Source organism: Macrotis lagotis, chromosome X, assembly GCF_037893015.1.
Source record: "Macrotis lagotis isolate mMagLag1 chromosome X, bilby.v1.9.chrom.fasta, whole genome shotgun sequence".
Classification (NCBI taxonomy): domain Eukaryota; kingdom Metazoa; phylum Chordata; class Mammalia; order Peramelemorphia; family Peramelidae; genus Macrotis; species Macrotis lagotis.
Genome location: NC_133666.1, coordinates 67,999,120 through 68,060,067, shown reverse-complemented (window position 1 = coordinate 68,060,067; position 60,948 = coordinate 67,999,120). Strand labels below are relative to the sequence as shown.

Sequence of the window (60,948 nt, the reverse complement as noted above, 5' to 3'; positions counted from 1 at the left end):
AGTTAATAAAGGAAATCAATTATTTTGAGATAGATATCAAATTTTTTAGCTTCTGAAAGTCCAAAGACCCCAAGTTAAAAATCCCTTCCTTTAAACTTGGAGGACACTAGTCGTTGGATTTGTCAAGAGTTAATCACTGAGGTGGGACACTGTGGCCCAGCTGTGGTCTGTGTGGGGAAAGTTATAAAAGGGAGTAGAGATGAGATAGGAATCTGAGCAAGGATCTAAGCAGTTCCTGCCCACCACTTCTCTTTTCTCTCCATTTTTCTCAACACCACACCAAAAAATCATGACCAGCCCTGAATCTGTTTTGCGGATACCAAGTAATCCTAAGTAGTCCCCTTATGAAAATTTCTTTCAGGATCATAGGCTTAAAATTGCAAGGAAGCAGGACAGCTAGGTGGTGCACTGGATAGAGCATTGGCCCTGGAGTCAGGGGGACTTGAGTTCAAATCCGACCTCAGACACAATAATTACCTAGCTGTGTGATCTTAGGCAAGTCACTTAAAGACACTGTCTTACAAAAACTAAAAAAAAAATCAGAAGGAAGCTCAGGTATCATCTGGAACCCTTTATTTTACATATGAGGAAACTGAGGCCCAGAGAGCTTACATGGTTTGCCAAAGGACACACAGGTAGATAAGTGACAGAGTAATAATGTGAACCAGATTCTGACTCCAAATTAAATGATTTTCTGCTGGGCTGCTTAAAGCCTAATATTTTCAGCTATATTGTTGCTACTGTCTATTTCCTTTCTGAATAGCACAGAAGGGAAGTCTTCAAGCATCGTGTTTTTTTTTTTTATTTGAAGAGGACATTCATTGTTCCATAAATTAAATGCTTTTTATCCATATCATCCTCCTCTTCCAAATGACATGGTCTTCAGATTCTTCTGATACCAGTTTTATTTTGATTCATCTTGGTTGAGGTTATAGAGCTAAGCAGTGTGGTCTCCCCACTTTCTGCAGTTTCTGAAAAGCCCTTCTTTTTTACCTGTGTTCCTGAGAGGTGGGGCAGGGTTCGTATAGATCAATAGACTAAAAACCAACGTACTGGACTGGAAACAAAATTGAGCAAGACTGTAGATCTTGGTTGTACTCCAACCATTCGCCCCAACCTTCCATAGTATTGTTCATTTATGACCTTTTCTTTACTTTAGATGGGGAAGGAAAGGCAAAGAATGTAATTGCATTACTTATATACAGCAAGGACAAAACCAATATGGTGAAAGGAAACGGTTCATAGTGGCAGCTCTCTTCACTCACTGTTCAGTCATGTTTTGCCTGCCTCCCCTCCATATACACACACCATATACAGACACACCAAAAGCACATATATCACATACACACCCTGAATTTCTCATGTCCTTTGTGATTTGTTTGGGATCACTTAATATTCAGGAAAACAACTGGTTTCATACACAGGTGAAGCTATTACAGTAGTAGTAGGAACTAGTTCTTTTTTTTTTAATGACTCCATAATTAGCAAATGGTAGTGACTTTTGAGATGGGGTATGTGGCCACCAAGTGGACTGAAGAATTTTCCAATGTACACAAGTATTTTATTGGGAATAGCTAGCATTTCTCTAGCACTCCATGCCAGGCACTTTACAAATATGATATGATTTGCTCCTCATAATATCCCTGGGAGGGAAATGGTATTTTTATCCCTATTTTGCAATTCGGGAAACTCAGGCAGTAGATGTTAAGTGACTTCACTAGGGCCACACAGCTAGTAGGAGTTTGAGACAGAATTTGGATTTAAGTTTTCCTGACTCCAGGTGGTTCCACTCTCCATTATGGTATCAGCTAGCTTCAGAGAGTTGAATTTGGCATTTGTAAGAGTTGAGGTTGAACGTATTCTTTTGTCTTTGGACAAAGCATTCTACTTTTCTGAGACTGTTTGCTCTCTATCCAAGCTGGGATCTGTGCTTCTCCCTTTACTAGGGGTAATGGATACCACCTGTCTTTCAGAATGAACAGTTCTGCTTAGTCATTGAGAATCAGCAGCAAACCTTTTAATTGTTTAAACATTTAGACAGGAGAGGTTAAAGGGGTAAACAGTTTACAAGTATCATGTCAGTCGATGCTTACAACAAACCCTTGTGGTAGTTTCTGTTTTTATCCCCTGTTCACAGTTGAGGAAACTGAGGTAAACAGTGATTTGCCCAGGATCACACACACAGTAAATGCGGTGGGCTGGATTTGAAGTCTGGGACTTCCCTGGCATTACTGAAAAACAACTTAGTGACGGTATTTTCTGACTTTGGGCTGGCACTCTATTTACTGTGCCACCTAGGTGACCCCTGACTGGAAAGTCCCATTCTCCAGCTGGGAGCTCTGAGGCTGGTGAGTAGCTGCCAGTCTGTAATACTTTGCATTCAGCTCCTTAGGAAAGTCCTGGGTCTCCGGAATCACAGGACTTGGAGCTTCTCAGCCGGCCCTGAATCCAACCCTGCCCTTTGACAGATGAGGACATTGAGGCTCAGAGAAGGGAAGTGAGATTGGGCTGCAGCCACTCACCTGGAAAGTGGCCGAGGCAGGACGGGAGCTGCCAAGCCGGGCTTTCCGCACTAGGTCCTCCTCTTGGCCACTCTGGTCCCTGGGCCTAGGAGACCTTCTCCAGGCCCGGGGCCTTTCCTGGGGCCACGCCGTTGGCTGGCTGAGCTGCCAGCAGCAGCCGGGTTCGGAACGCTGGGCGAGGGGGCCCGGCCTCGGGGCAGCTCGGCTCAGCCGCCAGCTCTCGCACCTCCAGGGCCGCCCGGCCCGTGCTGGCGTGGTGCACGTGCCACGGCCCCAGAAGCCTGTGCGGCCGGGGGCGGGCCCAGCAGGCCGCCAGGTGTCTGGCGGAGGCCGCGCCCCCGGGTTACCTGAGGCGAGGGGGCGGGCCCGGCGCGGCGCTTCCCGTCTGGCCCCGCCCCGCTCCCGGCTGCGCCCCGGCGCTGGAGTCGGGAAGTGGCTGTGGAAGCGCAGAGGCGGCCCTGCTCCGCGGCCCCCCCTCCCCTCCCCGCCGCCGCCGCCGCCGCCGCCGCCCTTGAACTTAGGCCAGGCCGGCCAGCGTCGGGAGCGAGGGGCTGCATGGAGGGGCTGCCGGGCCTCCGGCTGCTGTGGGCCCTAGCGGCGCTCGGCAACGCCGCCTCCGAGATCGCGGCCGGTGAGTGCGGCTCCCGGGGGACGGCGGGCGGGCCGGGTCACCGGGAAAGCCGGGGGGCCAGCCCCCCTCCGGGCGGCCCCGCGCCCCACTTGCCCCTGTCCTTCCCGACATCTGAAGCAGGAAGTTAGCCGAGGACCTGGGGGGCAGAGGCCCGGGGTGGAAGGGGGCGCGGGGGCGCCGGGGGCCGCCCGGAGGCAGGAGTCCAGGGCGCCGAGGCTGGGAGGGGACGGTGAGAGCCTGCCCCAGCTGCGGTGGTGGTTTGGGGAGCCTTTGGGGCTGGCCTCGTTTGCCGGGCTCTGCGCCGGTGCTCCTTTAAGGATCCGGGGAAAACCCAGTGCTCAGTTGCCATCGCGTCTCCAAGAAAAGGAAACTCGCTGGTGCCCCCCCCCCCTTGGGAAGGCCACTGCACAACGCGGGCATATACATACATGGACATACTCAGCCTCCCACTATTTGCCAACCTCACCGGGAGACAAGATTCGGACAATCACAGGGTGTGAGGTCCCTGGCGACCTTTAGGGAGCATCCAGGCTGAACCCCCAAATGCAGCGAGTAAGGAAGCTACAAGACTACAGAGGAAAACACACTGGCCCCGCTGGGCACTACCAGCTCAGAGGCCAGCGCAGGTGCTCCCAAACCACACCCACCACTCTTTCCATCGGCCTTTAGGACGCCAAGGCATTTGGCCATCAGGTCACAAAGCTGACTTGGGTCAACAAAGCCAGGCTTCTTGCCTTGGTGATGCTGTTCTGCTTTGTGAGGCTCCCTCCTAAACGCAGTGACCACCTCGAGACCAAGTACAGTCTCCATCTTACAGATCTGTTGGGGTCCAAAAATGGGTTTGTAATCTGGTGATTTACAACTCACAATGATGGGAATGATGGTTAGGTTTCCAAGCTGGAAAGGGTCAAGAACAGGGAAAACTACAAGGTAGGGGAAGTCTGCGATGACCTCTGGCAGCCAGATTGAATAAAGTGCTTCAAAGTTTGAATTGGGTTGGACTTCTTTGTTGTATCATTTGTTTAGTTGTGTCCAACTCTGTATGACCCCATATGGAAATTTCTTGGCAGAAATACCAGAGTGGTTTGCCATTTCCTTCTCTAGTCCATCTACAGATAAGGAACTGAGGCAAACCAGGTGAAGTAACTTGCCCAGGGTCACCCAGCTACTAAGAATCTTAAATCAGATTTGGACTCTGGAAGAGGACCCTTCCTGACTCCAGGTCCCACACTCAATCCAGTCCACCACCTAACTGCCTTGGTATTTTGAGTTTGTGAGGAGTGTTGGTAATGTTTGTCTTTCAGCAGCTGCAATAATATAGTTTACAATAAATAATAATGGATGAAACTTAAAGTAACCAAAGAAAGCTTTATGTAGAGAAAAACTGGAAAGATAGAAGGAAGGGAGTGTTTTTTTCAAGTGAAGACAAGACTAGGAATAAAAATACCCAGACGGAGAAATAAACTTAGTCTATGTACTTTGAGGAAGCTGAGCTGCCCAGAACAAACTAAAGAGAAAAATGATACGTTAAGGAAGCAAGAAGAACAAGTTAGATTCAATGGAGCAACAAAGAATCATACAGGGCTTTGAGTACAGTATGGACGTGATGAAAGTAACATTTAAATTAATTTTTTTTAATGTGGGGTGAATTACAAGAGCAAAGACTTATTTCCAGGAATATGTGAATAATTCATATGTAAAAATTGCCCTGGGATGATAGATTATAAACCTTTTGTTAGTAAAGGGTTACCTCATATATGTTTGTATCTCTCTTAATAGTTATCTCAGTGCTTTATATATAGTAGGAATTAATATTTCTCAAGTTCACAAATAGAAAGGAAGGTATAAATACAAAAGAATAATGGACAAGACTGAGTTATGGACTGAAGTACAAAGACAAATAGAGCTTTTTACAAAATATCTTTTCCCAAAAATCCCTGAGAAATACGCAGTATACATTATAGTATTCTCATATTACAGATGAAGAAACTGAGGTTTAGAGAGATTGCTCATACAAACAACAAGTATCAGCCAATATTAACTCCAAGTCCAGCAAAAGCAATACTACACCCTGTTCTGTTAGTGATATTAAATATTCATATACGAAACACTAAAAGTTGACCTTTTATAGGAAAGCTTCATCATCTCAAGAATATTAAAAACTAAATAAAGGATTATTTTTCCTTCTCCAAACTTGAAATGCAAAGTTTCTGTTTTTCTTGCTGCTTTCACAGACAACATGACATAGTCAAGAGAACTTTGGCTCTTGATATCAGAAAGATTAGAATTTAAATCCTGTGTCTGATAGTTGCTAGTTAGTTGATCCTGGACAAATCAAACTAATCTTCTGCTTCCTCACCTTCAGAGTAAGATGGTTGTTCTCATCATAGCCTCTAACCCTTCTGATAGCCTCTAATCTAATATAGTCCTTTTTAGCTCTGAGTCTATGATCAAAGGCCCTGAGTTCAAAGCTGGTCTTAAACACTTGTTACTGTGTGATCCTGGGCAAGTCACCTAAACCCATTGCCTCCAGAAATAAATAAATAAATGAATCTGAGTCACTTAGAGTGGTGAAGTTTAAAAATAAAAGTAAAGGGGCAGCTAGGTGGTGTAGTGGATAAAGCACCGGCCCTGGAGTCAGGAGGACCTGGGTTCAAATCTCAGACACTTAATAATTTCCTAGCTGTATGGCCTTGGGCAAGCCACTTAACCCCATTTACCTTGCAAAAACCTAAAAAAAGCATAAAAATAAAAGTAATAAATATTACTATTATACTGACTGCTTACCTATCCCCCCCAATAAATGAATAAATGAACAAAGACCAATCAAATCATCTAAACTATTAAAGAAAACTATTAAAAAACTAGAAAAAAAACTATTAAAAAAGTTTTCTGGAAACAATTGCAATACTGTAGTCTTTGGTACCATTGAAAACTGAAGTAAATATCAAGAATATTCATTTTTCTATCAGAAAACAAGTAATATTCAGATTTAGACCTTTAGCTTCAGACAACATAGCTAAGACCTAGACTTTTAAGATTTAGCTTGCGATTATAAATCTGAATGGTTTTGGAGTGAGATGAGAGGGGAAGGGAAAGAAGTATATACCATAAAGATTAAAAGTTGTGGGGTTTGGTTTTTTCTTTAAAGAAACTTAGTCAATCACATCACCTTCTTGGACCTCAGTTTCTTCATCTATAAAATGAGGGAGACAGCCTCTGAGATCCTTCTGATATGAATCTAATAGGAATTTTCTCTGATCCTTCTCTTTCCATTTGACTCCTGATCCAATCACTCTGCTTGGCACTATTGTTCTTTTTTTCTATATTTCAGTCCCCACAACCCTTCTGCCACTTTTATTTCATATATATTTAATTTGTGTCTCTCTAATACAGTGAATTACATAATTGTGTTAATACAGTATTATTTTTGTATCATATTTATCTATGTATACTATAAGTTCAGTTAGGCCAGGGACTATATCTAAAGAACTTTCACGCCCCCAGTCTAGCACAGTTGGAGTGTGTGTGTGTGTGTGTGTGTAAATTATAGTAGAGACAGCATTGAACTTAGAATCAGGAAGATCTGGGTTCAAATTCTTACTTAGAAACTTAGTAGTTATATGACTCGTGTCACTTCAACTTTCTGAGCCTCAGTTACCTTATCTGTAGAATGAAGTTGTACTCAGTACACTCTCTAGACCCTGCCTATGAAATGCTTATTCTTTTCATTCCTCTATTCTTTCCTGAGACCCTTTTCTGTGCCTCTTTTGCTAGTTTCTCATTCCCTGCCACTAAGTTTTGGCCCCTATAATTCTTCCGTCTATAGAACTTTTTCTCCTTTTAGCTATTATTTGTTTTATCTGATCCAGTGCTTCGCTTATAACCTCATTGTAGATAACACGCAAATCTGTGTTCCACCTGACTCCTGCTCAGAGCTCCAGTTCTCGCTGTCTCCCTGCCTACCGGACAGTGCCATGACTAGCTAGCCCCTTTGGCATTGTCCACTCCACCCAGACAAAATTCAGTACCTCTAAAACTCTTCCCTCTATCTAACAAATCATTGTGATTGTGCTTCATCCTCCCAGTCCCCCAGACTCAAGCACTTGGAACCATCTTTGACTCTCCCCTCTCTTTGACATGGAGACTCCTGTAATAAATAGCCTCCGAACTGGCCTTCCTGTGTCTTGAGAGCTCCCTTGCACACAAGTAATCTTTGCAACGCCCCACCCTGATCCTGTCACTCTGCTCTTCAAAACTTGTCCAGGGCCACCTATGACAAAATAATGCATTACTTTCTGATCACAGCATTCAAGGCCCTACACAATCTTCCTTTCAAGCCTTTCTCTTAAATCCCTTTATACATTCCAATCCAATTGGACTACTCACTGCTCCCTGCTCTTTTCTACCACTTTACAAGTCTGTCTGTACCCTGCGTAAAATGGACTTACCCCAATGGGTCAACCTCTCTATCTGTGGAATTCCTGCTTTCCCCTCAAAACTCAGCCCAACTGCTGTCTTCTTGGTGAAGCCTCTCCAAGACCCCCCCCCCCATTAGCTCGTTTGGCATTCCCCACAGACAGTGCCTACAGTTTCTTCTTTGTGGCTCCAGTACAGGAAGTCCAGTCATATGTTGTAAGCCCTTGATGTTAAAATATTGTTGGGAATACCTAATGTAAAAAGTTAGTTGGGAAAATGAAAAAAAATGTATATAGAAATACTTGTTAGAATGGCCACAAGTCTGAAAAAGAAGGCCATGAGACTGGATGATGCTTTCCTAAAAGATTGAACTGTCAAAGACAGAACCAGCATTAGAGAGTGTAGGAGCTTTGCAGACCCCAGCATCAAGGCATCTTCATCTTGGTTCCCTCTACCAGACATTGATCCCACCACCTCTGCCTTCATGGTGAGCCACCCAGGCATCTGTGGCCAAGACCAACCTCTCAGCATGTATTTCCACACCGATGTCAACCCTGGACTGGATTACTTCCAAGCTCTTTGAGACAAGGCCCCAAAGAGCAGAAAATATCTGTGCACTGAGCACTTTGTTACAAGGGATCCTACTTCCTGAGAATCATTCCTGGGTTCTTGTGCCAGGGTAGGGACTTCACATGGCAAAATGGCACTATTGGCAAGGTCATCTATGGGGAAAAATTTGCTGCTGAGAACTTCATCCTGAAGCATGCTGGTCCATCCTGGCTTCTTGTCCATGGCAACTACTGCACCTAACACAAATAGCTCCCAGTTTTTCGTCTTTACTGCTAGACCAGTTGTATGGAAAGCATGTGGCCTTTGGCCAAGTGGAAGAAGTTATCAATATTGTGAAGCCATAGTGTGTGTTGGTTCTCAGGATGGTAAGACCAGCACAAAGATCTCCATTGCCAACTATTAACAACTCTCTCTCTCTCTCTCTCTCTCTCTCTCTCTCTCTCTCTCTCTCTCTCTCTCTCTCTCTCTCCCTCCCTCCCTCCCTCCCTCTCTCTCTCTCTCTCCTCTCTCTCCCCCTCCCTCTCTCTCTCTCTCTCTCTCTCTCTCTCTCTCTCACACACACACACACACACACACACACACACACACAAAACCTCATCTGCTCTTGTTCTGTGATTGTTGCAGTTTTCTTTGGATTTCATTCACCTTTTCCTTCTACAAGTCTGGCTAGACAGCACAGTTAAGTTTATTGAATGAAAACTAAATTACAGAGAGAGGAAGAAACAGAAGGAGGGAGAGGGAGGAAAAAGAAAGAGAGAGCCAACCAAGGCTGAAGCAACTGATTTATTTTCCTGGAACACAGGACGGGGCACAAAGTACTTTCTCCACCCCTTCAGATAATCCCAAACTGCAGGTGTACAATTCACCTGAGCAAATCAGGGCTTTCAGGAACCACCCAGTGCTTTGGAATGATCTTGGGGGAGTAATGGAAGAAAGAGAGAGATTGGAGGGGGGAGGCAGCAGAGAAAGCCAGAGCCCAAGTAAGTACTGCTCCGAAAGCTAGTAGAACATTAGGAGAGACTTACTAAACATCAATTGAAAAGGCTTCTCAGTTTCACTAAAATTGCCTTAAAACAGTAGAAAAGGAAGAAGGAAACAAAGGTTTCTTAAGTGCCTGCTTTGTGACAAGTACTATACAGATATGATCTCATTTGATCCTCACAACCAACCTGGAAGAACAGTGCTATTATTATTATTCCCATTTTACCATTGAGGAAACAGAGACTAACCTAGATTAAGTGACTTGGCTAAAGCGAATGAGGTAAAGTTTGAACTCAGGTCTTCCTGGCTCCAGGCTGCCAAGCACTGCAGTGCCACCTAGTGCCCATAATGATAAAGATGTTTGTCCTTCATGCTCAAAGAAGACCATAACTTCAGGGAGGCGATGCCATGACAAGCAAGTGAATTGGATTTGAGTGAGGGTGGGCTGTGCGAAATCACCAGCATCACTTTCTCCTCCAGAGCCATCTGGAGGAGATAGGAATCAGGATGACTGGAGATGTAAAGCAATTAGGGTGAAGTGACTTACCCAAGGTCACATAGCTAGCAAGTGATAAGTGTCTAAGGCCAGATTCAAACTCTCATCCTCCTGCCTTCAAGGTCAGTGCTCTATCCACTGAGCCACCTAGTTGCCCTTGTACCTGTAATACCCTGAACCTGAATATAGCTGATGAAAATTGAGGTCTTAGTGGACTCCAGAGATAAGAAGCTAGAGCTAAACTATGGTCTCTGTTTTCAGTGTGTGTGTGTGTGTGTGTGTGTGTTTGTGTGTTTGTATCTGTGTATGAAAAGATTCAATGAGGCATTGATAATACTAAGAGATATTTGTTTCAAAACAAAAAAAACTTTGCTTTTGCTTGCTTGAAACAGAAACCTACCCCCCACCTGTGACCAATTTCAGCATTTCTGTGAAGAACCTCTGTACAATCTCTTGGCATTGGAGTCCTCCCGAAGTTGTTAATACAACATGTACTCTCTGGTATGATAGTTATTTGGGGGAGAACCAGGTACGTTTCATTCAAAGGTAAATTTTCTTGCTATTTATATCTTTGGGCAATGTAAAATTGGCATCGAGAATTCTGCCAAAAGGTTGGGTAAATGATGGTTTCATTTTAGTTTAGGATTTCTCTTTTTGCATCTTCAAGGTACAAGGGTGATCAGGGAAAAAGGAAAAGAACCATATGTTCAAAAATATTTCTCACAGCGCTCTTTGTGCTTGTAACGACCCGGAAATTGCAGGCACACCTATCAACTAGAGAATGGCTACAAGTTGTAGTATAGGATTGAGATGGAATCCTACTGTGCTGTAAGAAATGATGAGCGGGTTGACTAGAAAAAATGGAAAGCCTTGCATGAATTAATGAGAAGTGGAATGAGCAGAACCAAGAGAATGGTATATGCCATGACAGCGATATTGTTCAAAGTGTAACTGTGAAGGACTAAGCTATTCTCAGTATTATATTCAAATTAACTACAAAGGACCTATGAAAGAATATACTATCCACCTTCAGAGAAAAAAAGTCGAGAAATAGAAATATGCATACTATGGTTTTACATATATATATATATATACACATATATATATGTATATGTCTGTGTGTGTATCTATGTCATATGCTCTTTGGGGTGGGGAGAGAAGGAAAGAAACAATTTGGAACTTAAAATGTAACCCCAAAAAATTTTTTGAAAGAAGATTCCTAAGGAGTAATATTAATTAGTGCCCTTTGTGGCTTGCAAAGCAGATGGATCAGCATTTTACATAGTTGTGAGAAGGGGATCCTGGAGGCTTTGCCCACTTTCAGCAACTTATCCTCATAAGCAACTTTCCCTCATAAGGGAGGAATTGGTTGAGAAAGGTTTGAGGTAGACCAGAATTATTTGATTTACATTTACCTAAGGAACTAAAAAACATTTCTCAAAACAGTGACACTACAATAATCATATGACAGACTTGAGGGAGGATTGATATTTTGGACCATGGGGGATGTCATACAATAAATCATTTATTCCAGAGGTTAGCCCGAATTTGGTTAGAGTTCAAAGAAGGAAGCATATTGGATATTATCACCCTATTAAGAACTTAATCACCCAGTTTCAATTGTGAAAGAGAAGTCATCTTTCAAGGAGAAAATGAGCTCTGTGGTCCCTCTTGGAAGTTGGGTATGTAGGGAGTGCTATTGATAAAATCACTGTATATTGTTACAGACTGTATATAGGGTTGATAGATGGAAAATATCTATTTGAGACCAAAATTCTTGAATTCAAGACTTCAGGTTGAAACTAACTAGAAATAATCTATCCTTGACATTTTCTAATGTTTTAAATGTACTGCATTATATGTATTTATTTAGCTATTATATATTTATAATGTATCCCCTTGAAGTACATTGAAGCAAGAATTTAACCAGATAAGACATTTAGGATTCAAGAGTTAGAATTTAAATCGTAAAGTGACTAAGTAATCTTGGGAGGTCATTTTCAGATTTGGGATTCTAGGACCATAAAAATGAAAAATGGATTTTTAACCCTTTCTTAAGTATTACAGTTAATTATAGTTTTTCACTGTAGGATGAGAAATAATGATTGAGTATTATTTCCCAGGCTTACTAGCCCAGTTTTAAGTATCTTATCACCAGAAGAGAGACCTATCCCATTTGGTCAACCCATCAAAAAACCATTAGTTCAGTCACAGTAGACTATTATTCATCAGGAACTCTTTCTGAAAAAAAGAAATACAGTATGAGGCAACCAAATGAGGCCTGGTCCTGAGGGGTCATTTCAGAGGTCACTCTGTTTTCAAGTTTCAAATGAAGTCTTCATTGGGCCAAGATAGCCAATAAGAGAAAAAGGTAGAGTTGACTGAGAATAATCTCCTCCTACTTTGAGATAGCTTCTTCAAAGTTCAAAGTTCTAGTAATCTCAAAAGCTCTTGTGAGAAGATTGGTGAAAAGTTATAGGTGGAGGATATAGATAATAGCCCCTGGTATGGGCTTCATATGGCTCCATTTGGTTTGGCTTTCCCATTAATTCTGAGCTTGACTTTTATGTTATATAGTCTAAGTTTTTCCATCATAGCTGTTCATTCTTGAAGAGAAAGTATTGAAAGTACAATTATTAATGTCTGCACATTTATAATCTATTTCTAATTGCTTGGCATCTCAGGGAGGGAGAAAATTTGGAACTCAAATTTTTTTTTTAAAATGAAAGTTTATAAATTATTTTTATTTAATTTGAAAAAAGAAAAGAAAAGAATTTTCACCAAAAAATAAGGAAATACAGTTATTCCAGTTAGAGTGTATTAGTCTTGTGTGAGATGCTGGAATATTACACATCCCCTGTATACCAAGCACCAAGTTGAACACTTACCTGTACAGCTAGCTCCAGAATTTGAAGCCAACTCTGTTGCAAAGCAAAATGCCATTTATTTGGGGATGCAATTAAGAACAAATACCATTTTCTTTATTTGAAGTACATTTTCACATATCACCTTGTGAATATTTAATTTGAGAATAAGCTTATTTCCCATGTTTCTGAAGTATACGGGATTGTATTGGGCAATTCTGATGCTCATTGTATTTCTTTTCACATTAAATTTAAGAGGGAGACAACATGATGTTGTACATAGAGGACTTACCTGGAGTTAAGAAAACCAGAGGTGAAATGCTGCCTCTAATATACATTGACTATGTGACCCTGGGCAAATTGTATCACCTCTCTGTGTGTAGAAGTCCTTCAAGATGGTGTGTTTCTCATCTGTTTTGGTGGAGGCAATTCCCTATGGGTCTGGACCCCATAAGTGAAACATAATTCTCTTCTCAGTTTGGGTACTGTTTTCTCACTTGTATTCTCTTTGCAGGACATAATCATGCTTTTTTTGCTTTAAACCTTAGGAAATCAGTTCAAACAACTATCGCGTTGAAGAGGTGGCCCTAAATGAAAGAATTTGCCTCCAAGTGAGATCACTATGCAGTGTGGCAAGCACAAATCCTAGTGATGCTGTAGAAATGTGCACTTTGCCCCCAGAAGGTAAAATTAGCTATAAAATGGGGCTAAACCAGTGAGTCCCTTCCATCTTGGAATCTTGACAATGGCCAAGGACCTGAGAGAGAAGAGATAGAGAGTCAAGGTCCACAACTTATAGTTCAGGACCTAGGAAGGGTCAGACCAGGTGAAGGGGAGATGAAGGATGTCAAGCAAATGGGGTAAAGGGCCTCCTTGGGAATTTTTGGTTAGCAGTGTCTGACTGCCGCAGAGGAAAAGTCATTGGATCTGGGGTTGTCTTTTCACAAATGACCTTAGAGAGGCAACTTTTTTTTTAAGGTTTTTGCTAGGCAATGGGGTTAAGTGGCTTGCCCAAGGCCACATAGCTAGGTAATTATTAAGTGTTTGAAGCCAGATTTGAACTCGGGGACTCCTGACTCCAGGGCCGGTGCTCTATCCACTGCGCCACCTAGCCTCCCCGAGAGGCAGCTTTCAATAGTGAAGAAAGAAACTTGAGAAATAAATGGGTGAAGAAGAAATGGAGACAATGTACAAGTGCAACCAACCACTTTTACAAGAAGTTTGGCCTTTGAAATAGAAAAAAAGCCACTAGTTAAAGGGGGCAATAGGGTCAAATGAGGGTGGTTTTTAAATTGGTGAGAATGGAGCATTTTTCAAGACAGTAGAGGAGAAAAGATATATGTGGATATATGTGCAGTGTGTGTGTGTGTGTGTGTGTGTGTGTGTGTGTGAGTGTGAACAGAATCCCTCATGAGGAAGGAAAGAATGATACCAATGAAATGATTAAGAAGAGGTTAGCTTTAGACAGAGGGGATACCTCTTCTTCTGACTGGTGAGGAGGAAGGGAAGATGGCACAGAGATGAATCTATATCCCCCCCCAGCTTGGACTCTATACCCAATCACTTTCCTGATCTCATTAGTCAGGAAAACCTTAAACCAGATGACCTTAAACCAGTCACCACCCCTTTTTTCTGCCAATCCCTAATTCTGTTTAACCTCTACCATCCACTTTTTCTACTCCTAGGTTGCCAAGTCTTACTAGAGAAAGTTCCAAAGTACATATTGGGTCTCCTCCAAATTCATATCTCCTGCTAGCTAGACCCTCGCAGCTATTTGGCCATCCTTTAGGTCAGCTCTTATCCAACCTCTAATCTTCTTCAGAGTGACAGTATTAAAGTGCTTATATTGCTCAAGCTCCCAACCCTATGCACTCAGCTCAAAGTAGAATCCAATTGCATTGCTGTATGGAGAAGATGAAGACCATCTATAGGAGTTCCTTCAACTCTCCTGCTTTGATACCTTAAGCTTATGTGTATTCCACCCATCATCTTCTCTGTGTCCTCCAATTTCAGAGGATATGAAGCCTATAGCTAGTATATATTATTCGTTTTTTAATTTCCCTATCCACTGTTTTGTTTCTAACAACTTGAATCCTCCCCTATTCTTCAGACAAAATCTTTCCTCCATCCTGCTACTTCATTTCACTCCTTCACTTGCTGCCAAACTTCTCAAAAGAAATAGTATTCTCTGGTTTCTCATCCTTCTCACCCTTCTCTCCCCATCACTTTATTTGTAAATACTCTTTATTTTAATTTTTGCAAGGCAATGGGGTTAAGTGGCTTGCCCAAGGCCACACAGCTAGGCAATTATTAAGTGTCTGAGGCTGGATTTGAACTCAGGTACTCCTGACTCCAAGGCCAGTGCTCTGTCCATTGTGCCACCTAGCTGCCCCTAAATACTCTTTCAAAAGCTACTGACAGGGCAGCTAGGTGGCATGGTGGATAGAACACTGGCCTGGAGCCAGGAGGACCTGAATTCAAATCCAGCCTCAGACACTTGATACTTACTGGCTGTGTGACCTTGGGCAAGTCACCTAATAACCCCACTGCCTGGCAAAACAAAAAAAAAGTTTCCATTGACCACTTTCCTACCTAGTCAACTGCATTTATTCTACCCGCATTCTTTTTGACACGTTTGTAGCATTTGACACTTAAGTACTCTCTCCTTAAGATACTTTTCTCCTCTAAATTTCATGATTTGGGCATTGGTTCTTTTCTCTGGCTATTTCTCTGTCTCCATTTTTGGTTCCTCATCTTCAGCTCTTTTTTTCTTCTTTCTATAATCACTTTCTTGGGAACCTTATCTGCTTCCAGGGCTTAAACTATCCCCTCTATGGAGATGAATTCTTCAATCTTTATTTCTGACCCCAACCTCTCCTGAGCTTCAGGTTCACATTTTCACTAGCCTATTGGACATCTCTACCCAGATCTGTTCTCTCTTTCCTGATTTCTCTAATTTTTAATAATGGTAATATTATTTACCCAGACTCAGAATCTGAATCAAATTTGACTCTTAACTCTGATGCTGATATTTTATCATTGGGCAAAGATGAATGGATTTCTTAGATCCATTCCCTTTTTTCACTCCCATGGCTACCCTTCTTGGTAAGCCTTCGTCACTTCTCCTCACTGGTCTGCCTTCAATTACTCCTTTCTCTATTCCAACCTCCCATAAAGGACTAAAATAATCTTCTGTGTACTCCATTCTAGTCCTGTTATTTGTCTACTCCAAAGCTTTAAGTAGATCCCCTGTGCCTACAAGATAAAGTTCAAACTCGTGATCCTGACATTCAGTGACCCAGCTTATTTGGATTGGATAGACAGCCCTTCAAAACCCTTCAACAAACCCCATATCAATCAATAGCATGACCCAGCAGCCAAAAAAGTTAAAGTAGTTTTGGACTTCATTAAGAAAAGTGGAATAATGGAGGTGATAAACCTGCTATTCTTTGCCCTAGTCAGACCCCATCTAGACTATTCTGTTTAGATCTGGCCTCCATAGCATAGAAAGGACACTGATGAGTTTGAGCATATCCAGAGGAGGACAATCAGGAAAAGACTCATCATTCCATTTGAAGGTCATAGAAGGATCTGGGGGCCATTTGAATTGCACCTGAGAGGGCTTGGGGAGACATGAGAGAGCTATCTTCAGGTATTTGCAGGACTGTCTTATTTGACTTTAGAAGACACAATTAAGGAGCAATGGGTAAACATGTCAGAGAGTAAAGAAAATCTTACTAATTTAAGCTATCCCAAAGCTGAATATTTTCTTCAGGTAAGAATGGGCTCCTCACTGCAGATCTTAAACTACAGACTGAATTAGCCACTTGAGTATACTAGAGGGAAAGTTTGCTCAGCTCTGGTTTAGACTAGCTGGCTTCTGATGTTCTTTCCAAGGCTGAGATTTTATGAAGCTATTGTCCAGGCTTCTGTGGCTCATCTGTACTCAAACAGGTCTTGGGGAAACTTTGTTATATAGGTGAAATTTATTTTCAGCACTCCCCGCTACCCTCCACTCTTCCCTACCACCGCCACACTATCTTCATCACTCTTCAGCTGCCTCTTATCTCTCTAGTCTCTCTTTCTTGCCCCATTACCCCAACTGAAGCTTCCCTTAGAGTCTAGACCATCTCCAACCATTAAATGAAACATTTTGTATAAAAACATCATGATCTATAAACCCCAGATGAGCATCACAGCTCTCCTAGTGGTCAGGTAACCTTGGGCTGGACATGTGTTCTCCCTGGGCTTTATTTCCTCACATTTCAAATGATGGAGTTGAACCAGATGGTCTTGGATGTCCTTTCTAACTAGGAATCTGGAATCCTTGGAGCTAACAAATGAAGAGACTGGACTCTATGGTCTCGAAAGTCTCTTGGAGGGAAAGAGCCTGTGCTTGTATTTATGGGGTATTTTGAAAGCTTACCAGATCTAAGTCAAGGTTTGTTCAGCACAATTCCATACATTCTAGTTGATGCTGTCATGTTAATGGGTGAAAATGGCTTCTTATAGGTTTGCATTTTAATACAATGACCTAAGGGCCATTAAGGAACTGTGGAGGACTAATGATAAAGATAGCATTCAAGTCGATGTCCATTTATTAAGCAGTTACAGTATGTGCCAAATACTGTGTTGTAAGCCCTGACAATGACGGTCTCCTTTTTAAGGAAGTTGAATTCTCTGAGGGACTAGTAGAGCATGTACACAGTAAGCATGATGCAAGAGGATAAAGAAGGGACTGATGGAGTTCTCAAGGAAAGCTTTGGAGTCAGGCAGCTGTGCCCCATGTATTGGGCTAAAGGCTGGGGATTACAAAGAAAGACCAACCCAGTCCTGCTCTCAAGGAGCTCCCATTTTATTTATTTTTTAATTTATTTTTATTAAAGATATTATTTGAGTTTTCCAATCCCCCCCCCAATCTTGCTTCCCTCCCCCCACCCCCCCACGGAAAGCACTGTCAGTCTTTACTTTGTTTCCATGTTGTACCTTGATCCAAATTGGGTGTGATGAGAGAGAAATCATATCCTTAAAGAAGAGAAGAGAAGTCTAAGAGGTAACAAGATCAGACAATAAGATATCTGCTTTTTTCTAAATTAAAGGGAATAGTCCTTGCACTTTGTTCAAATTCCACAGCTCCTTATCTGGATACAGATGACACTCTCCTTTGCAGACAGCCCAAAATTGTTCCCAATTGTTGCACTGATGGAATGAGCAAGTCCATCAAGGTTGATCATTGCCCCCATGTTGCTGTTAGGGTGTACAGTGTTTTTTCTGGTTCTGCTCATCTCACTGAGCATCAATTCATGCAAATCCCTCCAGGCTTCCCTGAAATCCCGTCCCTCCTGATTTCTAATAGAACAATAGTGTTCCATGACATACATATCCCACAGTTTGCTAAGCCATTCCCCAATTGAAGGACATTTACTTGATTTCCAATTCTTTGCCACCACAAACAGTGCTGCTATAAATATTTTTGTACAAGTAATGTTTTTACCCTTTTTCATCATCTCTTCAGGGTATAGACCCAGTAGTGGTAATGCTGGGTCAAAGGGTATGCACATTTTTGTTGCCCTTTGGGCATAGTTCCAAATAGCTCTCCAGAAGGGTTGGATGAGTTCACAGCTCCACCAGCAGTGTAATAGTGTCCCAGATTTCCCACAACCCTTCCAACAATGATCATTATCCTTCCTGGTCATATTGGCCAATCTGAGAGGTGTGAGGTGGTACCTCAGAGAAGCTTTAATTTGCATTTCTCTGATAATGATTTAGGAGCTCCCATTTTAATGAGGGAGGCAGCGTGCAGACAGCTATGAACACACAAGATATTTATAGCTAAGTTGAGGGTCATATCTGAAGGAATGAGGAATGGATAAGTCTTGTAGAAGCAGAGACTGGAAAGAAGCCAGGAGACTTGAGGGTGTTCCAGGCATGGGAGAGAGCCAGGGAAAATGCCTTGAATTGCATCATGGGCCTCCATACTGGGCCATGGAGTATATAGGAGGCATGTGGATCAGAGAACATGGAAAGGAGGCACGTAGAAAGCTGGAAAAGTCAAAAGGAACCAGGTTCTAAAGGATGTTCAATGGAATCTATTCTACTTGATCTTGAATGTCACAGGGAAACCCCTGGAATATATTGGAGAGGAGAACATGGCAAACTGGAATAGACCTTTCAGCATTCCAGAATTCATGTGTAGTCAGGCATGCCCCAAGATGATCATATTCACTAAAGTTGAAATTTGAATAAGAAGAACACCATGCCAGTGAAATTGCCATCTAGAAACAGGCTTTTAGAACTGCTTCCTGGGGCGGCTAGGTGGCGCAATGGATAAAGCACTGGCCCTGGAGTCAGGAGTACCTGGGTTCAAATCTGCACTCAGACACTTAGTAATAACCTATCTGTGTGGCCTCGGGCAAGCCACTTAACCCCATTTGCCTTGCAAAAACTAAAAAAAAAAAAAAAAAAAAAAAAAACTGCTTCCTAGGTTCCAAATCTCTAAAGTAATTCAAGGTGGAGCCATGATTTCATCAAAAAATTCACAAAATCTTGGAGTTGGAAAGGATCTCTGGCCACCTAGTCTATTCCTGCAGAAATCTCCTCTACAGCACCCCAACCACTCTGCTATCAGCCAGTCTTTGCATAACAAATTCAAATGAAACCCAGTGCCTCCTCAGGGGCCCCTTCCATTTTCCTTAGTTCTGAGTGTTTGCAAGATTTTCCCTGTACTTTAAGCTTGGGTGTTCTCCTTTCCTTCTACCCTTAGCTCTCAGATCTGCTCTCTGGGGATGTAGTAGAACAAGTTGAAGCCCGGTGGGCTCCTTGAGATCCATGCTATGTCATTCTAAAAGGACCTTTTGGAGGAAGACCTTGCCTTGGATTGGGAATCCTCCTTTTGTCTTAGATATATGTACCAAGGGCAGCTTCCCTGACTGCTGAGAGCTTCTCAGGAGGTTTTGGTACCTCTCTCCTATTACTGACACTCTCTCCCTCTCCCTCTCCCTCTCCCTCTCCCTCTCCCTCTCCCTCTCTCTCTCTCTCTCTCCCTCCCTCCCTCCCTCTCCTCTCCTCTCCTCTCCTCTCCTCTCCCCTCCTCTCCCCTCCTCTCCCCTCCTCTCCCCTCCTCTCCCCTCCCGTACTGTCTGTCTGTCTGTCTGTCTCTCTCCCCCATTTCAACACCAAGGATTCTGACAACTTGCTTCAATGCATCTGCCAAGTGCTGACATCAGTCACAGTTTTCTGTGCTTTGTATGTGGGGGAACTGCAGTAGCTCAGGAAAGCCTTTAAAATAATAAGCAGAGAATCTTGCTTTCACTCACCTTTCAGCTAGTTGGGTATCTATAACAATGGAGTCAAGGGTTGGAAAAGAAGCCTACCTATTTCCTTCTCTTGTTTTAATCAAGATAATTCAGTGTTACTTGGGGTGTTATCATATTTTATAGAAATGAGATAGAAAGGATATTAGTTAGTGCTGGCTAATGACTTCTAGGTTGCCTTTTCTCCCTCTTTTCTCTTTCCTTTTCTGCTCTTCCCTTCCTATAGAGATCCTGAACATCATTCCTAGGTACCATTAAAATGGCCACCTCCAGACAGAATTCCTTTTCTTTGTATTTGCTGAGAGATCCAAGTGCTCTAGGGCTTTCCTTTTTCTTATTTCAGAATATCTCCCAGCATGGCCCATTGCTACTGAGGTGGCAGATTATCCTTGTGTTAGTTCTATTGTTAATAGTGAGACTAGAGAGGGAAATGGACCAAGAGAGAACATAATAGACAGGGAGTCAATGTCACCTTATATAACAGCAGAAAAACAAAGCCCCACCCGTCAAAGAGAAATACGTTTGCTCAAAAGGGCAACATGGAAACCATCTTTCTTGTTGGTGCCCATACTTACTTATTGGTATTATGCCTGGAATTGGACTGCAGGATGTGATAGGGTAGGTTTGACCTTCTAGATCAGGGGTGGAGAACTTTTTTCCTGCCAAGGGCCATTTGCATATTTATAACATCATTTGGCTGCTAGATTTGATTAAACATTTAATTCACCCCTAAAAAAACTCCTAGATTTATTGAATTTCAAGACCTTCCTGTGCTTGCTATGGCAGTGCCAAACCATGAACCCTATTCTAACTGTGGGCCGCATGTTCCCTACCCCTGGTCTAGATGGTGTCCAGAAATGTAGCAGCATGGAGAAGACCCCAAACTGGCTTCAAAAGGACTTCATTCTAGTTAAAATGACTAGATGATAGGATATTTTATTAAATTGGAAATATTTGAAGCTACGTGACTTTTTCATTGCCCTGGCAGCTGCTGACTCTCTCATCTTCCCCTGCCTTTTAGCTTAGCCCCCTGGTCATCTTTGTTTAGCTGACTTTATTCCTCTCAGAACGGGAGAGAACAAGAAGGTTGGTATGGAGTCCTGGCCAGAGATTGAAGGCATAACTTGGATTAGGATGGGATCTCATCATTTTCTAGGCTTCCTTTTCAGTAAGAAGTGAGGCTGTTTGAACTGAACCATTATCTCTGGAAATGATAGCCCCTGATCTTATAATAAACACATTGGAAAGAACATTTCCTTCTTCTATTGAAAAGTCCTTAAAAGTGAAGAGTGAGGATTCAAAAACCACTTGCTATGTAGCTTCTTTGGTTATCTAGCCATCTGCAGTGACGCCATTTAGGGCCACTCATGGGGAATAAGCAGATTTCAAGATCAAGAGAAAGAAGAAAGTGTCAGATTGGGTGTGGATCCTATCTGTACTGGGCAGATTTTGTCAGTGATGGGGGTGGGGAGTAAAATGGGGTAAGAAAAACCTACAGGCTGAGCCAAGGGTTTAAAAGGGAATTAAGTGTTTGATTTGAGAGGAGTCCAAAGGATCATTTGTGCCCCCCACAAAAAAATGACATCAACCCTACCAGGACTGAAACTGCTAGCCCTATTGTTTTTTTTAGCTTAACCCATTATTTTTAGAAAGCTCCTGTCAAAATGCTGAAAAAGCTGCCAACTCGCCGGATTAACCTATCAGTAGGAGTTAGCACAATAAACAAATAGATTTAGTTATGAACAGATAGAACAACTGAGGTAATATGCCAACCAACAAGTTGACCAAGGAGGTAGAGTGAAGAGCTAGAGCAAAGGTTCAGTGAACTCAGTGTGCAGGTATTCAAATAGTCACATCTAGGGAGGATTTTCTACTCTAGCATTGAAACACAGGATGGGACTGTGAGCCCTGCTGTGGCCTAGCTGAGGACCAGAGAGCCCTTGGGCCAGCTGGAGCCTGAAGCCCTTATGAGGAGAGGAGATGCTCTTAAGGCTAGCAAATGCTGCCCTAAACTTTCAGTGCTCCCTCCAGGGGGTTGCTAGAACATTCTGAGGAGGAAGGAAAGAAAAGGCTGTGAGCCTGGTCAGCCCCCCCCCCCCCCCCCGAACTGGGAGAAGTCAGAAAGTACAGAGTGGGCAAATAAGACAAGCTACTTGTGACTAGAACTGAGGCTGATCTGCAGCTACTGGCTTCTGTCCTTGGGTCTAGAACACTCAATAATGAGAATAATGAATAAGAGCTAACAGTTATATGGTGTTTTCAGATTTTCAAAAGGCTCTTATAATCTCCTTTCATCTTCGCAACAGTTCTAATAAAGAGACTTTTAATTTTATGAGGACATCATGAGTGGGGGTGGCAGGGGGAGGTAGAGGTAAAAGGAAGTATGGGGGATTGGGAAAGCAGGCCAACATGTTCTAAGCTGCCTTGGCCTCTGGTTTTCCAGGTGATCCAGAGTCTGCTGTAACAAGACTGCAGTGTATTTGGTACAACCTGAGCCAAATGAATTGTACATGGCTCCCTGGAAAGAAGACACCTCCCAAAGCAAACTATACTCTCTACTACTGGTAGGTGACAAATGGGAACAATATACACACACTCATAGTTTCTAGCAGATATAAAATCTAAGAGAAATTAATTAGCTCAGTCTCCATGGAAGATATATCTTGAGGTGGCTTCTCCCTTTATCCAAAAAGCTCCACTGAGTCTCTGTGTGGCTCCCAATTCCATGATTTGTCCATCTGGTGCTAAATGAGAGGGAGATAGTGGATTTGATTTAATAAACATTCAGATTGTCATTGTTGATTTAGTCCCTCAGTTCCCTTTTCATTGTCTTTTCTCACCAGAGCTTGTAAGGTCCATGCCCACTCTGTCCTCTCTACTATTTATGAAAGCTGCTGTTAGTCATTGGCTAAGAGATTCAGAGGCTAGCCCTGGTTCCTGCTTCCCTACCTCTGGCCTGGGCACTCACCTTCTACCATTTGATCAGTGGCCCCTTGCTTAGCCCCTGCCAGCAGGCCAGAAAACAAAGGGACAGAAGGTACCTGCTTCCCTTCTCTACCATGGCTGGGGGAGGAGGGAAAGGAGAAGGGTCTAAGTACTGCCCCCCCCCCCACTGAAAAAGGACCTAGAGATTTCTTGAATTTCAACAAAGTTAAGCTGCTGTGACTAGAACTGAGCATATCTGCACTTACTGGTTTCTTCCCTTGGGTCTGAGTACAGAACACACAATAATGAGAATAAATAATAAGACTGGTCTACAGAACAATCAATCCAGGGAGATTCTGACAGCATTCATTATCATGGAAAGTTGGGTAATCTTCAAATGCTGTCCTCCATTTGTATGTTGAACACCTCATGTTTATCTCTTTAAAATGAAGGGGAAAAAATCCCTCTAAACAAGTATGAACATTTAACTAGAGCTCTAATTGAAAATGTATTTTATTAAACCAGTCTTGAGAACAATCTGCCCGTACTTTGCCCCCCACTGGATTTTGTTCTTAACTTTATGTATGGATTATGTAAATATATGTGTGTATGCATATAGATATATACAGAAAGAGGTGGTGGACTACAGTTATGGAATAAGGTATGCATTACCTAACATGGCTAATATGTTGATTTGGTTTGGACTGCATTACTTTGTTAAAGGAAAAAGGGAGTGGTTCTGTGGATGAGGGAGAACATCATCCTAGAGAAGTGATAATAGTTTTTAAACATCCCTCCAGCTATTTTTAAGAGACCTGGCTTACTCAGCAGCCAGTGGGAATTTGAATATAGTGGAGGGTGTGTTCAGAGGCATGTGAGATGTGCTAGTTTCTGTGGAGGCAGATTATGGAGGGCCTTGAAAGCCAGGACTGGAATTTGGGTTGAAGTTGTAAACACTGGGAAAATTAGTCTGGTGGCTCCAAGTAGCATACATTGGAAGACAGGAAGAGTCTAGCGGCAGAACAGAGGAAGCTATTGGAGCAATGCAGGTATATGGTGACATAGGAGGGATTGGTGGAAATAGACATGGGAGCTAATCCAAGAGACATTTCAAGGGAAGAAAAGAGAGAGGGGAGACTGATCAGATTTCAAGAAAGAAAGAAAAAAGGTGAGTCTAAGGTTGCCTAGGAAATTTGAAGAACAGTGTTGGTTCTATTAATGATTGGAAGGGACAAGTTGTGCTGAGGAAAGGTTTTCAGCATGTTGGGTTGGAGGTGCCTGGCTAGGTAACAGTAAATGTGAGCTGAGAATGACGCTGACTTGGGGGAAGCAGCAGTAAGGAGGTGTTGGTCAAAGGAAGGCTCCAGGCTCCCCAGGTTGAACTTCCTCCCACCTGGCTGCTCTTCTGCTGCTGCATTACTTAAGCACCAGCTGTATGCGAAACACTGTGCTAAAGGGGTGCCTTTGCCTTCAGGGAGCCTCGTGGGACACCCTGGCTAGAGACAGAGTAGCTAGAAAGGGGAGGGCATGTTCATTACTGGCAACTCTTGTCAGTGAACAGCACGCTAAGCCTTGGGCAGAGTTTGTCCTCCAGGTGCTCCACTGTAGATTGTGGTGGAGTTGTTTTCCTTTCTGGAATGTAAATGGAAGTGCCTTTTAAAAACAAGTTTAAAAAATAAACTTGGCCCTTATAGCAGCACTTCCTCCCTTCCAAAAACACATACCTAAACTTCAGTCTTTCCTAGATTTGAAATATCATTTAAATATTTTATATATTTTATATATTTGTATCCATTTCTCTATCTCATAGGTACCACAGTCTGGAAAAAAGTCTTCGGTGTACAAACTACTATATGGAAGATCAACTCACTGGATGTTCTTTTGATCTGCATAAAGTAAATGTTTCAAGTTCTGACAAAATTCAGATAATGGTTACAGATACCACTGGAACAATTAGACCCTCCTATAATGTCATTTTGTTAAATTCTGGTAAGTTAGGTCTCTTGATAACCAGAGAAAATAGTTACTGCTCAAGTGTCTTCCTTTCATTCCCAACATAAGAATTGATTTCCTCCAGTGACAAGTGGGCTGAACTTCTGTAACCCACTCCTTGGTAGATCCTTGTCATGTGGGGAAGCTGAGGGGATGCTAGTCCAGTCATGGACATGAGGTCATCTCAGCATGTGATGTTATTAAATGATGAGCATGTATATTATTGAATACAAGATGGAAAAGTTCAGGATCTGCTGCATGGGGAGAGCAGACAGCCACCATCTCCTGCTCCTCCCCAAACATCCATGAAGAAAAATCCATGAGAGAGTGAGATAATGGCCTCAGCTGAGGTCTTCGAAGTGAAAGTGCTGATGCCAGCCAAGAGGTTGCCATACTGGCTTGAAGCTCAAGTCAGCCTTTCCTTTCCACGGATATTAATGATAAAAGAAAAGAAAGGCTTTGACTACTAATGATTTCCAGATGTTTTATTTGAAGGTGCTCTCCTCTAGTGAGGCACCCAGGCTTAATTAGAGCTGACTCATGTAAAACAAGACCTGGGACCTCTTGATCTTTGGCTGGTCACTCTCCTTCCCAGCCTTCCATGCCTGCCCACCATCACAGGGGCCCCACTGCTTGGAAGCTGACCACATGTGCTATGTCTCAGACCATCCCAATACAAAGAGACATCCCCACTGAAGTGACCTTTTGATGTCCCTGCCCCAATGTGTGCACCCTGAGCATGAGGGAAATCTGGAGTGACTCTGTATTCTTGATTTCATTTCTCAATTGCAGTGAAACCTGATCCCCCTATTATCACAGTCCTCTCTCTCCAGAATGACAGCCTGTATGTGGAATGGGAAAGTTCAGAAAACTTTGAGAGCAGCTGCTTAGTTTATCAGGTGCAAGTCACTGACAGCAAGCCAAAGACATACAGAGTAAGTTGGTTTGTGGATCGTGGGGTGTTGCTTGAGCACTGGTAAGCCTGGATTGCCTTTGAGATTCTGACAAGCAGAAACATGACTAAAGGTGCATTTCACTGTTCTGCTGCTTGAGGGCTCTAAGGGAATATTACCAGAAAGGCTGGTCTGAAGCTAGGTCTGCTGCTTGTAATGGGAATAGTGGGCAGACACTTCAGAGTTCTTAATTTGGGTGACAAACAATCAAATGTGGCAATATTGGTGGACCTCAATGAATTCCAATGAAGTTCCTTCTCTTGGTAATCTGTTCAGAAGGGCACTGATATGTCCTGGGGAGTGCTGCTAAGTCCTGCCCCATTGCTTTTCAGCAAACATTTGTGAAAACTCCAGGATAGGAGAGATATCTGTCCTCCTCTCAGGAATGGAAGCTTACTAAAGATGGGAATATTCTACCCTTGGCTTTTGTCTCCCCAGTCCTTATACCTGGTAGGTTATGTTTGAATGGAGGATCCTGCTGGGAATTGAGTAAATCCTCATATTTGATCAATCAATTATATGTCATAAGGAACTGAGTGCTGGGCCTGGAGTCAGGAAGACCTGAGTTCAAATTCTTCCTCAGACACTGTATGACCTTGTTTGTCTCAACTTCCTCAATTGTAAAATGGGAATAATAACAGTACTTACCACCCAGGGTTGTTATGAGGAGCAAATGAAATAATATTTGTTAAAACCTGGCACATAGTAGGCACTTAATAAATGCTTGTTCCCTTTCCCCTTCTCAATGCATCTTGTATGAAGCCCAGCTTCTTGCTAGTGTTGGGCAGTATTTTTGTGACAACCCATTGACCTTGGGCAGATCACTTTACTTTCTAAGTGCTTCAGGCAACTTTCTCAGTCTGTTATTTACACATAAAATGCAGAGGGAATTTTCATTTGGGGAGTTCCCTTCAGGCACAAAATTGTCTAAAAGACCACTTCTACTTCCCAGCCCCCAGGGTGGGCCTTTTGCTGATTTAGGTGTATCATGTATTGTAGAGGAGTCTTGTCTCCTCCTTCTTTGTCTTGGCAACAGTACTCAGCCCAACTACTGAAATAGTAGGTGTTGGAAAAATATAGCTGTTTTTTTCATTCATTTGGCACATATTTTTGAATGCTTAGTATCTATAAAGCACCATGCTAGTAAGGAATCCCTTTTTCTGGGCACCTTGCAACGTACAAGATACATATCATAATGGAAAGAGTGTGGGATTGGGAGATGAGTTGAAATCTCCGAGACTTAACAGCTCTGCAGACCTTGGTTCCCTCCCATTCAAAGTCATATGGTTTGGTTACATGATCTCTAAGGCCCCTTTCAGTTTTGAAATTCTCTGCTCTCCTGACATCAGCCTGGCTTAGCAGGATGGCACCTTAGATTGGGGTCTTAACTTCCTTGAGCCCAATTTTTTCAACTGCAAAATGAGAGAAATAATTAATGTTGCTCTATGCTCTTTACTTTAGAGGATGATTGCAAGCAAACTGCTCTACATAAATCAGAGCCTAGAATAAAGGGAAATGGTTTTGATTTCTCCTCTTCCCTCCATCCCATGCAAAAACATTCAAGAAAACCCAGGCTGAGTTGGTGACTTGCCCACAGTCGTTGAGTTTGTCTAGGACCTTCCTCCACCTTGCTGCCACTCTATGGGGTTCCACTCTACTAAAGCTTGGTGCCAAGAAAAATGAGTCCCCTCTCTTCCCTCTTGGAGGTAGTTAGAGGACACCACAGTACCCTACAGTGAGCCTGGAGTCAGGAAGACCTATATTCAAATTCATCCTCAGACTAGTTTGTGTGACCCTGGGCAAGTCATTTAACCCATCTGTCTCAGTTTCTCCAACTGGAAAATGAAGTTAATGAGAGCACCTACTTCCCAGGGTTGTTGTGAAGATTAAATTAGGTTATTTGTAAAGTGTCTGATAGATAGTAGGTCCTTAAGAAATGCTTGTGTTTGTCCCTCCCCCCAAGCCAGGCTCTAGTCTTGCTGAATAGAGTTGTTTCCTACATGCATCTGAGCTGAAGAGATCATCCATATGCATACTACTGAGCTTAACAGGTTAGCTAAGAATAGTCATTTATCTGGGTTCCTTTAAATGTTATGTTTATACTTTTGAGTAACTGATGTCAGTGTCTGATGTTCTGTCTTTAACAGATGTTCACCAGCTGCTTCCTCTCCCAAACTACCCTCACAGTGGCTGGGTTCTGATTTCTAGATTTGTTTGTTAGAATTTTCCTCTTTCAGTTCCTTTATTGGTAGGGGGCAGGGAGGATGGGGGGGGGTTTAGGGACAGAGGGGGAAGGGGGAAGGTGTCAGTTCCTAAGCATCAGTCAGTGTTTAGTGACCACTGGAATAGGAGTCCAAACTGGTATCTGTGTGGTGACATTGCCAGGACTACGGTCAACCCTGGGCAGTTGGGGAAGTAAAGTGGGAGGAATTTGTCCCAAGTCTCCCTTCCCAGATGCTGGTTCCTTCATGTTCTTTCCATCCAGCCCACCTAGAAGAATGGTTCTCAAGAATTAGAGAATATGATGAATTAAGATGTAAGGAACGAACAAGCCTTAACGTCTTCTTCTTCTGGTTGGGGCATTTACATCTTCCAGCCAGCAAACCCTTAAGCCAAAGAAAAGACACTCAAGTTGAAGAAGTAGTGTGGGCTATCTTGAAAGAAAGGTAAACAGGCCTAGATGGGCAGAGTGAGATGCACGCTTTTCCCATATGGGCAGTGTACCATTTGGTTGGGCTTGACTCAGTTTATTTGTCACAAGGGAAATTTTTTTTCAGGGATAAGGGAAAATAAGAATTCTTCCCTTTTCCTCCCCCACCAAAAAAATAAGATAAAAAGAGCATCAATGGAACCATTTTTAAAATTCACAGAAGAGAACTAAAGGGAATTGAGAAAGAGATGTGGACAGATAGGACAGCTTTTTGTTGAATCTATTACATACTTTTTGAAAACAAGCTTTATGTATCATAGATTTAGTTTCATAGGTTTCTCTTCCTTATATGTGGAAATGTTTGTGTGTTGTTTTTTTATCAAGATCAGAATAACAGAAAACAGTCCAGAAAAAAGGAAAGAAAATCTCCTTAAATAACACACACACACACACACACCCACACACACACACACACACACACACACACACACACACTCACTCACACATTCTAGCATCATGGCTTAGCAATTTCTGTAGTGAAAGATACTACTACCCCTATAGAGGACCCTCTGTATATAGAGCAGTGGGGGCAAATTCAAATAGAAATAGACTCCACTAACCTGTACAGAAACATATTGACTTAGAAAACCACATGGCAACTATCCGGTTCAGGCTGCATTGGGAGTTTTGGGGACCTCCATGTACATGACTTCTCTAAAGCAGATCATCCCTGACTGTAGATATTGGTGATATTCATATCTTCTCTTCTGTTCTAAAACTGCCTGGGAATTGGCAAAAGAGCCCAAGGAGCTTCTTTTTCTCTACTTACTACTGATAAGCTAGACCATCATTTCAGAATTTTGTATGCCCTTTAGAAATTCTGACAGTAGCCTTTTCTCAACACTTACTCCAAAAGATAGCTGTGCCTCCCCTATACTTTGGGTCTTTAAACCTTTCTACAGATTCTAATGGACTAAATAAGCCTTCCAAGGTCTTCTCTCTGAATTTTTGCCTGTGTTTTGGGGTCTCTTGTTGTCATGACACTGATGGTCCTCTGTGTGTTTAATAAGAAGTGACTTCAACTCTGTAGGAAAAGGTTTGGGGTGCACCCTTCCCTCTCTTCCTGTTGTCTCTCCCTGTCTCTGTCGCCTTCAAATTTGACTCTTCTGTGTTGTAACTGGGGAGGTTTAGATCCTGAACCCTGCCAGTTTCTAATGACCTCACAGCCACTTTTAATGTTTTCCAGGTTGAAGAAGCTAAAAGTAAATGCTACATTTCCCAAGCATCTCAGGAACTTTCAGGAAACTCCAGGGTTAGTAAATTCTTCATTCTTTAATTTGTTCTGAATATCACAGACAAATTGGGGGACATTATTTTGTTTTCCCTAAACACCACAAAAGCAGATTCATTTTATCCAGCTTATGATTACTAATTAATTTTCTTCTTTTTCCTTCTAAAAGTCAGAGATCGAATGGAAATTTGTTTTACTCATATGAAAACATTTTGCTTGAAAATGTGTGACAGTCAAATGGTGCCTTTCCCTATTAGAGCTTTTATTTTATATTTTAGGAAAAAAATTGCTTAGTGATCGAGCTCACAGACCGTGATACTCAATACACAGTCAGAGTGAGAGCCAAAACTAGTAAGTATTGCTTTGAAGATGTGGACCTCTGGAGTGCCTGGAGTCCTGAGAAAATCATAGGTAAGAGAGTGATCTTTCCTCATATGGAAAAACTTTCAGGTGTGGAAATGAGGCAAGATTCCCTCCTCACACGACTCCTCCAACCACAGCTTTCATTCAGGCTCTTGGCTCCTCTTACTCACCCTCAATGCTACCTCACTTCAAGTCTCTTTGTCACTCCACTTTGGATTTTTCTACTGCATTTCTCTTTTTGCACTTGAAGGACTTCCCTATGTGACACCCTCTAACTTCCCAGCCTTGTTCCATATATCCCACAGTCCTGCCACACTGGCCTTCTTGCTGTTCCTCACACAAAACCACTCAAACTCCCATCTTTTTGCCTTTACCCTAGTCAGGTCTCTTGCCTGGAATGCATGCCTTCCTCATCTTCATGGAATCTCTGTTTCTGCAGGAGACCTTTCCTGATCTGATCCTCTAGTTGCTAGCAGGGTCTAGAGTGCCCCCCCTCTCTATCCCCCCACCACACCCACACCCAAAATACATACACACACAAACATTTTGAATCTGATTTTTGTCATGTATGTGTATCTGTGTGTGTGAGTGCATGTGCTTGTTTATGATCATGTCTCTTCTATTAGAATGTAAACTCTCTGAGAGCAGAGATTGTTTTACTTTTTTTCCTTATCTCTCCAAGGCCTGACCCAAAGTGGGTACTGGTAAGAGTTTGTTAATTGATTCCCACATCTCTTTCCACTATCTCAATCAGTAATGACTACCTGCCTCATACCGTTGATATAGTTCTTGTTATCTTTGCTGAATTTGTGTCTTAGCTCCCTAGAAGACTCTAGACACTCTGAAGGTGGGAGCCAGGGCTTCCCCAGCCTCCAGTACAATGCTCTGCACATAGTAGGGGCTTAATATAAAGAACCCTCCCGCATCCCCATCTGGGCCTGTGTAGGCTCAGGCTTTTTGCTGTATACCCCCTGCCCTCACCCAAGAGAAAATGGATCTGGGCAAACTTACTGTTGGATGGAATCCTGTATTGAACCCTCTTATAGAATAACCAGACCCCCAAATAGATCTCTTCAGTCTGTGATTCCTTGGGTTCTCCACTTAGATAATAGTGATTGTTCATCAGATACAATTAGTTACCCACCTCTGATGATGGGTGAGGAGAAGAAGAATATAGCCCTTTAGCATGCACATAAAGCTCTCATGGAGCTTCCCGGTTTAGGCTAAATATAATCTTGAGAAAGATGAGAATAGGCCCAGAAAAGGGGGAAGTGACTTGCCCATGGCCAGGAAGTACATCATCAAGGAAGTCTCCTTGCCTGCCTGTTTCTCTCCATCTAAATGGGGGACCAGGCTCAAGCAGTAGTTTTTTCCAAAATGTTTTGACTCTGACTCACAGTCTTTCCCATGCATTTTATTTTCCAGGCCAGAAGCCTGATCTGACGTTTTATACCATCACATTGCTTTCCATCCCCATCGCTATCTCCATCTCAACGCTTCTCCTGCTGCTTTATTTAAAGAGGTAAAAGAGCTAGCTTGTCCACACACACACACACACACACACACACACACACACACACACACATATGTATCTGTCACCATTGAGAGCAAAGAACAGATACAGGGCCCATCAAGGCCAGGTCACAACTCACAGCAGCAAATTGGGCTGTTGCATTGGACTAATCCCTTTCTGACCATAAGGGCAGGCACAATGCCAACAATGACTGTAGCTATAGTAACAAATATTAAGGATGAGATAGGATTATTGAGCTTGTTTAGAACCAAAATTTTATCCTAATTAAAAACAGTACTGTGCTTTAGAAATGGAGTGGTAAGAAATAGAAAAAGGAAATGAAAAATTAAGGAGGAATGTTCTCCTTGCCCGGAGCAATCTTCTTAAAGTCATTTCAATCAGCAATCCCTTGTCTGGTATATCAAACCTGAAGAACCCCTTTAAGGCAAGAGGTAGAAATCAATCCTTGAGATCTCCTGCACATGCCTGCTGTTCTTTTGGACTTTCCCAATCTCTCCCCACACATTTACAGAACTTGAAACTCTTAGGGCATTCACTTTCCATGGTTTAGTTCAAGTAATTATACCAAATCAGGTCGGGGTTCACATCTTCAGAGGCAGCTACATTTAAACTAAATGATCTTTTATTAGAGGCAGCCAAGTAGTACAGTGGAGAGAGGCCAAACCTAGAAGTCAGAAAGCATCATTTTCCTGAGTTCACATCTGGCCTCAGACACTTAGTAGTATCTATCTGAAGTGACCCCTGGGCAAGTCACTTCCCCCACTTGCCTCAGTTTCCACATATGTCAAATGAGTTGGGAAAGGAAATAGCAAAGCACTCCAGTATCTCTGCCAGGAAAATGCCAAATGGGGCCACAGAGAATAGAACATGGATGAACCAACTGAACAGTCTTTTATTAGAATCATCACCCAAAACACTTGTTTCTATCTTTTTTCTTTAAGACTGAAAATCATTATTTTCCCTCCAATTCCTGACCCTGGGAAGATTTTTAAAGAGATGTTTGGAGACCAGAATGATGACACACTGGTAAGTATTGATGGTTTGAAATTAGAAATTAGTTATTTGTGACTATTTTGAATCTAAATGAATCAAAGGGGAATTAAATTAAGATATAGCATCTTGATCTTGGCAAAAACTTCTCAGCAACCCACAAGATCCTGGCCTTGCTTTCTCCCCTCAATTACTAGGGATTATATTTTCACTAAAAATGGAGAGGAAAAGAAGAGCCTGATATATAGTAGATAATTAATAAACTCTTGTGGACTGACAGCCCCTTTTGTGTAGGCCTTCCAAACCTCAGTCACTATCACCTGGTTTCTAGATTGTCTCTATAGGCAAAGAGAAAAACTGGGGAGTGGGGGCAAAGATAGTAATGAGTGTTGGGTTAAATCACAGGTATTTGACCCCTGAGGCAGCCAGGGGTCTCTCTACTATAGCATACTGCCAATGGGCAATTTTCTTTTCTTTAGGCATGGCCAAACAATGTCATTCTGCATCATATTTGTCTGTAAAGCATCTATATTTGAATGTGTTTTGTTCAGCACTGGAATAATTTGGATATGGATTCTTGTTCAAAATTTGTCGAACTGAATTTCTTTCCTCTGTTCCATTGTCACTAAGAGGGCTGCTCTCTATGTTAAGAGGATTTTCTCCTTTTCATCATAATTTATATCGATTCAATTTACTGATTAAAAAATCAGTCCTTTTATCTAACCCTGCTCCCTGCTCCATCTGTGCCAATTGAGATTTCCAGTTTTGAAAACTGCTTTTTCTCTTGTTACAAATAACAAATGGTTGCTCAGTTTTTAAAAACAGTTAAATGCCACTGCTTCATGTGCTATAATTGGCTTCAATGTGCAAACAATGGTTCTATAATGAAACCTTTGGCCCACAAAGGCCATATTGCCTTGAGCAGGAAATTCACAGTAAGAAAATCTCCTTTCTAGTGAGATTTCTGACCTTCAAAGCCATCATAATCTAAAGTTTTGTATTTCAACATGTTCCCATTGTTATCATGTATATAACACCACAGTATAAAGGGCCTGTATTGAAGCAGCTAGCATTACACCTTAATAAAAACCACTTATAGTAACCTGCCCATAGAAATGCTTTTCAACCATGTAGTATATTTTAACTATCTGCTACATTGTACTATTGTTCTTTATCTGAATCAGGGGTTCTTAACCTGGGTTTTGTTTGTTTGCTTTTGAATATTTGATCACTGTATTTCAATAAATTTCCTTTCCTTTGTCATCTTCTGCCTTTTAGTTTAGCATTTTAAAACCACTGTTCTGAGAAGGGGCTCATAGGCTTCCCCAGGTGAAGGCCAAAGGACTTGAAGACACATACACATAGACACACACACACACACACACACACACACACACACAAACACAAAAGGGTAAAGAAATCCTGCTCTAAATGCTGTATGGTAGCTTCTTGGGGCAGCTATATGGAACTGCAAGGAATAGAGCCTTGGGCCTGGAGTCTGGAAGACCTGAGTTCAAATCCAGACTCAGACATGTACTAGCTATATGACCCTGGGTATGTCACTTAACTTTGCCTCAGTTTCCTCATCTGTAAAATGAACTGGAGAAGGAAACGGCAAACCACTCTGACACCTTTGCTAGGAAAACCCCATATAGGGTCACAAAGAGTCAGACACAGAAGTGATTAAACAACAACAGCTTCTTGAAGGATTAAGTGGTGGGTTGGTAGCCTCACCAATGTATTTTTTTTTATTTATACATATAATTTTAAGATTGAGTTAGCAGGTAATTCTCAGTCGGGAAGGACTTGGCCAAAGAATCAAAAACCTTGCATAGATATGTTGTACAAAGTGGAATTCAATGTGAAACTCATGCTAGCAGCTGGTGTTTGGTGCCTAGGTACAATTTGATATAAGACCTGCCTAATCCTTCCATTTAGTTGGAATGTGAGGGAGGAAATTTGATTAATACTGTAATTGGTAAACATGTTAATACTGTAATTTGTGAACATTTCAAATGACTTAGCATACCAAGCAAACACAGGTAATGTTGAATTCTAATTACTGGAAACTGCTGAAAATGCAATTTCGTAGAGCTTCTAATTTACACAGGAGATGATGGATGATAATTTTGTCTTTGTTCTTGTACTGTTTCTCAACTAGTATGTACCAGGACAGATCCCCTCGAACCTGGACATTAGTTTGGGACTTGTCTTATACACGACTAACTTGAGGCATCTGTTCCCTCCCCATTAAAGGCAGCTGAATAGCCATTGCTACTCTCTCTTCTCCATTTCTATTCCATCTCTTCTTTTCTGACCCCTTTTCTTACCTGAAAATCTACACTTAGGGAAAGTTAGACCCTTTAGCCAGAAATGACCTGACTATAATCGAGACGTAAAATCACAATCGCTGTTGACAAACCCCTTGCGCCTTGGGACTGCCTTGTGTTAGTGCCACCATTATCCAGAATTGCTTTTGGTCCTTTGGCTAGAAGGCTCCAGATGATCCTGCTCATGCCATATTTTCTCGAATGAATAGGAACACCCAAAGGCCTTCGAGCAGCACCATTGCCTCAGTTAGCTTTTTGAACAGAGAAAAGAACACAGGGTTTAGAGTTAAAGGATCTTATTTGAATCCTGACTCTGTCACTACTTATGTGACCTTGGGGAATTTGTCACTTGCCATCCTAGGACTCTAAAAAGAACTTGTTGGACCAGATGCCTTCTCAGGCCTCCTTGACTTGAATCACCTTTGTAGAGCTAGAGGGTCACATTACAAAAAGAAACTGGAAAGAAATGGTTGATGAGCAAGTGAACCAGTTGAAGAGAAAAGGCACCATTTTTCATGAGACTTAGCTCACATTTTGGGAAAATTCCCATGATGGTTATCCCTCATGACAACATATTTATCAATACACAAAAGTCTCACGCCTTTTTCTCCCTTAAAGTTAGTTCCAGATCATTCTGTTGCCTTAACTTTGTTTCGTTAATTTTCCAAATAGACGAATGTTTCTTAGGTCAAGAAAAAGACTCACATGTTTCCATGCATGCAAAACCAAAAATAAGCATTGATAGTGAGTGCCCAGGGAAAGGACTTCGCTTAGAAATAATTATCTCTTCCCCCCCCTCCTTCCAGCACTGGAAAAAATATGACATCTATGAGAAGCAAATTAAAGAAGAAACTGACTCAGTGGTGCTGGTTGAAAATCTGAAGAAGACGTCTCAATAAAGTGAATAATTTATTTGGACATCATGTGTGACTACCAGGAAATTCCTCCCATTCTTCATTAGTTACCTTGAAAATCAATGAAAACGGAAATCATTGGACCAGTTAGGCAGAAGAGGCAGGTTCTTAAGTCATGCACCTAAAAATCCAGAGAAAGGAGTGAGCCATTCTCATGGAAGCAAAAACAAACATATTTTGCCATGGTTACAGAATTTAATATTGGGAGAAACCATTTTCTTGTGAAGCCTACCCAACCTCAAAAAAAAAAAAAGATGTTGATGGCATTAAGGAGAGCACACTTAAACTTGGACTGGTTTCTCTCTTACCAGTCAGCACCAGATGGCAGAGTGTGGGTTTTTTTTTTTTTTTGGTTTGTTTGTTTTTTGGTCTTAAGTTCTAGTGTAGGATAATAAACAAGTTATATTTACTTGCAGCCAGTATACTACCATTATTTTTTATCCTTCTCAGAAGCCTTTCATGACTCCTGGTAAGCCAGAATCACAAGTGCCCTTTCAGCATCTGTCCAAAGGTTGTTTTGATAAAAAGTGGAATGTGACAAACTTACCAGGATGAAAATCTTCACTTGTTTCATTTGAGCTTCATTGACATTTTCCTTTTCTCTAATTCTGAGATGGTTTTATTAAAATCTTCTGATAAGAGATGGGCTTATTACAGAGCAAGTAGAGGGCCCAGTTGAGATGCTGGTCCCTTTAGGTACACAACTTTGCCAATGTGTAAAGAATAGAAAAAAGAAGAATTCCTAAATTTTGATGTCCACTTCATCTACCCTTGAAGGGGCTTGTGTCAGATGACCAATGATGTAAACCTAAAGAGTGCATTTTGGTGGAACAGCAGTGATATATCTGTGTTTGAGTCTGTACCAGCTTTTAGAAGTCCATGTTGGCAATGACAATGGCCAAACTGAAGTTAGGTTGAACTTTCTATCCAGCAGAGGCCACAATGATTCCAGGAGTCTTAGGAGTGAAACATATGGGCTCACAAGCTGTTCCTTTGACTTAACCTCTGGCAATAAGTCTTGAACATCTATTGGATGTGCCCCACAGCATTCTAGGTACTGTGGAGGCCAGATACAAAGTTGTGGACATAATCCCTGCCCTCAGTTTATTATCTTGTGGGAGCCTTTTTTGTTCATTTCTGTATTTGCCCAGCCTCTTCTCTCCTTTCTTTTTGTAGATTTGCCCATCCCTACCCAGAAGTTGCTCATCTTGTTCTTCTTTTGAGCTTTGCCCCTGTTTTGCTAAGATCTCCCCTGCCCAACAGAGAGTATATGAGATTCTCAAACTAAGGAAAAGCAAAGGGCCCTAGAGAAAACCTGATACCTGAAACATTTTTCTTTCCTCTATCCCACACTCTGACTTAAAGTAAATGTGGGTACACTGAAAAATATTTAAACAGTGTTCATGTTTTGGTTTTGTTGCAAGAAGGGGAGTTTGACCTATCTATAAGAATATATTTACTATTCAATTTTTTATATTAACCCGCAAATGTTTCTGCATGTTTTCTAACGGAAGAGTTAGGTATACTCTGAAGTTTGCTGTTTTGCTTTGGGGGGAAAAATCAACTCTTTTCTTGGTCCTAAGAATTCTTCAGAGCCCCACTACTTAGCCTTAGCTTAAATAGGACAGTGCCTATATAGTGTGAGTCACCAGACAGCCAGCAAAATAGCCCACATATTATGCAGAATTTTTTTTACTTCATGTGTTCCCTCCAATCCCCAGTAGATTTAAGGAGGCACTTCCAAATGGCTTTCCCCATATTTCTCCACCATCACCATCACAGTATTGTCTATAATAACCATCCAAAGTTATCTTCTCAAGGCATCGTCAGATTATTGCTTTCAACAGATAGGAACTTTGGTGCTTCCACCATGGCCCTCTCTAGTACTTAAGAGACTCATTCCTCCTGTGTGGTGAGTGTGTGAAAGAAGCCAGGGAAAGGGGCTTCCGACCTGGCTTTCAGAGCTTCTGTGGACAGGGATGCACTGGTGGAAAATCCGCAATCTCCATAGTAGTGGAAAAGGATGCTGTGATTGATTTTCCTGCATGTTTAGCTGTGTAGCAATGTTAGTGGTTTCTCTTTGTGTTTATTTTTAAGGCCAAATTAAGGCAAGGGTACAGATTGGAGATGCTGTTCCTTTGTGCTCTTTGCTTCTATCTATAAGAAATTTGTTTTCCTCTTTATGAATAAGAGTCAAATCTAGGTGTCTTAAGTGTCTCTGATCTAATTTGGAGTACTTTCCCAGTTGTGTTTAGGCATGTTATATGCCAGCGTCTACTAGAACCTAGAACCCTTAGAACTTGTGATTAGTGAGGGGACTACTGGTGTTAGCTCAGTCTAGCCCAACAGCTTGTATTAGAGACATCCACCTCATTTTGGCAGTGATGAAATATGGTCTGCAGAGTAGCAGAAAACCAAGCCCCAGGAGACTTGGGGAATTATTGCGAAGCATCCACAGGCATACTCCATGGAATGCTCTATGGAGACATTCACTTCTCATTCCATGCTTTTTACCTGCCTAAGATCTTCTCACCAATCTATACACCTGTGGGACCGACCAGCAGGTCTCCAAATGCACTAAGGACACATTGCTCTGACTCTGCACTAAGACTAAGTGGGCCACTTTTTTTAATGTTTTTTTCCCTTTAAATTGGAAATCATCTTGTTTGACCTCTTTTGAAAGTTTTAAAATAAATCTGGACTCTACTCAGCGCCATCATTCTGGTCTTATTTCGGGTAAATCGTCAAAGAAACAGCATAGCAGAGAGAAGAATAGAATTCAAAGGTCAACATTTTTCTCAAAGTCCAAACTGCAGCCAAGAAAGCTTCAAGGGACATTTAATAGGAGAGAATTCATCAACAGGTATTTTATGAGCCCCAGTTTGTACCAGGTAAGAAGGCTACAAGTGATAAAAAAAAAAAAAGAAACAAGCCCTTCTGGCATGGAGCTTCTATTCTAATGGTAAGACAGCAAGGACCACACATGTAGAAAGTGAATGAATACAAATGCAAAGCAAGGATTTAAATCCAAGACAGTTTTGGTGGGGAGGGAAAAGCCACGAAAGACTTTCTGCAGAAGAGGGGTCTGAGCTGCCATCATTCTTCTAGCTGACCAAAGCACCTCCTCTCCCCATTAAAATCTTCTGGCTTAAAGTGTCTATGTGTAAGGAAGATTATCATTTTTCAGGTGTGGAAATAAACTCAGAGAACTTAGGTTATTTTCCCATGATCACACAGCTAGATTTTCCATGAAGAAAATCTGGAGTAGATGCCCTTCCACCAGAGGTAAAAGTTATGCAGAATACTTTTTGGTTTTATAGTTTCGGTCTTGCACTCCTATAGTGTGTTGGGCTGTTTAGATTTCATTTGAGGAGAAGTTATTTTCCCATAATCCCTAGAGGTCAAACAACCAGATACCAAATTACTCTCTTTGATTTTCACAGTCTCATGTTTCCAACCACCTTTCAATGCTTTGGAAAAAATACTCCCTGCAAACACTCCTCAGAATTCCTTATGATTCAATACAGAGCTCAGGAGACATCCTTCTGAGAGGAAACATGGAGTTAAGGACACTTGAGGCTACACACACACACATGGGATGTATGGGAAACAAATCCAGCCACCATAAAAAATGCTTTGTCCAACTCAATTGTGGGGTGGTGGGCCCTGAGCACATTTCTTTTCTAAAGAAATGTTCTGCACTATTCTATTAGAAACCAGGAGGGATGGGAATTCAGGGAAGCCTGGAGGGAGTTGCATGAACTGATGCTGAGTGACATGAGCAGAACCAGAAAAACACTGTCCACCCTAACAGCACTGGGGGGGGGGGGGTGATGATTAACCTGGATGGATTTACTCATTCCATGCAACAATCAGAGACAATTTGGGGCTGTCTGAGATGGAGAATCCCATCTGTATCCAGATAAAGAGCCCTGGAGTTTGAACAAAGACCAAGGTCTATTAACTTTAATTTAGGAAAACAACCTGATATCTTACTGTCTGATCTTGTTACCTCTTAGACTTCTCATCTCTTCCTTAAGGATATGATTTCTCTCTCATCACACTCAATTTGGATCAATGTACAACATGGAAACAATGTAAAGACTGGCAAATTGCCTTCTGTGGGGGGTGGGGGGAGGGAAGTAAGATTAGAGGGAAAATTGTAAAACTCAAAATAAATAAAATCTTTAATTAAAAAAAGAAATGTTTTGTTTATATCTCATTGATATGGGCACCTGGGAATATTCCTGTTCTTTGTAAGCTCCTTAGCAGTTGTAGAGGCAATCAAAGAAATAACTTCAAGCATCCTACTTTATTTTTTAAATTATAAATATTTTGTTTTCCAATTATATAAAGTAATAGTTTCTACCAATCATTTCTGCAAGGTTTTGAATTTTATAACTTTTCCCCTCCTTTCCCCCTTATCCAACAGAAGGCCATGTGATATATAGTCTTTACATTTGCTTCCATGATATGCATTTATCCAAATTGAGTGTGTTAAGAGAAAAAAAAACATCCATAAGGAAGAAAGAAAATATTATAGATGGCGAAGTTCTGTAATGCACAAAAGAAATTTTTTTAAAAATTGAAGATTATAAGCATTGGTCTTTTCAACTGCACAGTTCCTTCTCTGGATACAGATGGTATTCTCTATCACCGGTCCCCTAAAATTGTCCCTGATTGTTGCACTGATGGAGTTAGTAAGTCCCTCGATGTTGATCATCACCCCATTGTTTTAAAGTTGTAAAATGTTCTCGTTATGTTTATCTCACTCTGCATCATTTATGCAAGTCTTCCAGGCTAAGCACCCCACTTTAGAGCAGTAACAATTTGAACATTCTGTTGAGTTTTGCAAAGATGTAGCCTAGGCTTGGAAAGGTGGCCACTAGGTGGCACTGCAGTGTATAGAGCACCAGACCTAGAGTCAAAAAGATGCAGCATGTGAGTTTCAGACACGCCCTAGCTGTGTGATCCTGGACAAGTCACTTCACCCTGTTTGCCTCAGTTTCCCCATCTGTAAAATGAGCTATAGAAGGAAATGGTGAATCACTCCAATATCCTTACCAAGAAAACCCCAAAGGGGGTCAAGAAGAGTTGAACATGACTGAAAACAACTGAGCAACAACAGCAACAAAGACTTGGAGAAAGTTCACTTTTAAGGGCAGAGTTGTATTCATGTTGTAAGGGCTTGGTATTTTCTATATCAGTTCCCAGGGTAATGCAATCTTCCCAGGCTTTCCCAAAGCTTTCTCTTCTGCAAATTGTCACAAGGAAGAATCATGCATTGGTAACAAGATAACCTTTAGTTATAAGACTCCTGATAACATGGGTTTGGAGTCCATTTTGTAAAGCAATGGATAGGGTGCTGGACTTAGGAAGGCCTGAGGTCGGATCCTTCCTTTGACAGCTATATGACCAGGGCTAGACACTTAACTCCTCTGTGTCTTGGTTTCCATATCTGTAAATTGGAAATAATAGCACCGCCTAACTCAAGACTGATAGACAAATCGTAGGTATATAGATAGACAGACACACATAGTAGATAGACAGATGGTCGATAGATAATTGATAAGGTACTTTCAATATGCTATGCATTGTGCTCAGCACTGGGGATCCCAGAACCAGAAAGCACTATTGTACACACCAACAATGAGTTTAACAATCCATTGGGGGAGACAATATACAAAGGGTTATGAGCAGAAAAGATAGGTCTAGAATATCTGAAAGCAGAGACACTCCCATTTAGGGGACCTGGGAAAGGCTTCTTGCAAAAGATGTTTTTAGCTGAGGTTTGAAGGAAGCCAGGAAACAGAGGTGATGATAGCCATAATTTTAGATATATGGACAGCCTATGAAAATGGTTTTGGTTTGGTTTGGTTCTCGTCCTTCATTATTGAAGAAGAAGACCAAAATGGCATCATTATGCTGGAGACAAATGACTGTGTGTCTGACTGTTGGCTGATCAGATGAATATGAGGTCAGAATGCTCTGACACAGGTTGGGCAAAAATAGTCCATGTATGAAAATATAGAGTCAGAAGATGAGATATCCTGTGAGGAACAGCAAGGAGGCTGACCATATGGAAAGTGGTGGGGGAGGCCTGCTTCCTGCCATTCATCACTCAGAGACTTTGAATGGTGAAATGATGATGCAGAGTCCTCCCCCTGGCTGTACCCCTCTGGACTGCCCCATCATGCCCTAGGAAACTCTTCATTCTGGAAGCTGATTTCAGCCCTGGAACTAACTCCTCAGTAGTACCCCTGCCCCTGGTGGGGGGGTTCCCTCTGCCCGGTATGGCTGCTCCATAGACGGAAGCTTCCCAGGTCAGCCACCTCCTTCATTTCTTCCTTTTCCTTTTCCATCACATTTCTCAGGCCAGGCACTTTCACTTCATCCCAATCCCAACCTTTTCAGCTTCTGTTTATGTGTTGTCTTCATTAAAATAGAAGCTTCTCAAGGGAAGGGACTAACTTCCTTTTTTATGTATATTGGTATGCTCAGCACTTAGCACATTGCTTCATATTGAACTGCAAGAACTAATGATGCTGAGAGTGACAAAGGGAAAAGACAAAGACTTTTCTAACTGATTGCTGAGCCAGAATTCAGAGGAGTCAAGCAGACAACAAAATCCCAAGAGAGTTCCATAAAGATTTTATGATGAAGGAAAAACCTTCTGATGTTAGCATCTATGACATACCCCTCTGCCGTATGGTTTCCTTCCATGTGGCCTCACGACCATCATGATTTAAATCTGAGTCCACTGCCCCAAGGATGTATGAATCTGAGGGAGTATCCCTCAGACTGTTGAGGGAATGTCATTTCGCATTAGTAAATGTTTCTGCTAAAAGCTAAGTCATCTACCAGATGCTTATTAATGAAGAGCACACAAGTAGAGGGCTCAGAAATTACCATTCTAAGTAGCCTACCACAGAGTTACTCCTAGAACTTAAGACAGCACTTGCTCCTCTAGGAACCCATTCTGAGAAAGAATCAAGGTTGGAGACATGGAGGAGTGACCCTACATAATTGTAGGGTCTGTAGTTGGCGGATCCAGCTAAATATCATGATGATCTGGATGTTGAGCATTCTTCATCCACTTGTTTTTCTTTCCTAAATGAATGAAAGCCCTAGCATTTTACTATGAAGTGGTTATGATTCTTATTTAGGACATTCTGCAATATTCTGGGATATCTGGGGGTGGCTGGGTGCTGTAGTGGATAGAGCACTGGCCCTGGAGTCAGGAGGACCTGAGTTCAAATCCAGCCTCAGACATTTGGTAATTACCTAGCTGTGTGGCCTTGAGCAAGCCACTTAACCCCACTGCCTTGCAAAAACTAAAAAAATAAATATATATTCTGGGACTTCATGTAAGAAGGATAATGTCATCCACAAACAGTATCACTTGGAACAGAGGTACACAGCCCTCATCAAGAGCTACCCAAACCAAATTAAAGTGAAATCGGTAAATATTTAACAAATAAATAAAAAGAAAAGAAAATGTAGATAATATTACATTTAAAAACTGCAGGGATCCTTATGTTTAGAATAGTGATACCCCTCCTATCCACCCCCACCAGTTTCTATTTGAGTTTGGCACTGCTGAGCAACTTTGGGTAATTCCTCTTCCATTTGGATCCTGGACTGGATCTACTCTAGGACCCAGAGGAGCAAACAGTGGTGTGTCTCTGTTTTATCCCTCACTTAATATTAGCACTTCAGGGTTGCCAAGGTTACCTGGTATCATTTTGACATATGCGCAGGCCATACCTTGTTGGCATTTCACTCTGGCAAAGCAGATGTTTTTATAAGTAGAGTGGCATCTTATATGGTAGTGGTGGAGGAGAGCAGCTGCTATTTATACGGCACTTCATCTCGCAAAGCACTTTACTTATCTTAATACATTTGATCCTCACAACAGCCCTTGGGGCAGACACTATCATTTTCTCCACTTTACAGAGGAGGCAACAGAGGAAAATATGGTTAAGTGACTTGCCAGGGATCTTACAATTACCATCAGGGACAATATTTGAACTCATAGCTTCCTGACTTCAGGCCCAATGTTCTACCCACTGTGTCACCCAGATACATTTTTTTTCAGTCTACTGCAGAATACTGCTTATCTACACCTGCCTGTTCCTAGCTAATACCTTAATTAAGGTTGCCCTCACTGTGAGTACAAATTATTCTAATGAAATTAGATAAGAAAGGAGTCACTTATCCTCTCTAGCACCTTTTTTCCTCTTTTCTTCCTTCCTTTTTGGCTGATTGGGTCTGAGATTTTTCCCCTCCTTTGGCATCTGCTTTACCGTCACATATCTTGAAAAGCTATCCCTCACCATCTTCAATAATGTGTTGCTGTCCACATAGATCTCTTCTGTGTAGACATGGTCTCATCTAACTGATTTTTTCCTCATGGTTGTTTTCTTCAGTACTATTTCCATTTCCTCTGGAAGCACACCCAACACTCTATGCTTATAGAATGCTGCAATGCCATTAAGATTCACAGGAAGGAAAAAATATAAAGAAACCTGTTGAGATCTGTGTGACACAGTGCCAGTCAAAATCAGTCCATCAATAAGCATGTATTAATCCCCTGCTATGTGCCAGATACTGTGAAAAACAAAATCAGAATGCACAGACTAATGAAGGGACAAAGAAATCTCATGGAAATGGGCAGGATTGGTTGACAGATTGAATTTCATCTGCAAAGCAAGCTTGTTTGACTGTAGTGGTGTTTGATGTGAAATTCATATACATATATATATTTGAATTTCACATCAAACACCATTAATATATATATATATATGTGTGTGTGTGTGTGTGTGTGTGTGTGTCTATGTAGACATATATAAACAGAGGAGGAAACTGTCAAGACTAGAAGATTGTCCTTGATGCTGCCCCTTGCCCTTCCCTCTCTGCCAGCCATCTTTTCCTTCACCAGCCTCTCCTAGACCTATTCTCAAATCTCTGGACCTAACCTTGTCTTCTCCTCACTCAGCAAATCACATTTGACCTACTTCTTTAAAGGTCTCAATAAATGAGAGTCCTCCATGATAGCCCTTTCTGAAGGACTGTCACTTTGAAAAAAGATCAGACTGGTTCTATTTAAGGGGGCAAATGCTGAGGGAAGGAAAAATTCCCCAACAATTAAGGTCATCTCAAAATGGAAAGAGCTGCCACAGATTGAACTGTCATCTCTACCCTGATGAGTGAGATTACTTATCCAGCCCTACTCTCTCTCCTGATCTTCAGTTTTGGATCACCAACTACTGGCCAGACATCCCAAAGTGGTTGTCTTGTAGATATTTTAAGCTTTATGTGTAGAAACTGGACTTTCTTTACCTGCTAATACTGGCCCTTCCTAACTTTTCCGGTATTCTCAAGAGTGCCAAGCCCACAACCTAGAAGTACTTCCAGATTTCTTACTCTCCCTTCCTGCCCAGATCTACTTTGTTGACAAGCTCATCAGTTCTACTTTTGCAGCATCTCTTATGCTCATTCCCATTTTCTCCTCTAACATTGTCACCACCCTGCTGAAAAACCTCATCACTGAATGCCTGGACTGGTGCAATTGCCTATGGATGGGTTGTCATGCCTTTCCCCACTTGGGCCCATCTTCCACTCAACTGTTAAAGCGATCTTCCCAAAGGACAGATCAGCCTATGGCAGCCCCTTCCTAACCCCCAACTCAGAATTCAAGAAACTCTTAAGGGCACCCTTTGACCTCCAGGATGAGATAGAAAAGTCTCTATTCAGCTTTGAAAACCCTTCTGAACCTGGCCCTTTCCTACATTCCCAGTCTTCCCATCCCCCACTCCACTCCCTCCCCTTCCCTCTTGTACTGTTTGATTGGTCACACATATGGTACTCAGTTCACTGTCTCCCATACCTTGGAGGACTGACTGTCCCCCATGCCTGAAATGCTCATCTTCCTCTCCCCAGCAGCTCCATTCAAGATTCACCTCACATCCTTCTTTCTGCAGACCTTTCCAAGTACCCCATATGTTAATGCCTTCCCCTTGAAAATCACCTTCCATCTACTCTGTCTTGTATGTATACAGCTGTTTGCATGCTGTTTCTCATATTAGATTGTGAAGTCCCTGAGGACAGAGACCATGTTTTTGCCTTTCTTTTAATTTCCAGTGGTTTGGTGGTATCTAGGACTTCCTTTTCAGAGGAAGAAACTTGTCTAAAGTCAATCAGTGTGTAGAGAGATAAGTAAGGGGTCAAAGTGGCATTGGACTCCAAGTCCCTGATTCTGTCCAGAACCCTTGGCACCCTACTGCTCCAACAAAAACCAGATTAAAGAACAAAGTATGTGTAGAGAATGGCAGGGGGTGGTGTGTGGCTATCTTATTCTTTTCTTAGAATCAAGAAGCTGGAAACAAGCCTCCTTTGGTCTAGAAATCTTACTGATTTAACAGACTCCTCCTCCTCTGGGTCTTATCAAAAGAACCAGAGCAAGTACTTAGTCAGGAAATCCCCTATGGTGACAATGTATTCAGTGCTTCAGCTGAGGCAGAACCCTATGTGTGGAGTCTATTTGACCCTGACAGCTCTTCCTGATGACTTGAGCTCAACTCCACTCCAGAAACCTCAGCCATCCCCAAACCTGGGCACTGGGTTATACTACTATTGCCCTCTCCTGAACACTTGAGTAAACAGTACAGAAATATTGTTAAGTACTGTTCCAAACCAAAAGCAGCAGAAGCATCTGGATCAGAGCCAGACAGTATGGATCTCTTGGAGAATGTTTCTTTCATGTTTCAAGGGGAAGTACTAAGAGCTGGTCATTTCTTTAGAGGTCAATGCACTAAAAGAAATGGTCCCTCTCTGGGACCATTCTCCCATTTCACATCCATTTCCTTATTTGAGATTTCAATCTACAGAACAAGGAGGCAAATGGAGAAAAGTAATCTGAGATTCGTGGCAATTCAGTGACTTGCCCAGGGTCCTACAACCTAGTAAATGTCAGAGGTTGGATTTTAATCCAGGGGCAGTTAAGCTGGAGAAATCATAGTACATCAAGCCTGCAGACAGAAGACCCCTCTTCCTGAGTTCAACTCTGGCCTCAGACACTTACCAACTGTGTGACAAAAAACAATGTCAATAAAATTCTCTCTTCATCTATAAAAAGGGAAAGTCTGAGTTTGACATTCAAGATAAGAAACTAGATGGTCAAAGTAGACAATCTTCCTGAAAGAAATCATCCTGGTCCCCCAAACTTTGACCACACAATCAAATGGATAAGAGAAAACAAGGTTTAGCCTCCTATCCTTGAATCCCTAAAAACATATAGGGAGTTTCCTCTTGACAGAGCAAGCCAGGTACCATCTGTTCCTCAGCTTCCAATATCTATTTTGAAATGAACTAAATAGGAGAAAACCAAGTGAAAATAATAAACCAAACCTGAGAAATTAATGCTATGGCAAATGGCCATTCATGATCAAGAGTCCTTTTCTTGAAGTTGAACACGTTTATGCTTTTTAGAAACTAATTCCTATGACTCAATTAGATAATAAAAAGTAGCACTTTCCTCCAGCACCCATATGTGGGAAGATTGTACAAATATTTCCTCAGATGAGCAAACTGAAATTCAGAAAAGGTCAAGTAACTTACTAAAGTATATCCTGTTAGAAAAAGTCATAGCCAGAATTCAATCTCAGTTCTCTTGACTTCCAGTCTTACAGTATGAATTGGAAATTATCAACAGAGGGAAGACACCAGAATTAAGGTAGATAACTGCAGGTAAGTAGGACTGAGACTGATTGCAGAAAGTCAGGCTTTGGGTCAATAGCTTTTACTAACAGAAACATAGTATGTAAATCAGCATGAAGAAAGAACTATGTTCATTTGTGTTTCCTTTGTGACTTGGCTCACCCACTTCCTTAATGCGGACTAAAAGGTCAGAGAAATTTTTAATAATTCAAACTAGCTATGGGGAGGGGAAGGGGCAAGTAGATGGTAGCTAACTTTCATTTCAAAATAACCATTTATAGACCATCAAGGGTCAGTTTTTCAAAAGCAGAGAGAGGCTTTGGATACAGAACCTTCAATTTTGTCATCTTCTGAATCCTCCATGGCACCCAAGTAATTTTCTATGGTCATATTCTTCTTTTTCTTTTGTTTGCTCATTTCTTCAGCCTATGACTTATTTACCTCACTTCCAAAGCTTTGGGAAGGGAGGGGGTTTGGGACACTCTACTGGGATCTTAATTCCTCCAATGTCTTATGAGAGGCTCTGACCACCTCTCTTGCCTATGCTTTAGTATGTGGATGACCATAGGTGCTGTCCTCTGCCAGAGCTGTGAGGAGGGTCCCTGCTTGGCTATGGTGGTATGGGGACCCAGACTGCAACCTGGATCTGAGTGTAGGCAAACAGCAGAGTTCTGCCCCAGGGAGAGCAGAGAGACCTCTGCAGTCTCCCCCAACCCCCTTACAGTCTGTGGGCTGAGAGCACTGGAGGTGCAGGCTGACTTCCCGGATTTTCCCAGTGCAGGTTCTCGCCACAGGACTTCTCTGAAGCCAGTGCTCTCTCTGCACTCATTCTGGTGCGGCAGAGTTCTCCCACCTCCCTTTCAAGGTGTTCCTGGTGATACCTGGGCTATGTTATGCTGCGGCCGCAGCTTGTTCCAACCCCTAGTCCAGGTGAAACAGACCTTTCCTGCGGAACTTCTAAATTGTCTTGGACTGGGAAATTGTATCACTCAGTCTTTCTGTAGCTTCTGCCCCTCTAAATTTTGGATAAAGTCATAATTTGATGGCTTTTGGAATTTTAGGGGGTACAAGTTTCTGAGAATTCCTGCCTTCATGCTGCCATCTTTGCTCTGCCCCCTTGTGCTGCTCCTCGGGTTTGTCAGGCAATAAATATATTTCTCAGGGCAGCCTCCAGAATTCTGGAAAAAGCTGGCCTGTCTGCATTTTGGCCAGGGTCCTACTACTGCAGACCAAAAGGAGGAGTGAGAGCTGACAAGCCTTTGGGGGAGTCAGTGTGCTGATAGTGTAGGGAGCCAGCCCTAGAAAGTCATCAGTCTATGATTTCTTACATAATATAGCTAATATAGAAATATGTTTGGTATTACTCTACATGTATAATCTATATTGAATTGCTTGCCTTCTCAATGAGGGGGATGGGGAAGAAAGAAGGGAGAGAATTTGAATTTCAAAGTTTTCAAAACAAATGTTAAAAATTGTTTTTGCATGTAGTTGGGGAAAAATAAAATACTAACTGAAAAAAAAAAGAACCTGGCTATCATAGTTCACAAAATTATGAAATCAAAATAGAGAATAAGAGTAGAAACAATCTATCAGTCATCTTCTGAAACAAACCCCAAAATGAAAACTCTCAGGAAAATCATAGCTGAAATCCAGAGCTTCCAACTCAAAGAAAAATACTGCAATGAACCAGAAACAAAGACTTCAAATACTGAGTATTCACATTCTGGATCACAAGAGATTTGGCAACTACCACTATAAAGGAATAGAAAGCATGGAATATGATATTCCCAAAGTCAAAAGACCTAGACCTACAACCAAGAATAACTTTTTCAATTTTTACAGCCAATGTTTCTGCAAAGGACTCATTTCTAAAATAAATAGAGAAATGAGTCAAATTCATGAGAATACAAGTCATTCCACAATTGATAAATGATCAAAGGATTTGAACAGGAAGTTTTCAGCTGAAGAAATTTAAACTATCCATAGACATATGAAAAAATATTCTAAATCATTATTGATTAGTGAAATGCAAATTAAAGCAACTCTAAGTTCCCACCTCATACCTATCAGATTGGCTAATATGCCAGAAAAGAAATATGATAAATATTGGAGGGGATGTGGGGAAACCCAGATACTAATGCACTGTTGGTGGAGTTGTGAACTGATACAATCATTCTAAAGAGAATTTGGAATTATGTCCAAAGGGTTATAAAACTGTGCATACCTTTTGATCTAGAAATACCACTCCTAGATCTATATACTGAAGAGATCATAAAACATGGAAAAGACACACATGTGCAAAAAGCTCTTTTTGTTTTGGCAAAGAATTAAAAATTGAGGGGATCCCCATCCACTGGGAAATGGCTGAACAAGTTGTGGCATATGAATGTCATGGAATACTATTGTTCTCTAAGAAATGATTAGGCAGAAAATTTTAGAAAAACTTGGACTTACATGAACTGATTCTGAGTGAAGTGAACAGAAATAAGAGAACATTATATACTTTAACAGCAACTATGACAGATTTAGCTTTTCTCAGCAATATAGTGATTAAAGACAATTCTAAGGGCAGGTAGGTGGCGCAGTGGATAGAGTACCAGTTCTGGAGTCAGGAGGACCTGAGCTCAAATGTGACCTCAGATACTTAATAATTGCCTAGCTGTGTGACCTTAGGCAAGTCAACCCCATTGCCTTAAATAAAAAAAAAAAAATCTTTCTTTTAGGGGTTTTTTTTGGCAAGGCAATAGGGTTAAGTAACTTGCCCAAGGCCACACAGCTAGGTAATTATTAAGTGTCTGAGGCAGGATTTGAACTCAGGTATTCCTGATTCCAGGGCTCTATCCACTATACCACCTAGCTGCCCCATAAAAAAATTCTTTACAAAAGGACAATTCTAAAAAGATTTGTGATGGAAAATACAATCCACCTCCAGAAAAATAACTATGGAATCCAAATGCAGATCAAAATATACTATTTTTACTTTTTTTAAAATGTTTTTTGTGGTTTTTTTCCCCCTTTTGTTCTGATTCTTCTTTGACAAAGTGACCAACTATTATGGAAACATGTATAACCTATATCAGATTATTTCCTGTCTTGGGGAGGGAAGGGAGGGGGGAGGAAAATATGGAACTCAAAATTTTACAAAAAAAATGAATGTTGAAAATTATATTTATATGTAATTGGAATAAAAATAAAATAATTTTGTTTTTATTTTCAGCATTAGATGGATACCTTACCAATAGAACAATAAGGAAGTCTGTAGCTAGAGATTTTCTTTTTTCTTTAAAAAAAAATTTCAATTCTAAATTCTCTCCCTCCCTCTGTACCTTTGAGAAAGTATGATATCCATAAAATAAAAATTTTAAAAATAATAACTTTCCAAACAAAATTGATCATAATCCCACAGGGAAAAAAAAAACTACCTTTAATCAGAGGACTTCCAAATATTTCTGATGTAAAGACCAGAGTGGAATCAAAACAACAATCAGGAGAAATATAAAAAAGGTTAGGAGTGAACAATCAGAAAGAACTATGGAAAGATGAAGTATTTATAGTAATAATAGAGAAATGTAGGGAGGAAAAAATCCCTTTAGATAGAAGGCTAATTTATCAAGTCTTAGAGGATATTAATCAGGGTAGACCTGAGAATGGTTTTGTTATGTTTTGATGAGCTTAAAAAAAGGAAAGGGAAGGGAAAGAAATACTTTAAGGAAGAAAGGAGAAGTATATTTGGGTGAATTTACTATCTCACACTTAGGGTATGAAAATAGAACACTATGCAAACAAGGAGGAAGGGGAGGAGGACTTGGGTATCACTTGAACTTCACTTTCATTTAAACTGGCCAGGTAGAACACACAAACACAGTTCAATGTAACAATACATTCAACACAAGAGGGAAACAGGAGAGAATGTGGAGAAAAAAGGCAGGCCTAGGGAGAGGTTAGTCATTAGCAAAACAAACTCTGTCTGAGGTAGATTGTAAAAGTGCTTTTAAAGGGAATAAAGTAAAAGTAAGACCCTAGGAATTACTCTGATTAAAAGGAATAGAAGAGGGGCCTGGAGCAAAAGCAAATCTTACACTCAATATCAGTGTTCAGCTTTTCTCGCACCTTCTTTGTAAAGAATAGGGCTTGGAGTAAATAAAGCAAAAAGTATAAAAGGATAGGGGTGGGGACAAGATGGTGGATTGACAGGAATCAATGCTTCCTAGGAGAGGAGTGAGCTCCTCACCACAACCTCCACCTCCTAACATATCTAGGAAATGCAATAAACAAAGTATACTATTATGGAAATACGGTGGGGGGGGTGGGTCACAGTGAGTCCTTTTTTCTAGCCTAATTCAACATAGGGAGGCAGACAGGGTGGTCTTTGGACATTGGGGTGAGACCATTCTGGAGACCACGTCAGAGGCAAGAGGAGATCTCAGACACATGCCGAGACATCTGTACCAGGACACTGTGACAGGGACAAGTGCCAGTTGATCAAAAATAAAATTGTTACTTATTTTTTTTTGCAAGGCAAACGGGGTTAAGTGGCTTGCCCAAGGCCACACGGCTAGGTAATTATTAAAGTGTCTGAGACCAGATTTGAACCCAGGTACTCTTGACTCCAGGGCCGGTGCTTTATCCACTACGCCACCTAGCCGCCCCAAAATTGTTACTTTTGCAGATGATATGATGAATTAGAGAACTGTAAAGGGTAACCCTTTGTTGAAAGTATTAGTTGTTTCAATTACGCATTTCTGTTTATTACCAAAAAAAAAAACCTCATGAGGAAGAGATATAAAAAGAACTTCCTTTAAAATGAAATACTGAAAATATTAAAAACTTGGAATCTACCAAGACATACACCGAAATTACATGAATACGACTTAACACTCTTTACAGAAATACAGACACACTTTAAAAACTGAATAAACAATTAATTGCTCATGGGTAAGCCAAGCCAACACAATGTAAACAAAATACTACCTAAATTAATTTACTTATTCTGTGCCAAACCAATCAAAATATGAAAGGATTCATTAATGCAGCTAGACAAAAATAAGAACAAAATTCATCTGAAGGAAGAAAACGTGAAGAATCTCATGGAAATAATGAAAAACTGAGAAGGAAGCTAGTAATACTGGGACTCAAACTGTACTACAAAGCAGTTATCATCACAACCATTTGGTACCCATTAAGATTAGAGAAGTCAATCTTTGGAAAAGAGTAGGTATCCAGCATATAGAAATGAGCTATCTTGGGGGCAGCTAGTGTCATAGTGGATAAAGCACCGGCCCTGGAGTCAGGAGTACCTGGGTTCAAATCCGGTCTCAGACACTTAATAATTACCTGGTCTCAGACAGTTAATAATTACCTAGCCGTGTGGCCCTGGGCAAGCCACTTAACCCCGTTTGACTTGCAAAAACCTAAGGAAAAAAAAATGAGCTATCTTAGTAGCTGAGAAGACTCCAGGTACAAGTCTAATTACTTCACCAAAATGGTTGGGAAAGCTAGAAATCAGTCTGACAGAAATTGGGTTTACCATCATAAGTTCCAAAGTGGACACATTATTTGTGTAATGAAAAGCTCATATTTTTAAAAAGTCAGAAAAAGGTACCATCATAAACAAATTAGAAGATCAAGAAAGAAATTAACTTTAAACTCTATTACCAAAGGATAAAGAGACACATAGAAGGTAAAATAAACAACTTGTATTAACTAAAATTTTTAAAAATAAAAAGACGAACAAAAGCAGTGCTCCAACTTAATACCTATAAGATAGGTCAAGTTGCAAAAAAGGAAATGGCAAATGGTGGAGAAGCTATAGGAAAACAGGAATGTGAATGCATTGTTGAGGAAGCTTTTGAATTGCTACAACAATCCTTGAAAGTATTTTGGAGAAGTTACTAAACTATTTGACCAAAAACCAAAACAAAACAAAAACCTTTTGACCAAACAATACCACTACTAGATCTGTGTTTCCAAAGAGAAAAATGGCCAATATATTCTTAAAAATCTATAGCAGCTCTTTTTATAGCATAGAGTGCCCATTAACTGAGAAGTAGCTGAATGAGTTATGATATACGAACATAGTGCAGTCCTTTAGTGTCATCACAAATGACAAAAAGCGTGGTTTGGGTGAGAGTACAGTGACCAGAATCAGGAGAACAATTTATGCAATAAAAGCATTGTACATGTAGAATATGAAGGGAAGTGGTCTAATGGGGAAAAGACATCTTCCTTTCAAATTTCTCTGAGAAGGGTTTGGTATCCACAATATATAAACAATGGTCTCAAGTATTCACGATGACATGAAGAAAGCTCCAAATCACTAATAATAAAAAAAAATGCCCATCAAAGCAACCCTGAGGTTTCACCCTACTAACTGGCAAAAATAGCATCAGTCAATGTTAGAAGGTATGTGGCAAGACTTCTTGACTCAAGACAGAAAATGAGATATTTTTTCCTTCTTTTGGGGGCTTTTAGTATTTTATTTCCCCACACACACACACCAATTACACATAAAAACAAATTTTAACATCTTTTTAAACTTTGAGATCTAAATCCTTTCCCTTTTGCCCTGTCTACCCTTGCCTCATGAGAAAGTAAACAATTCAAAATGATTAAACAAACTTTTTGTTGTTGTTATCATGGCCAAAGCAGGATTTATTTTGCTTGACTGAACATATTTGTTGCAAGTGTTTAGTTTTTCCTTTCTTTAAATGAAGGGGAGAGGTGGAAGAAAGAAAAAACTTTATTTTCTTTTTTGTAAATGAGGAAAGGAGAGGAGGAGGAGAAGAGAAGAGGAAATCAAATGGATGTTCTTGAGTGGCTCAAGTCTTGTTATATAAATTAGCCACTAGATGGGGTTGAATTTTTCTTAACCTGTCCATGCTCAGGCCAGTCAACCTTTTCACTATGCCACATCCTTTCAGACCATTATGGGCTATATAAAAGCTAAGCTATTCCTTTTGATAGCAGTTGGCCATTTTGCCTTTTGGTTTAGAGCAAAGAATGCACTTTTTTTTTTACTTCCACAGGTTGCTAATTCAAGGTCAATATCTAAGAGGTGAATTAAAATATTACAAATAGTCATTGGGACTAATATAATTCTAATAGCTACACTGTGAAAGGAAGAGACCCAGAATACTGAATACCAATTCAAGCACAGAATACTAAATATCAATTCAAAAAAATATTAAAATTCTGTCAATTCAACTACAATAATTCATCCAAGAAATTATTCATTATGACCAAGCTGAATTTATGCCAGGGATGCCAGGATGGTTCAAAATTAGGGAAAGAATTAATATAATCATGTTTAAAAAAAACAACAAAATAGAGGCAGCTAGGTGGTACAGTGGATAGAGCACTGGTCCTGAAGTCAGGAGTCCCTGGGTTCAAATCCAGCCTCAGACACTTCATACTTATCTGGCTGTGTGGCCTTGGGAAAGCCACTTAACCCCTTGTCTTGCAAAACACCTAAAAAAATCTAAAACCACATGGTTATAGCAGTGGATGTGTGTGGGGAAATACTTCAAAAAATTGATACTCATTTAGGCCTGTATAGGCATAAGAGAGATTTTTAATAAAATAATATAAAAGTATCTTTCTTTTTTTATTTTTGGTTAGGCAATGGGGTTAAGCAATTTGCCAAAAGTATCTTTCATGAACCAAAAATCAAGTATCATGTGCAATGGGAATACTGACTAGAACCTTTCCCAGGAAACTAAAGGGCAAAAGCAAAAATGCCCCCCTCTTCTTGCTATCATGTAATATATTTCTGGAAATGCAAGCAATACCAATGAAAGCATAGAGGCAGACAAACAGAAGACAGAACTATGCCTATTTGTGGATGACATGATAATTTAATGAGAAAATCCTAAGAAATCAACCAAAAAAGTAACCATGGCATATAATAATGTTAGCAAAGGTGCAGGCTATTAGCTAAATCCTCAGAAATCAACAGCATTGCAACATAACAAAAAAAAATGCAAGAGTCAACAAGAGACAGGAAAGTATTCAAAATAACTACAAAATAAATAAAATATTTGGGAATCAATGGATCAAATTACACTCAATACACATAGATTTGATTAAAAATGATCACTTATGATTTCTCTCTCATCACATTCAATTTGGATCAATGTACAACATGGAAACAATGTAAAGACTGACAAATTGCTCTCTGTGGGGGGTGGGGGAGGGAAGTAAGATGGGGAAAATTGTAAAACTCAAAATAAATAAAATCTTTAATAACAAAAAGAAAAAAATGATCACTAAAGAAATAAGGACCCACTCAAATAGCCAGAGTAATTTATTCAGTGATTGTGGTTGATCAATATGATAAAATTACAAAGCCACCGAAGTTGCTTTTCACTTTTAATCCTATACCAATCAAATTATTAAAGGAGGAACCTTATAGGACTTGAAGAAATATCTCAAAATTCATTTGGAGGAACAAAAGATTTATCATATCAAGGGAAATGATCCAAAATTGATTTCCCATTACCAAGAGCCCTCCATCCCCTTAGTGAAAGAGAATAAAGAAGTAACACTTCTAGATGTCAAATGATATTATTAAGGGCAAGAGGAGAGGTAATAATGCCTGTTTCCTTTCCTCCTGCCCCTTATAATAGTGTATTTGTGTATATATATATATATATATATATATATATATATTTATATATATATATGTGTGTGTGTGCATAGATATGCATATGGATATAGATATATATATATATATATATATATATCTATATTATCTCCTTTGATTCGTACAGTAACCCTGTGAGGTGGATGCAATATTACCACCATTGTACAGTAGAGGAATCTGAAGCAGAAAGGGACTGAGTGATTTGCCCAGGGTCACATAGCTAGTAACTATTTGAAGCCATGTCTGAACCCAGGTCTTTTGAACTCTACACCACCTCACTGCTACTAAAGTATAAAGCAGCAATAATTAAAAACCATGAAATATTGTTTAAAAATAGAAAAGTAAATCAATTAAAGAGATTAGAAGAGAATCTGAAATAATACACCTTAAAATTGCATTTCTACAGAACCACAAAATAGTAAAAAAAAAAGTTGCAAAATTATGAAGATCAAATTCAGTCCCCCAAAAAAGAGAAGAAACTTACTTTTAGTTGATGGTAGAAGTGGGGAATGCACAGGTGTGAGAAATTGCATCAAATCATCTAATCATGGGGTTTGGGTTGTTGAGGTTTTTTGGGATTCTTTTTTTGATGTAATAATTGGTTTTTCTGAAATTTTTTCTTTTTTCTTAGTCTTTTAAAAACTTCTCTGTTAAAGGGGCATCTAGGTGGTGCAGTAGTTAGAGCACAAGCCCTGGAATCAGGAGGACCTGAGTTCAAATGTGAACTCAGACACTTAATGATTACCCAGATTTGTGACCTTGGGCAAGTCACTTAATTCCATTGCTTTGCATAAAAACAATTCTGTTATAAGAGATGGACTTTTGAAATGGAGATGGAGCAATCTAAGTGATATTTAAATCAAAGTTATCAATAAAAACCTATTTTAAAATAGTAACATATAACTAATAAATATATTTTGCATGACTTCACATGCATAATGGTTATCATATTGCTTGACTTCTTGATGGGTTTAAGAGGGACTTGAGAGGAGAGAATTTGGAATCAATTTTTCTTTAAAAAGAGGTTAAATAAATAAAAAATAGTTGTCTATTTTTATTATAACACCTTACTTTTGTTAAAAACATTTGCTTGAGTATGGATGGGGCTTATACAGCTCCTTGAATCATCTGTTTAAGAGACTTGGTTATACCCAGGGGAACTTGTATGAAAAAGGAGATGTATCTCAGCAGTAGATGAAAAATTTGAAGGATCCCTAATTACAGAGAAAAGAGTGGGATTATGGAAAACTGAGACGGAAGTAATTTACATCCAGGAGTAACCAGTAAAAGGAGAAAGAGAAGGGAACACTAAACTGTGTCAAGGAAGGAAGATGCTGAAAGAGGCCATTGACCCTACAAGCATCTTGAAGCAGAAGACTCAGGTTGATGCCACCAGATGTATCCATCGATACGACAGATTAAAGTTCCTGGGAAAAATGTCTGCTCTTTCCCCAACTTCCCAACCTGTCTATTCATAAACACTATATTATAAACTACTACCTCCATTACCCAAATGTTTTCTGGAACCTGAATTCTGTGTCCCACAGAAAGAGTTAAAAAAGGGGCAGAGATGTGGGGTGAAGCGGCCACAGGCACTTAGTGTAATGGACCAGGTGTATACAATCAACACTGCACTCAGAGGTGATGCTAAGCTCTGCTTCACTTCAGGTCCCTGAGTCAAGGGGTAGATATATATATGAATGTTAGGGCTCATCCATAGAGCACTGACCTTGGAGGCAGGTGGTTTGAATTCAAATCCAGCCTCAGACACTAGTCACCCACCACCTGTGTGACCTTGGGCAAGTCATTTCACCCTGATTACCTCCCATCCAGGGCCATTTCCAGTGGTCCTGATTCCTATCTGGCCACTGGATTCAGGTGAAAGTGAGGCTGGTGATTTAGCACAGTTCCCCCCCACCCAAAACCCAATTCATGTGCCTGTCATCCCCCTACTCAAATGCAATTCATGTGCTTGTCATCGCATCAAATCCCAGATGTCATGGTCTTCTTCAAGAATGAAGGACAAACAACAACAGATATTAATGTAGCTTCAGAGAGCTAAATTTCTTCCTAAGTGATAGGAATTTTCCTAACTAGGGCCTTGGAGAAATTGTAAAAATACTCCCAACTTTTCTCCTAAAATAAAATTCTTAAAATAGCTAGGAAAGAAACCACACAGACATTAAGGGCCATTATATTTCCTCCAAGATTATAATGGGTCAATTACTGTAAGAGGGTTGTTTCACAGTCATTTCTTCAATTAAATGGAGCTCATTTCCTTTGGAATAATTTTCCTCTCTCATTTTTTCTCTCCTGTGTAATCCCAATTACCATAAGCAGTATGTAGTTTAGTGAAGTTTAATTTAGAAAAAATTAAAAATGAAAGCGAAACTGAACACAGACCTCCACTCCCCTCACCAATAAAAGTCTCTCTGACTTTTTTCCCCTTCTTCTCTCTCCCCTTAACTAGTTTTACTGCACTGGGGATTTCCTGCTTGTACAAAGCACCCTGGCTCAGGCTGATGGGAGATAACAAAGTTTTGATAAAACATTCCCAGGTCTTTCATAGCTTAGAGATTTTGAGAGTAATGACACATAATGATAACCACAATATATAACATTTTGTTATTTGTGTATCATATTTATGCGTACAAAGCAAAGTGGTACATGAGAAATGAGAGAGAAGCTAATTAATAAGGTGGAGTGAAGTGGGATCACATAAGGCTTCTGGGGAGTCAGACACTTAAGTATCTTTACTTAAATTGTACTGGAACATTTTGTTTTGAGACAAATTTTTTGAGTCCTTGGGAAGAATTCAACATAACAAGATGTCAAGAGGTCTTCCAGTCACCAGGAGCAGCATGAACAAATACATGAAGGAAGAAGGGAGAATGAATAGTGCATTCAGGGAACAGAGCATAGCCCATGTTGAATGGAATGTACCATATGTGGAAGGTAGTAAGATAAGGCTGTGTAGGAAAAGGGGTGTCCAATGATAAGGGCTGGAATGTCAGACAAGTGAGTTTGACCTTTATTGGGAGTGAAATGGGGAGCCATGAATATTTGTTGAACAGAGGAGAGGCATGCCCAGATCTGTGTGTAAAATGAGTATCCTTGTATGAACAATGGACAAATTGCAATGGGTACAGAATGGAGATGGGAAGACCTGCTAGAAGGCTTTTGACATAGTCCCTGTTGGAGGCAATGCCAGAGTGTAGAATAGACCTGAGGGATCGGAGGTACAGGTTGCAGAGTCAAAATCAATAGGCCTTGATGATAGATGAACAAAAGAGAAAAATCAAAGGTTATTCCAATATTACCAACATGGGCGATGCAGTAAATTGATCAAAATCATTAAGTCAGAAAGAAGAACAGGTAAAGAGGGAAAAGAAAATCTAGAATAGATAATAGAGGAAAGAAAAGGATTAGGAAGATATTCTTATGAGCATGGACTAAGAATAGGAAGAAGGAAAAATTGTTGGAAAGAGGAAAAAAACAAGAAAGTATAGTTTTATTGGTGCCTAGGGAGAAGAGATGAGACAGAGAGAGAGGGAGAGAGAGAGAGAGAGAGAGATTCCTTCTGATAAGATTTATTCAGAGATTCAGAGGTAGCTATGTGGAGTACATACAGGGCTGAAAGTCCTGAATTCAAATCCAATCTCAGACAGGCCTCAAACCCATCAGTGAGTTAGGGAGATATGTACCCTAAACATGTGAAGACTTCCTCTGGTAGCAAGGATAGATGAGAACAATTTGTTCCAACAGCTAAGAAGGTGATTAAAGCAGGCATTGTGGAACTTTCAGAGTTTGCTCAGGATCAAAGACCCTAAGGTCATTCCTGGCATTCTAGTCATTGTCACTCATCTTGACTTTTGTCTTGCCACTGGACTTTGATGATTCATGAATCAAGTGAACAAATCACCTCATGATTTCATTTGTCCTCTTGGAAAACAAAGGACAAACAACAACAAATGAGACCTAAGCATAAGTTTCAGCAACTCTCTATGGAACGTGAATAAAAAACTTAATTTGCCCTACCAAGTTTTCTTGTAAATGTGGCTATAGCCTTTGGAGACAGCATCTCAACCACTATGCCAGTTCCATGTTGGACTGTGTTAAACAGGCCATTCTGTAGAGCTATACTGGCATACTGGGCTTGAACACTGACAAACTCTGGTAAGAATACCCATCACAGGCTTCTTTGACCTTTCAAAGTCTCACAAGTTCCTGTACCAAAGGAAAGAAAATGCAGACAGGAAGTCATAGACTTGTCTAGGAGGCCATGCTTTCATGGGTTAACCTGGTTGGAGAGAGTTGGGAAGGTTATATCCCACCTTCCTTACACCTGTGATCAGCAGGCAGAAAAGAGTCTTTTTCTGTGCTGGGGCCTCAGTTCTAGTAGAGCCACCCACCAAAAGATGTTTTCTTGACCATGTGGTAAGCAGACAGGAAACAGAATAAAGTCAGAATATTTATGCATGCTTTGATGTGAAAGAAGAGGCAGGTCTTTCTATTATACATTATGACAAATTGTAGAAACAGGCCCAGCAAACATCCATATGAATCTTCGCATGCTTCCCAGGACTGGGACCACCTAGAAAAGGAGTCCATTGGAAAGCTTCCAAATGGCTAGTGGAAAGCCCTCTTTAAGACACAGACTGCAAAATTCACGGCAACCCTTCATTTCCAATCTTCCTATGACCTCGGTTGACTGTAAAAAATATATCCTTCCATAAATCTCATTTGAATACATATATTTTCTGTTTACATACTCTTTTTCCTTTCTTGATGTGGATGATGCTGCCTTATCATAAACCCACTCCTCCATTTAGCAGCCAATGGACCCCAGAA

General features: G+C 40.9%; 1 protein-coding gene across 2 annotated transcripts; it reads left to right on the top strand.

Annotated features, from left to right (window-relative positions):
• The first annotated feature begins 2,916 nt into the window (after positions 1-2,916).
• IL13RA1 (interleukin 13 receptor subunit alpha 1) lies at positions 2,917-39,826 on the top strand. 2 transcript variants are annotated; one of them, XM_074208121.1, is made up of 11 exons: positions 2,917-3,153; positions 10,012-10,148; positions 13,032-13,167; positions 22,240-22,360; positions 24,532-24,710; positions 25,506-25,648; positions 29,563-29,628; positions 29,886-30,018; positions 31,396-31,492; positions 32,446-32,530; positions 32,974-33,894. In XM_074208121.1, exons 1-11 carry the CDS (start codon positions 3,078-3,080, stop codon positions 33,013-33,015), a joined length of 1,215 nt encoding a protein of 404 aa, XP_074064222.1. In that variant the 5' UTR covers positions 2,917-3,077; the 3' UTR covers positions 33,016-33,894. The 2 variants fall into 2 exon arrangements, with proteins under 2 accessions (XP_074064222.1, XP_074064221.1); XM_074208120.1 differs by lacking the exon at positions 32,974-33,894 and adding an exon at positions 35,631-39,826 and having other exon boundaries at positions 3,046-3,153.
• Positions 39,827-60,948: the final 21,122 nt, after the last annotated feature.

What these genes read in the sequence shown, in the direction of transcription:
- IL13RA1 (XM_074208120.1), top strand. Translation starts at nt 3,078, where the DNA reads ATGGAGGGGCTGCCGGGCCTCCGGCTGCTGTGGGCCCTAGCGGCGCTC. An exon ending in CGCCTCCGAGATCGCGGCCG is followed by an intron (nt 3,154 to 10,011) that starts GTGAGTGCGGCT and finishes TGCTTGAAACAG; the next exon opens with AAACCTACCCCCCACCTGTG. An exon ending in AACTATACTCTCTACTACTG is followed by an intron (nt 22,361 to 24,531) that starts GTAGGTGACAAA and finishes TCTATCTCATAG; the next exon opens with GTACCACAGTCTGGAAAAAA.